The 72,089-nt window shown below is 46.9% G+C and overlaps 2 long non-coding RNA genes across 4 annotated transcripts; both read right to left on the reverse strand.

Moving 5' to 3' along the window:
* Positions 1-281: 281 nt before the first annotated feature.
* Positions 282-52,997, reverse strand: LOC106043869 (uncharacterized). Of its 3 annotated transcripts, XR_010832312.1 has the most exons (6): positions 52,856-52,997; positions 50,010-50,171; positions 31,457-31,596; positions 28,180-29,139; positions 27,578-27,709; positions 282-1,193 (listed from the first exon to the last, which is right to left on the reverse strand). It is a non-coding gene; the product is annotated as an uncharacterized lncRNA (long non-coding RNA). The 3 variants fall into 3 exon arrangements; XR_010832310.1 differs by lacking the exons at positions 282-1,193; positions 50,010-50,171; positions 52,856-52,997 and adding an exon at positions 36,788-36,823 and having other exon boundaries at positions 27,577-27,709; XR_010832311.1 differs by lacking the exons at positions 282-1,193; positions 50,010-50,171; positions 52,856-52,997 and adding an exon at positions 33,419-33,489 and having other exon boundaries at positions 27,577-27,709.
* Positions 47,434-48,224, reverse strand: LOC136791073 (uncharacterized). The gene is made up of 2 exons (XR_010832313.1): positions 48,063-48,224; positions 47,434-47,575 (listed from the first exon to the last, which is right to left on the reverse strand). It is a non-coding gene; the product is annotated as an uncharacterized lncRNA (long non-coding RNA).
* Positions 52,998-72,089: the final 19,092 nt, after the last annotated feature.

Below are 72,089 nucleotides of genomic sequence, written 5' to 3' on the forward strand. Positions count from 1 at the left end.
TCGATAAGAGAATTACCGTTTTCATGGATTTGAAGTAATCTACATTTACATTTCTCACTTCACGAAAAGGAAAAAAAAAAAAAAAAAGACTGAGAAAGAGATAAAGAATGGGGAAAGAGAGGGATGGAGAGGGAACCCATCATTTATGTCAGCCTAATTTTTGTGTGGTTACAAGTACTATTTAGCATGAGTGCAATACTGGTTTCGTTAATCTGTTTACAACACTCCCAAGCAGCCTCTGATTGCTGCAAAAAGCACTTGAATTATTATTCCCACAATAAACATCTGTGCCTCACGGTGGAAGGCCCGGCTGCGGCAGTGGGCTGCGAGCAGCACGAGGAGGCGAGCGGTGCCCCCCGAGCATCGCCTGCAGCCCCGCAGTGCCCACGGGGGCCGAGGGGCTGTGCTGGCACCTCGCAGGGACGTTCAGGTGCCACTGAAGAGGAGCAGGACACGGAGGATACCGTCGCTTCCCTCGCACTGGGCAGAGGATGCTAACGAGAAGAGAGCACCCCATGGCACCCAGTTCTGGGATTTGTCTCTGCACGTTTTCCACCTCGGCACCTGTTGTGTCCAGCGCGGCCTCATGCAGCAGCTGGGTTTTGGTGCCCGGCTCCTCTTGCCCCAGGGACGGGCACGTGAAGGTTTGAGGAGCAGTGTGAGCGTGACGTGAGGCCGCAATGTGCTGGGGGCTGCAAATACCGTGCGCTCAGCAGAGCTTCTTGTGCATGTGCTCAGGGACAGGACGTACAGCAATACACATGTAAGGAAATATGCACTGCGCACGTAATATATACATATGAATTCTAATGAAAATACAGGATTGGTGATGGCTATGTATTTATAATACATGGGTAACAGCAGTCAAGGTAGGTGTTTGCTACGTCAGATATATTTTCTACTCTCCAACCATTTAAATTTATTTCTGTCTAAAGCGTTTGTTGGTTTAGATGAGCTTTTTGGGCACTGCCTTGAGAATCAGGTCTTTGGACTCACTCCACACCGACTGCGTGAGATGGGAAACTCGTGACAGATGGACGAAAGTGCAGCAGAGAGAAAGAGGGAGCGTGCGAGCAGGAGCAGCGTCTCTCTCTCTCTGTTTGAATAACCTGGGGAGAATTTTCTCTTGGCATCCTCCAGCAGCTCCCTGGGAAGGTTCCAGACAACGCTTCCTTAAGCAGTCTTGGAGCCCTCTGTCAGTAACAGAGAAAACAAAAAACAAATTAGTGCATATCCCACAGTAGGGACAAAATTATGTCCTATGCTGGGATGTAATTAGTGTCCCTACAGAGGAATTTTTGTTTGTTATGTTGCTCTTACAGCTTGATTTCTCCCCGTGTGAGCAATAACACAACCTCTGCCGGGGGGAGCGCAGGTCCCCCAGCATCGGGCAGCGTCCCCACGGTGCTGTGCCCTCCCAGCCCCACACCTCTGGGGCAGGAAACCATCCTGGTACAAAATGCAAAGCAAAGCAAATCCCTCCCACTTTTCTGCTTGGGAGTTACTGTTTGGAACCAAAGCTGCTCCCTCTCCTTTATGCCACCGTGAGGGATGCCCTTGAGGATACTGACCATAAACAATGCACGATATTGGTCATCTAGCCTAAAGCACACACCCTGGTTTTACAGGCAGCATTTTTCCCCTCAGCCTTCAGCACCACCAGCCAGATGAGGGATTGTCACTGTGCAGGGCAGCTCCCAGCTGGGGCCGTGCCCACGCACCAGCCTCGCGCCCACCTGCTTCCCCCCGGCCTCCGTCCCTGCATCGAGGCCAGTCTGCGGTTGCTCACACCGCTTCCAGTTCACTTCTCAGCATTGGATACTGGGCCAGAGACGGAGCCGCTGCTGCCAGTAATTGGGCTGGAGAGGAAGCAGGGACGACGAAGGGAAGAGGTTGTACGCGCATCTATGGAGCCTGGACTGCAGCAGAAGGGCTACGGAGCCTATAAAATAAACCCAGGACAACAAAACCCGGTGCAAAGCAGGAGTCGCCTCAGTTCATAGCAGCTGTAACCCTAAGGGTGAACACAAACGTCCTTATACTCCACTCAAAGGATGAAGGCTACAAAAATATGTGATGCTGATTGATACTGATATACCTACATTCATAGCAAGATTTATTTTTTAAATGAATTAGTAGAGTTCCCATTTAAGACTATAAAACTAAACTATATAAACTTATAAACTATAAGACTATAAAACTAAAAAGTGTTTTGTTTTTCTTTTAAATAATACATTATAGTTTTATCTATTTAATTATGTGTAAACTGGGGATAAACCTTAGCATATTTTTCCAGAGATATTACTTGGTAATTCTTCAGTCCTCTAGTCCTAAATTCTCCTCGCTAATAAGAAAAGCTGCCAACATGTGTACACTAAGATAATCCAAAAGTAAACGTGGCACACTAGAAAGTCGATTTAGGAATGGTTTTTCTGCCTGTTGTGATGGTTTAACCAGGCTTTGGGGTGCCCAGAAGCACGGTGCTCTAGCAGAGGGGCAGCAGCTGTGGTCTATGGGCTGGGCACTGCACGCAGCGGCTCCTCGCACATCGCCAGGTCCCTGATCGAGTGGCTTCAGCGGAAGGAAGAGGACCGCGGCGCTTCTGCCAGCCCCATGAGATGATGAGGGTGGGAATGGGAGCAACGTGACACAGAGCATAGCGGCAGAAGTGCCAGGTGCCAAGAGAAGCACAAGAGACTGATTCAGAAAGAAAAATCTCATAAACACGTCTGTCTCTTCCATCTTTCTACCAAATTTGTTAAATCTTACAGTCTCGGTAATGAGATTATCAAGTTCTGAAATATAAATAAACGTGCATGCAAAGAGCATAAATACACTTTTCCGTTGCTGTTTATAGGAATATAGTCATTTATTCTGCTTCAGCCATCCCCTGTGGCATAAGTGAATGAAAAGCTGAGTGAAGATAATTAATTTCTCTTCCACTGACTTTTTACGATACGCAACGGGGCAGAACCAGGCAGGCTGCACGCATGGCACAGTGACTGCACACTTGCAAGGTCAGGTAGTGATTAAGTCATTTTTCAGTCCTGGGCTGCAGGCGGACAACATGTGCGCTGCCTTATGGAGGGGCTAAAAATGCCACGGCACTTCCAGCTTGGAAGAGCTCAAAATGCAGGTGAGAAAGGATGCACGATAGCTGCAGGGTGGCGCCAGGCTGAGCTTTTTCTTCCTCCTCCTGGTCCTCCTGCTCTCCCTGCCCTCCTGCCGGCATGTGTCACCCTGCAGGGCTGGCACCATGTGGCTTTGGTCAGCAGGGTCAGTGAAGGAACAGCACTTCATGGAGGACACGAAATACCACGTCAGACGTCTTAAACATCATTGACAGACATTGAGAGAACTCAGTGGCCCCTTCCTAATGCATAATTTGTAATTTAAATTGAAAAGAAAAAAAAAGAAAAAGAGAAACAACAGTTTCTCTGATGAAATCTATTTATTTATTTTTAAATAATATTCCTAATATTTATGTCTTAAAATTTGGGTGTCATGTATTAGCTACACTGCAGGTCCTGCACGGCACAAATATTTTATAAGCAGTCCTTTACAATTCTGCATGCACACCATTTTCTACTAGACCACAAGGCCTCTATATTGATAGCTTAATGCCATTGCATAATTTATGTATTTTATATTATATTTCTTCTTGTACATACATTCCGAGTTTGCTTAGCCCTCAGGAAATCTGTGCTAAGGAAATGGCACACTCTATAAGAAATGTCAGCTACTGCTCTGGTGCTTCAGTACCAAAGGTAATGGAGCAGAAAGGCAAGAGTGGAAGAATGTTTTAAAGTGCTTGTAGGTCCGGGTGTTGTGGAGACCATTTATTGTCTTGTTAACTCTAGACATCAAAATCTTATCTTATAAGCAACTGGATGTGTAAAAATAAATAAAAATAAAAGTGCTGATTTCGCTGTCAGCCCCTGTCTTTTTTACTTCTCCTGTCTTTTTCTTTCCAGAAGTGACTTGAAAATCCTTGGGCCCTTTCTTGTGCTCTCCAAGCAACGCACACCGTTCTGCCTTGGGCCCAGACACTCGGGCATGGTAACGCGATTACGAGCCATTCAGCTCATCCTGCAGAGGAGCTCCAGCAGCAGCGGTGTCCCTGAGCTCTGCGGCGCTTGGATCGCGAGCCCCGGGAGCGAGGAGCTGCCAGGCGAGGCGGGGGCTCCAGGCTGTCCTCTCCCAACAGCAGTTTGTGGCCCCGCTTGGTTTTCTGCCCCCTTTGTCACTGCCTTGCAGGTGAGCACCCCCAGGCAGGGGCACAGAGCACAGGACAGATTCTGTTTGAACAAAGCCCTTTCACCGGACCAACGGGGAAAGGAGAACCCTTTGCATGCAGTCCCCGGAGTGCAGGACAGGGCAGCATCGCTCGGTGCCCCTCAGCACCCGAACGCCTCCCAGCTGGTTTAAACACAGGGAGCAAACAGCTGCTGGCAGGGAAAGCATGCTGGGCAGCAGCAGAAACAGAACGGGAGGAAGAAGAGGAGGTGGCACCTGAACCACTGCCCAAGGGGTGCCTGGAGACACCGCCGGTGTGGGTTCATCCTTCCCCTGCAGGGGCCAAAAGCTGGGCCCTGCTCTCCCGCGGGAGGACAGGACTTGCCCACACGAGTGTCTTCAGGACGCTCCTTCCACTTACAGAAATAATCAAACATTAACGTTGTTATTGCTGCGCTAAAACATTTAGTTAGGTCAATTGCCGGAGGAGTCAGCTTGTTGCTTGCATAAATATCTGGTCTTCATATTAAGATGGAAAGGATTTCAGAGATGAAAACTCAATTTATACTTTTCGCTCTCTGCATCAGTAAGCTTTATGCCCTTTGGAGCAAGCAGACCCCTTCTAAAGAGCCAAAACCAGAAGCAGCCCCAGCTGCCGGGATCCCAGAGCCACCCCTGCTTTTCTTTCTCTTTCTTCTTTCTCTTCTTGTTTTTCTTTTTGTTTTTCTCTCTTTTTTTTTTTGGGGGGGGGGGTCAGCCTTCAGCAGAAGACGAGATGGGAAGGTAGGTTGCTCAGTGTCCATGTGTTTGTTACGCAGCTCGCTAAAGCTTTCTGCTGATACTCTCTCCGTGTGTTCCTTGGCCCTCATACACCGCAGTTTACATACAGGATCATCACGAGGATTTTATTTGTCCCTGCTGTCACGGGTGGCTGATTACTGCAGGTAGAGCCCACGCGGCCCGTCGCACAGGGCTACTCCTTGTGCACCCTGCATCAGCCACCCAGAGGTGGCAGGGGAAGCAATACACGTACACCCCTTTTTCCAAATTGTTTTTTCCTCAGACACATTTGATATGGAGTGCAAAGTGCTGTTCGGTGGGGGAGCCTGACTGCCGCTCCATCTTGTAACCTGTTTTTGTAGAAACGGACCATTTGTGGATTATCTGTTTCTATGGTGATAGATCAGAATAAATGTGTTATGGTCCTGGCTGTCTTCAGCGTCCTGTTTTCTGCAAGGTCTCCACTATCAAAGGTAAAAATACAGCATCTAATTTCCTGCAGATCATCAGCTGAGACTCATGGAGAAGATCACGGGCTTCAGCCTGTGAAAAATCACTGTGGCAAAGCTGCATATGGAAGTTATAGGCTGTACCAGCCCAGTTAATAATAACTGTGACACAGGAGTAACCAGGTCAGAGACAAAAGAAAAAAGAAAAAAAAAGAAAAAAAAAGAAAAAAGAAAAAAAAGAAAAAAAGAAAAAAAGAAAAAGAAAAGAAAAAAAGAAAAAAGAAAAAGAAAAGAAAAAAAGAAAAAAGAAAAAAGAAAAAGGAAGGAAGGAAGGAAGGAAGGAAGGAAGGAAGGAAGGAAGGAAGGAAGGAAGGAAGGAAGGAAGGAAGGAAGGAAGGAAGGAAGGAAGGAAGGAAGGAAGGAAGGAAGGAAGGAAGGAAGGAAGGAAGGAAGGAAGGAAGGAAGGATGTTTTTCAATTTTGGACTTGTAGAGCCAGAAACATCATACTAAAAAGTCCATAGCTGCCACATCAAACATAGTAACACAAAAGGAGGCAGATGCAGACAGGAGTTTTAAACAGTCTATAATTCTTCAGGGGTGGGGGGTTATAATAAAAATATATTTTCTGAAATATTCCCCTTCGATGCTCAGACCTGAAAGAATTCAGCAAGTTTCAATGCGCGGTGGTACCTGCAAGGGGAAACTCCCACTCCTCATCTAAAGCCAGACCGGGGGAGCTGTGAAGGAGAATATTTTACATTGTATGTGATGTTTAGAGATTTTAAAATGGAAATATTATCCAATCCTTACACACTTGTAAACCACTGGGAACTGAAATTGTTCTTAATGTTATTTTAAATCTCAGTATCTTGTGAGAAATGCAAGTTTTTCTGGAATAAAAACCTAACAAATAAACTCCTGTCTTCTTATAATTCACATCACGACTCACAGCCAGAGTGAGTACCGTTGTGCCTGTCCTAAATCTTTAATATTTCAAATGAATATTTAGATAATGCCTTTCCCGATATGAGAAACCTCAGCGAAGCACTCAGGAGGATTGCCCTTTGGATTGAGGCAGAATTGAAATATTTAAATGTGCTACAATTTCAAATGGTAGCTTACCACTCGCCTTACTTGTAAAAATAAGAAATAAAATATTGAAAAGGAAAGCACATGATTACCCAGTCCCCCCCCCAGGACTAAAGGCACGGGCTGACTGGAAAGCTGTGGTTTTACCGGGCAGCAGAGCGCACCCTTCGGGCACTACCACCGTGCCAAGCCATGGTCCAGCGTTGTCTTAGCAGCGATGCAGGAGGCGTGGGGCAGCCGCCACGCCGTGCCAGGGCACCGGGGCCATCCGCAGCTTCCTTTCTGAGGAGCTTCACCAGAGCGAGCCAGAAACGTGGGATGCTTGGGGCCTCTGCATCTCCGTGCTGGCTCCTCTGTGAGGGCAGCTGTTAAAGCTCACAGCCAGCCATTGGCATAATTTAACTAGTAACGCACAGTGTTTTATCTGTTTAAAAATACATGGTATTTTATTTATTTATTTAAAATACAAAGTAGTTTATTATTCCATTATTATTAGCGGCACTAATCGCATTGCTTGTTATTCAAAAAATGAATAATGCGTCTTAATAACCACATAGATTTAGAGGTGAAAAAACACAATTTCATATGAAAGCGTTCCTGTCGTCAGAAGAGACATCCCCAATTTCTTGCCCCTTCTGGAGCCGTCCCAGGGGCTTTGCTGGCCAGCGTCAGGGCTCTGCAGGGGACCTCTCTGCTTGCATTGCCTTCTGCTGGGGCTGTCGGTGAGCCCGCTTGCCCTGCCTTCCAACTATATCCGAAGCAGAATTAGAGATGCTGATATTAACAGGATCCAAACAAACTGCTTCAGTGAAGCGCTTTGCCTTTGGGAAGTTTTGGTGTCAGTAACAGTTGTAAACAAGCAACAAGCTGCTGAAATGGGAGATGTGTCACATTATTCAAACAGACATCATAACTTCATCATCTGTGGAAACAGACTATAGACACATGCGTATGTGTGCACATTGCTAAATGTTCTCGATTAGGGGACAGAAATCTTGTCCCTCTGACCAAGTAACAACCTTATCTGTTTTACGGACGTAGTTTTTTGCCTCGTTGCTGTTCTGGTGGAGCAGTGACGTGACACCTGCCTGCAGGGTAGGCCAGTCAGCGAGCACCCAAGGCATCTCAAAGGGTGCTGCTGAGGACGGACTACGGGGGGCGATGAATGAAAGGTTTTCACGCTGCTGCTCCCCTGTTAATGCGCACTGGTCCCGTGCTCCCTCTTTGCAGTCTGCCCCGCACTAGGCACGCTGTGACGGCACGGCAGGAAGGCACCCGAGCGCCCAGAGGCAGGGCCCTGGGAAGTGCTGCTGGGGGGCGCCGGGGGCAGAGCTCCCAGGGCAGGAGGTGTCAGGGGCCTGCAGCCCCCTCGTGCTGTGGGCACGGCATCAGCTCACTAGGACAGCGCCAGCCATTCTCCGTGTGTTCGAGTGGAGGCGGTTGGCCATGAGAACAACCCTCCCGAGAGCTTGGCCTAGGAAGGCTGCATTAAGGCTCTTCTGGTCTTAAAAGCAGTGGCTCTAGGTTTAGAGAAAAGGTGCTGGCAATGCTTTTGGCATGGGCTCTGTAGGAGACAATTGGTCACCAGGATCCCTTCCAGGCTTGAATTCTCTAGGTACACATTTTTCAGCCCTATTGCAGGTGTCTTTCACAAATATTTCACGAGGACCTTTTAAGTCAACATCATCATGCATAATCCAGGGCAGGAACATGGATACGTCCCATAAAAGTGACTGATTTGTAAAATCTCTAATGAATCCTCTTTAGACTCCCTAAAACCCTTTCCAGCCTTCTCATTTTCATCCTAGACTGTGTGCGGGGTAAGGCACTCGCAAGCAGTTCACATCTGATAAAACATTACGTGCACTTCCCAGTTTTTTCTGCTCAATAACAACTTCTGACAGCTGCTTTGTTATGCACAGCCAGTCCAATTTGAAATGTTGCTGCTTTTTGTAAGAGAGCTTTTCCCAGTATTTTGTGTAGAGCTGTATTTTTATGTAGGTGGCTGTGATTAGAGTTGACATTAATTAGAAGAAATGCTAATATACCAGATGGATTTTTTAAAAGGCACATTGGAGGAGCAATAAGCACAGTACATGTGCTTATGGGAAAGTAGGAGCACGATTTGTTAGCTATACATGCGCCGCCCACGCGCTCCAGCGTTTAAGAGACCGGTATAATGCACTGTATTAATAGCAGGGAATTTTAGCATCCGCCCCTTATTTATGGCTGCGGATTTATCCTCGCACCGCGCTGGCACCCTGCCCCTGGCACGGCCCACGCCGCCTCGCAGCGCAGCACGAGGCCCCGCGGTGAGCAGCCGGCCTCGGCCTCGTGTGGGGCCGCGGGGAGAGGAGAGAACATCCGACTCCGGACCCCACAGGGCCTGGGGATGTCCCCGAGGATCGGGGGCCAGCACCTTGTGCCCACCTGGAGCTGTGCCCCGCGCTGTGGCAGCGGCTCCTCCTGCCGCGGTGCTCCAGCAGCACGAGAGGCCCGGCACTGCGACGGGCAGGAGAAGCGCTGGAGCAGGAGCTGGTCCGGTGCCATAGCAACAGCTGCCCTTTTTTTCCTCCAGTCTTTTTGATTTTGCACTTTGAAATTAATTATTAAGCACGGAGCAGGAACAAAAAGGAGATTACCCCCAGGTCCCACGGGTACCCAGGAAGAAAGAGCTTCCCGGGGTGTCTGAGGGCACCGGGATGAAGGGAAGCACTTTTCTGTAACCGTCCCTTCCAAAGCACAGCTGGAGTGCGCTCTGAGCGTGCCAGTCATTTGCTATGCCCCCGAGCTGAATTGAGAGATATTTTCATGAATTGAGAGATATTTTCATAACAGCACACTTTACTAAGGGTTTGCTGCGGCTCTAAAAAACCATCAAGCCATATTTGTTTTCTCTACCAACCTAAACGTCTCTGAATAGCTGCCACGTGTGTTTGGGGACCGCATTTCCAGGTCCCAGGATGCCCAGGATGATGCAGCGCTGCTGCTGCTATGGCAGCGAGAGCAGGGCTGCTGCAGAGCACAGGGGGCAGCTGCTGGGGGTCGCCCCTTGCTGCCCCCCCGCCATCCCTGTGCCACCCTGCTGCGTTCCTGGGCAGCATTGTCACTAGAGGGTCCTGCTGGCAGAGCTGCATCCCGAATTTATTGGTGTTTATTGGCATTTATTGGCAAGCAGCATCAAGCGTTAGTTTGGTGGGAGGCTTGGGGCAAGGAGGCTTGCTGCCTTGGTTTATCACTTCTCCATTAATTAACCTGTCCTTGGAAATGACACTTCAGACTTTTTACAAATGTTTCAGGAGGTAGCGACATGAAAGCCACATCAAATTTATTTTCCAGCATAATTTGGGCCATACAAGATACTCCGTCAATAGTTAATCCTAGAAAGATAAACTTGTAGAAAACCTTGCATTAAAAGAAACTCGAACCACACATTCATTTGCCCACTTTGTGCCGTTATTAAGCACCCAGAGCGGAGACTTCTGCCTCACAAGCTCCTCAGAACGCCCAGCCTGCCCGAGGCGAACACACGGTGCTGCTCGGGGACAGCGGGCATGCCAGGCTGGTCTCTATAAACGAGCACTGAAGCACACATGGCTGTTATCAGACCCGTTAAGGAACCTCAGCGACACAGAAATCAGAGTGGACCCCCGTGGGTCACCCACCACAGCAGTGGCTGATGCTAGGGCTGGGGGCTCCGTGCCACCATGCCCCAAGTGCTGGTGGGGACGTCCTGGGGATGAGAGGTCCCCGTGGAGGGAGAATGCGGCTCCCAGCCCAGAGGTCAGCGACTGACCGGGTTTCCTACTGATTTCCCTTACTTCTATTTTTTCTGAACGACTGGGAAGCTTCAGCCCCGCTGCTATTTCGGAAGTTTGGAACTCGACTGGTTTTTCATCTCGTGTTTCTGCTGGCACGCCTGTCAAAACTCATACTGAAACCACGAGCCGTCTTTTAACCAGTGTTCTCCTACTGAAATCTGATGGCTTGACAGTCTACCAACGTGTCCAGAAACAATTAGCGTCTGATGAATTTGAAAATGCTGAGAAATGTTTTACTCGAAAGCATTATTTTTGGCTAACTGTACCGTCTGGAAGTAACGGCTGCTTTAGCAGGCGTGTGGGGCACCGGGCTGTTCTGACAGCCCCATCTGACCTGCCTGGGGCACGGGCAGCCCCCGGGGAGATGAGGTTCTCTCCCCGCCTGCCTTGCAGTGAAGGCTTTGGGGCATTCAGAGCATTTCATGAAAGGAAGGCTACACCACAGTTGTTTTACCGGTAGACAACTCAGTTACCAGTGGGATTACCTCATTTTAGACCTCAGCCGTTCTCCCAGCTCTTGGAAGGAAGCAGGCAATGCATGCGCTGCTGGACTGCACAGGGACGCACCGCGGGGAGGGGGCACGAGGGGCCAGCACCCTGAGTGCTTCAGCAAGCACCCGGGCTGAGCACACTTCGGCTTTCCACGGGGAAATAATGTGCTAATTATTTGGTAGTTCAGTTTTGTAATTAGTCACATAAACCAGAACGGGCTAAATTGAAATCTCTGCTCTTAGCTAATATATGGGAACTTTTATGGGAGCTTATTTGAGGCTATCTTTGTAGCCTGGAACGTTTTGCCTACCCTTGCCAGCAGCAGGTAAGTGCTGCTGTGCTGCCCCGAGACCTTTGCTTTCCCCGTGCCGCAGCAGCAGTGCAGGATTGTGCCCTCCCCTCCAGAGCAGAAAGGATCCTTTAGAAAATGCCAGACTGCAGCTTTGCAGACGAAGCAGAGCTCGATAAAGCATCGTCGCCGACCTTGGCGCAGCCGCTGCAGCCGCCGTTCTTTGAACCTAGCTCCAGCAGCTGAGGCTGTGGCATGGGCATTCATTTCCTTTGGTGATATTCGGTTCACCTCAGTCACCGAAGACTTCAGACACTGAGCAATGAAAAGAAAAAAAAATATATTTCTGAAGATGATCTGAGGTCAGTCACCGATCAAGACCGTAAGTTTTATGTGGTTAAATTGCCTCAAGAGCTAGGTACATGCTGCAGGTCAGGTACGTTGCTATTAATTCAGGCTTAGAAAGGCAAACAATCTGAAATTTGTTTTGTAGTTACTGTGTTATGTGCCACATTATCTCCCCTCCTCACTCGTCCTTGTTTGGCCTGCCACATGTACGCTGTTTGGTTTTGTGTGAGCCTCGCTGCAGGGTCGTACCTGTAGCAAAAACTCCCCCGTGCTGCAATTTCCACGCTGTTGGCACAGCTCTACCTGGGATGCTGCAGGAATTTCTGATTTCAGAGTCTTTGGTGAGTACAGGACGGGCAACAGCGATGGCCGGGGCTGAGCACTAGGACATGAGGGAAGGTGTGAACAGAAGCACCCAGTTTCCCCCCAGCATAACCGAAATAACTTTAGGAAAGGACAAATAGGAGGTAAAGCAGGGACACCCTCCTGTAGGGTGAGGAGACAGACAAACAGAGCCCTGGCCTGAGGGATTAAATCCCTGACCTGCTTCTGGAGCAGAGGAAGCCACAAACAAGACACTGCAAGGAAATGCAGGTTGTCAAAGGGAAGATGCTGATGGCTCTAAGCGTTCTGCGTGAGATATGAAAATGAAACGTCTCTGATCATTGTTTTTTATGGGAAAATCATTGCCTTTCTGAAAGGTCATACGACAGTTGCTCAACTACAACCACACAAAGCTGTTAGGAGTTATAAAGGTCTGTTTGCCACACTTGTCCGTATGGCACTACTGAAATGAAAACATTTTTTTTTTTTAATTACCTCGGGGAGCAAACTTTCGCACACCCCAGGCAGACATGTCAGACCTCTCAGCGGCTCTCTGGCGGTGTTCTGCTCCCAGCCCCCAGTAATTAACACCATCGCCGGGAGAAACATGAAACAGCAGGAGCTAACGGGGGGGGGGGCGGGAAATGAGGGGGTGAAGGGTCAGACAAAAATACCCACTACTGGGAATTAATTTTGGTCACAAAAGCTTCAGGAGGCCCAAAGCAGCTCCCAGCACAGCCGCACTCTGACTTCCCGGCCACTTGTGCAAGTGTTGGTCAGTAAAGATTCAGCTCCTGCTTCTTCCTCTAGCTGATGTCTGCCTTTTTCAATTTTTATTTATCGGTATTTAAAACAAGAATATTCTGAACATTAAAGTCAAATCAAACTAAATGCAAGATAAAACCAGTATCCCCAAACCCTTACAGTTCCTGTAATCCTTTGCTGTCCCTGCACATGACCAGTTCCCTTTCTCCACCAGAGGAGGCTGTTAATGCCATTGGCAGCTGCCAGAAGTCCCCCAGTAAATTACCTCCCCAAAGCGTGGGGCTAACACATATTCCCTGTGCCTTTTATGAGCGGGAAAACGAATAAATGAGAAAATGTTTGGAAGCTAAACCAGCTGGTAAGTTTGGTACCCACACCAACCAGCGGAGGTCCATCTCACGATGCCAGAGGAGCGCAGTGAGGGATGCGAGGGACGTTTGTTTAATGTGTGTGCATGTGTATGTGTGTGTACCTGATGGTACACATACCCACATATACCCTATCTACATGGTTCTTTAGGCACAAAGTGGTGCTACAAGTAGACATTGTATGATCGCTTTGCGATGCTCAGGGTCTGAGCAGGGCTCCCAGAGGCTAACCATTTTTCCCAGTGGAGCACCACCACGAGGCCTCCGAACTTTTCTTTATGCAAAGACATCTAAAAGGTTTCTCTGCAAACTCCGGGGCTGCAGCCGTCTGGGGAGGGTGTTGCTGGTGCTATGAAGAAGTAGGTAGCACACAACATCACTCGAGGTCATTTCCCCAGTACCTGGTGCTGCTGTATCTGTATCCTGTACTCCAGCACCGTGCTGCAAACGAATGACTACAAATAAACATACAAAAATTCTTTCAAGTATGAAAAGTCATTTTTTAAACACAACTGTAACTTTTCACTACAATTAAATATATTCATGTTTCCATTCTCTTTGCTTTTTCTTGACATCTCAGTAGCTTCATTTCTATTGTCTGTAGATACTAAGTCCAAATTGCCAAATAATTTCTAAAAACATTTAATTACATGTGTTCTCCACCAGCAATTCACACGTATGGATATAATACTTCAGGGATCCTTTTTGGCGTTTAAGTAACGACTTCAGACATGACACCGAAGCGGCAGGTTTTGTTGCTGTTTCACCGTTATGAAAGCAAACGAGCTGCGGGGCGGGGAAGCAGCCCGGGCTCCTGGATGGGGCGAGCTGCCGGGCACGGCCGGAGATGCTGAGCGCTGCCAAGGCAACGGCGAGTGGTACCCGGCTCCGCACGGCGGCGAAGATGCGATGGGGATGGGTGTTCGTGAAACTGCCCCCTCGCTCCCACAGACTTTTAAAAAACATCGTTTGGTACCTTATTTTTTTCCACTATTTTAGAAAGGTCTTGTCCATTAACAGAGCCATCACATCGCTCCGGACATCCGCCCTGCACAGCCTACCCGCCTTTGACCTCTCCTCCATGTACACACTAGACACATAAGAAAAAAAAAAAAAAAAAAAGACAATTTAAAATATCTGACTGCGTTATTAATTTCCTCTCTGACTGTGCAACTAATTAGCAAGGTCCTGAATATTGACAGCTGCTTGGGAAAGGAGTAAAGCTACCAAACTGCAATTTTGATATATGTATATATTTGTATATAGATGAAACAGATGTATGAAATATAAATATAATAAAATAGGTATTCTTTTTGCTAGCATATTAATGTCAGGTATATTTTACATGTATTTATATTTTATATGTGTGTGTGTGCATAGGCATGCAGCAGGAGGCGGGCTGAAGGCCAGCTGTGTGCCCGCAGGTGCTGCCCACAGGCGTTGCTGCAGTGCTGAGCATTACCTGGGGCCACGGAGCCCTCCCCGACAAAGCACGCTCAGTTTTGTGTTCCCACAGTATGGCTTCTTGTGTTTATTAGAGCAGAAATAATGAAAACCTAAAACCCGATTAAGTTTAATAAGTTTTTTTTCTTTCATGAGAGCTTGCGGACACATTAACTGCCAAATTATAGATTAATTCTGCTCAGTGAGCCGCAAACATTTTGGTAGAAATAAAATCCATCCTTCGCAAAGAAGGTAAAAGTCCCCTTCTAACAGGTACCTCCATCATGGTAACACAAAATGAATTTAGGGGCTGAACTGCCACCTTTTGGGGACTGCGCTGGACATGCAGTGCCCAGCGCTACTGGTGCAGGACAGGCGCAGCCCCGGTGTGGTTTGAAGGGAAGAATTCGTGATTCCCATTCCGGCAGCTTTTCCCCCAGCTCCCAGCTGGGCTCTCAGCAGGTCCAGGGCAGAGCAACAACTCCAGCTGCCGGAGCAGAGGACCCGAGGCCGGACACACTGCAGCCTCCGGCACGCGGAAAGCAGGAAAACGCCTCGTCTGTGGATGCAGCCGGGTCCTGCTTGAAAAGCCACCCATCCCACCAGAGGCTCTGCCCACTGGCCGCCGTGCACCCCTCAGCATGCTGAGTGGCTGGGGAGGCCCCGGGGCGCCGGGGGCAGACGTGGGCTCCTGCACACCGCAGCCCCCCCGGCGCTGGAGCATCGGCACGATGCAGGCACTTGCCCCCGGCACAGCTCTCTGTCGCTTTAGCTGGTAATTTGCTTTGCTTCGCTAAACTGTCCCTGAGTTATGTATTTATAGCAAGGAAACCATAAATACTCCAAACCTCTGGCATTTAAGAAAGCCCCGTTTTATATCTTTTATTCAGCTAAATGATCATTTTATGCAATTTTCCTACAAGCCCCATACATATTTAGGCTGCTCCCTGTATCCCCTGTACATTCGGACTGGTAACTGCTCCTGGGCAGCCCTTTAATGCAGCCGTTATCTACCAGGTTGTTACCAGGTCCGACCACCTTCGCTCCCATCCACGGCACAGCGGGGCCGCTCGCTGGTGCGGGCAGGGTGGGAGCCACGCAGCGCCCTTACACACTGCCCACACCTATGTTAAGATACACCTGTTAAAATACAGCACAGCACTGGGAGGAAAACGCTGCACCAGGGCCGGCTGCTGCTGCTGCTGCTGCTATATTTAGGTTCTCCTGCTGCTGTTTCCATTATGCCTGGCTGAATTTATTTCTACTAAATAACCATTAAATTGATCTGTTTGGACAGAAGTGGCATTGCAGTATTTTAAATGAACCTTTACTGCATTTTTTTTTCAACCTATAAACATCTAAAACATTGATATAAATGCCTGCATTTCCAGATAAAAAAGGTATAATCTGCTTCCTCGGCGTGTCACCAGCAGCGCAGGCTCCCCTGGTGCTGCTGCAACCTGCAGCGCACGCATGGGTGGTGGAAGTGGATAAAAAGCAAAGTGAGGAATAGTTTTAGAACTACACAGCGTCATGTTTTTGCACTGCATTCTGCCACAAAACACAGATGTCTCCTGTTCTTGCTAAGGCATGTCATTATCAGGAAAATGACCACTGTTGGAGCCTGGTGTTTTGCAAGCAAAATCTAAAGTCCTCACTTGGAGGACTTGGAGGACACAAAAATTCACAACAGCTTAAAGAAGCTTGTGAGAGTGCAGCCTGCTGATGGTGTCTTACATTTCATGGCAAGAATCATGATTGTATAAACTCTGAAATACATAATTTACTGAAACAAAAAGGGCATAAGTATACTGAGGCACATTAAATTATATCACCGTATCTAATCAAGATGAAAGGGTTTAAGATTAAAGCGAGAGGCTGGCTCCATGCGATGTTATACTAAATTCCAGGAAACCGGACTACTGCTACTGCAGCGCTCTCGCTCAGGGTGGTAAGTTGTATGAGCACGATGGAGACAAAATAAATGGGGAGAGGACTCAGCTGACAAAGAAGTGAAGGAGAGAAGGGAACAAGGGGTTGTCAGTGGTGTGGTCTCATTGGGGATGGGTTGTGCCAAACGCCCTGCGCTGACAGTAAAGGTAGGATGTAAATAAAACTGAAGACAGAATTGGTCCTTTCCCCAACCCGTCCCCCCAGGCACAAGCACCCGCTGCAGCTCCTGGCCAGCCGCTTGGGCACAGCCACAGAAGCCTGTTGTGGACACCTGCGTGCCTTCCAAAGAGCAGACGAGCGATCAGATACTGGATAAAGCCTCCTTAACACCCTCAGGTTTTAACTGGGCTCTGTGCAGGTTCACGGCGTGGAGCTGAGCAGGGCAATGGATGCTCTGTATTTCCTGGGGATTACCCCGTCGGGGGGCAGGAGCAGCCCAGCCCCATGCACCCGCTCCCCCCGACGAGGCACCCAGACATCATTAGGAAATAGGTTAATTAATGCCTGTTGCCAGGGAGCACAGCAGCCACTGAGTGCAATGGGATCCTGACTTTGTTTTGTCCCTCGTATAAGCAGCATAAACTTTGCTTTGCTGTTGATTTACTCTGCAGGGTTCAGAATGAAATAAAAATCATTCTTGGGCAGTGAGGCTGAGTTGCAGCCTGAAGAAAATACAAGAAAATAATAATAATAATAAAAAAAACCCACCACAGCAAGAAATACCTATATAGCTGTATGTAAGAACATATCAGGACAAAGTATTTCCACATAAAGATTCAGCAGTAAGCCTCATGAAATGGAGTACGCGGCCCAGCTGTAATAGCAGCAATTTAACCCGAACCTCTGAGTATACCAAGGCAGATCAGGCATCGATGGGAGCAGATGCTGACTGCACCCAGCAATGATCATAGGAAGGAAGAAGCTGTATTTCTGCTAAAAAGATTTTTTTTTCCCATTATCATTAGCTTTAATGCAATTGAGACATCTGCTTGTGCAAACTCCCCCTATGTGAGCAGTGACCTCGCAGCCTTTGCCACCCGTACCCCTGAAGACTGGCCAAGAGCTCACAGCGCAGTCCCACCCCTCTGACTTTTCCCTTAGGGATGCTCAGAGGGGCCGAGGACAGCCAGGGCACTGAGCCACATGTCCCCAGCCCACGCAACTTCCCACCCAGGGATGGGGAACCCAAATACAGAGCTGGGTTTTAGCTTCGCACAGGGCCTTCTTTATGGTCTAAAAGCACCCCGAAAGCCACGCAGGGCTTCCTCTGACCCTGTGAAGTGGCAGGTTTGGATGAGCCACCCAGGCAGGAGGGGGGGCCATGCCAGGGCATTCAGCTTTTTCCCCTTTTACCTGTTTTAAAATGCTTTCAATGTAATGTATTCATCTGTGAGAAATGAAACTACTGCACAATTTGTGTCTCAGAAATTCTTCTACTTCGCTTAGAGCACCAGTCACTATTTAGTGGAAATAAGGTGCCTGTTAAAATTTATAACTGAAGGAAAAAACAGATATTAGTTATCCACAGTAGTGCACGTAAAGGTATTACATTTCTCTGCACTATATCGACACACAAGTGTGCCACACCAAAAGCCCTTCTGACCCAAAAATGAAAAATTAAGGTATTCCAACTTGCATTTTCCTTTGTTCTCATAGCTTAAAATCAGCTGTTCATCGTGCTGTTATTATAACAGAGGAAAAAATCTACGTTAAGTTCCCATTTGCAAACCAGCACAGGTGCAGCATGATATTCCTTGCAATGTTTCCTATCCAAAATTGCAGCATAAGCCTCGTGTGAGTATGGAAATGCTGCACTTGTGAACAGGGGACTGCAAACACCTCCGTAAATCCCAGGTACACTTTCAAGGTGGGCAGCCCGGGCTGCACAGGCAGCACTGCACAGGGGATCCCCGCCCCCAGAACGACATTTGGTGCCCGAGGAGGCCCCTCCAGGAGCGTGCCCCCTGCCAGCCCCCAGAGCTACCCCCTTCCTCCCCGATCCAGCTGGAAGGTTACAGCCACCGTTGGGTCTTCCCAGACCCCCAGCACCAGTCCCTGTGACCCCGTCTGGACAGTTTGGGCAGACTGAAACACAGCAAACACTCCTGAACCATACTTAGGATGCTATTTTACATTTTGTCCTCGGTTTTGCAGAAGGGCGATACATCCAGCTGACAAAACACCGGCTCCCTGCTGACGCGCTCGTTAGTTTTCAATAACGCTGTGAGCGCAGCAGCAGAATTTCTCAGGGCAAACAAAATATTTACCGTAACGCCCGCAATCCATCACAGCAAGCTGTGTCACAGCCACCTGCTCGGCGGTGGGACCAGACGTGCCCGATGGCCACCCAGGGCCGGGCCACTGATGCAGGGCACCCATGGGAGACGCAGGCACCCTCGTGGCAGGGCGACGCTGGGGGTCCCGGCCCACGGCAGAGGGCAGCGAGCACCACAGAGGGACGGGGGATGGAGAGGCGAGCAGTTTATTCCCCAGGGCTTTCTGTTGCCAAAGCTCCTCCAAGGCTGGCCTCCCACTCCTCGGAAACGCAGGCTGCAGCTCGCGGGGGCTGCCACAGGCTGGCAGACGCTCGCTCACCTTTCCTGCCTTTCTCTGTGTCCCCATTGCATGTTTCTCTCAGGCATTTCCCTCCCTGTTTAACAGCTTGTCACCTTGGGGCAGGAACAAAAGGTTTGAATGGGATAAGGAGCTAATCACGGCTTTTCTGAGTCGTATTTGGAGTGAGCAGGTTTAACTGGCAACTGATTCCGTGGGCTGGTAAAGGATATATTTGCTAAAAAACATACTTTTTCTAGTTAAAAGATTTCCCACTCCCATTTCCCCAGGACACCTTAACTACCTCAGTTCTCAGGGCAGGAAAGGGCGCCAGGCTCCTCAGCGAGCCCAGCGCGGCCGGGTCGCTCCGGGGAGCTGCAGCCACGGCGTGGCGTTTGTTCTGTGCCTCAAGTCAGCCTGCTACACAAACGGTCCAAGGCTTGAGATTTTGCCACAGGCGCTTCAGGAGCTGCAGTTTCCTTCACACGGCCTGTCGCAGCCTTCCTCGGGAACCCAAGGGAACTTTGTGGAAAACCTGCTGGTGCCGTGGCTCACGTCTGCAGTTCCCACCTAATCCACCAGATACGTTCTGGGCTTCCTGCTGCCGGCTACAAAGCTGCGATTTTATTTCCTCTAGCTTTCAGGGCACGTTAATGTATATTATCCCCTATATTATTTAGGGGATACAACAGAACCCAAGTTTTCAGGGAAAGTCTATACATTTTGGTAGAAATAATAATCACTAAGAGAGTCTATTAGGAGATTTGTTAAACTTTATTTTTTCCTTTTCCTATTTCTTTTCCTCTAAGAATCTATGAGGAGTAAACTGATGTTAACCACCCCTCTTTGTCCTCCTACAAGTAACGGGGCTGTGGAAGAACTTGACTCCACCACATCCCTCACTTTGGAGGATGATCATCCTGCTTATTTCTGGCTTGTCGGTCATTTGCATCCAGTCTGCCTGCTCCAATTGTGCACATTATATCGAATTGAAAGAATTTTGCAAAGTTATTGTATGGTAACATCTGGAATATTAAAAGGTGCTGATGTATGAGAGCAAAACCTATTTACTTGTCACTTCAAGCTCCATTAGAAAAATTATGTTAAAAAAATCTTTGTTTCTTTCAGGGAAGGATATGTTAGTTTGCAAATTCTAACGGAGCCTCCAAGTGTCAAGTAAAAATTGAGAGCTTCCTTCTAAAATTCATCTTTGAAAATTTAATTAAGGAAGGAAAGCTGTGACTTCTATGAGATGTAGAGAAACTTTCATCCGTGTAATAAATTCCAGTGAATTCTAGGCATGAGACATGGGCACAATTACTTTGGTAGGAGAGAGCCTCTCCCCACTGAGGATGCAAATAAAACCCTGCAAACGTCCTGGTTTTCCTGTACAAACCGAACAGTTAGAAAAAGCTTTGTTTAAAAAAATAAAATTTTTGCTTTTACTCCAATGGGTATCGTTCGGATATCATCACAGAAGGGGACAGGCTGGCGTAGCTCTGGCTATGGCAGCCTCAGAAGCTTCCCGTGAAGCTCTGCTGAAAGCCACGGCTGCAGAGAAATCTGCAGGGCGCTCGGGAGAGGAGTCAGCAGCGCTGGTCAGCGTGAGGGGGAAAGGCAGCAGGGAGGGCAGCCATCAGAGCACAGAACTAGCGCCTGAAGCTCTCGGTGTTTCCCTCAATTACCTTTTTGGTCAGACAGCTGGCGTATTACCTCTGAGCAACCAGAATTACAGGTTTGCAATTAAGAGCCCTGCTCAGAGTGAAGGCTAATTAGAAATCTGCTCCGAGGCAGAGCTCGTGCAATTTTGCATATGCTAACCTGTGCTGATGCACTTTACGAATTCAAGGTGGAGACCTCCCGTTTGTATAGGCTTCGTGGGAGTAAGCGTCTGTAAAAAAAACTAAGCAGATGAGGGAGGTGGCAATAGAAGAGCAGTGTCTTCCCCAAAACAGACTGGGATACCAGAGGATGTGAATCTGTATTTCCCTGAAGCTGATGATCCACTGAAGCATGTAAGAGAAAGCAAAATATCTAAATTATGCTGTCTCAGCTTACAAAGCCAGAAGCACCTGCCCTGAGTCATTTCATGGTGGAATCATCAAAATTTATAGGGACTGTGGGACATAATCCCAGCACGTGCAATGATGTGTGCAAAGCCTGTCAGAAAATGTGGAGAACTGGGAGCTCTCCAGAGACCAAAAGCCTCAACAGGTGTTAGTGTCTTCTGTGGCAGCCCAGAAAACAACTGGCCAATAAGAAACAAGTTTATTATTATTATTACTATTTTTATGATCAAACAAAAACACAGCACATAAAATAAACAAATAAATAAAATAAATAAATAAAAAAGAAAGGTTCAAAGCCAGCCAGAAGCAATTAGAGGCTATGCCTCAGCAGGTTTACACCATAGTCTAAAGCAATTCTCAAAGAAGTTACAAAGAAAAGCCAGGATTAAGCCACTTATTACAAAGAGCGAGATTAGATTTCTAACGTGAAACAGTTTTCAGCTCCTTGGCTTATAACAGAAGATAGCTAAAAGGGTGCCCTGAGGAAGCTACCAGAATGATTTCTAAGTTTAGCAAAACCTGCTTTGTTGTGAAAGGCTCCCAGCTCTCATCCGAGGGAAGGCAAGGAATTCATCAAGAAGGACTCTTCAGCTCTGCAGACAAAAGCAAAGCGATGCAATGGCTCAAACCAGATAATTTCAGGACTTGAGTACAGTTCAAGTGTGATGGCAGAGCTAATTTTCTCATGGTAAGTTATCCTGGTGGTTAGAGGCACACATTTTGAAGAAAAGTTTCATGTAAAAACTTAAAATATTCTGATACCACATAATCAGAAAAAAAAAAGGCTGTGAGCGGGCACACGGGCTGGCATGGTCACAGCGATGAAAGGCAGCACCGACTCCCCATGGAGCCTGGTGGAGCCCGAAGTGGAGAGACCCGGCTGCTTTTGTTGCCTGCCCCAGGAAAGCTGAAGTGCTCGAGCAGGGGGGGCGGACCGGACAAGCTCCAGAGGTCCCTGCCAACCTCCACCAACCGTTCTGCTTCTACTCCTAGGAGGTAATTTGGACAGAACCCACTTTTTTCTCCTTCTGAAGAACGAGGTACTTACAGAGGTCACTCTAGAAATTAATTTCACCGTAAGGTTATGCTCTGTGGTCTGTTTTATCTGGAGCAATGCATAACTGCTGTAAATATATACCACCTGGTTTCTTTCTCTTTATTAATAATGTTAATAAAGTCTTCTGATGAGAAGACCTTGTTTACTGCAGATGACAATGTAGCGCATAAAGACTTTTAAATTAGTCATTTGCAGCAGCAGAAACGTTGTATTTTTTTATTTCACTTTTCATCATGCTATTAGAGATGGTGCGACTGTTTCTGTAAAACAACTGCCCACACAGCATCTGCTAATGTCATAGCTAGAATAGCGCATTAATTTATTTTCTCAGGGTGTTTGAGAAGTGCAGACTCTGCCAGCGTTTATTAGAATTCCTATCACTTACTGAAGGCATGCCCTGAAAAGTTCGATGTAAACCAAAATGCCGTCAACTCAACCTTTAAAATAATACCCTTAAAACACAGAAGTGTACGTTTACATGTCATCTGCTCCTAAAGCAAGAATAAATGAGGTACTACCCAAATATTTTCCGAGGACACAGGATTGCTACGTGGCATCAGTGCTGCTGTGCCAGAGGTGAGATCTGCGGGAGGCGCCTGGCGCAGGGTGCGGGTCCCGGCTCCCGCTGCATCGCACTGACGTGTGCCCTGATGCTCTCCAAGGGAGGTTGCTTTTGGTGCACGGTGACGTGTAAGCCGAGCCCAGCGGCAGCCTGGGTCAGCCGGAGCAGCTTTGTCCAGCTAACAGGGATGGGACACGTGCATGGCAGCCGCCCCAGCCCCGCACAGAGGGTGCAGCAGCAGAGCTGCGTCCCCAGCCAAGGCTCCGTCGCTCCCAGGGGACAGCTCAGTTACTGACCAGCTGCTGCACTTCCACCATCTGGAATTTAAACCCTCTCCCATCCCCCTTTTTTTTCCTTTTACTTTTAAATGCAAGTACTGTGAGGAGAAACACTGAGCTTTTTCTGAAAAGCCTGGTGGGGCTTCCCCTCAGCCTCCCTTTGCGCTGCCTGGGACACACGCCAGGCTGACCCAGCAGCCACGGGGTTTTATACGCAGTTTCCCAAGGAAAGCAAGCATTTGCTAAATGCTCAGTGGTGGGAAACGAAGTCCACATGGAAATGAACTAGAGCAGTTACCAGCAACTGAGTATGAAATCTAACTGCTATCATTTATTATAACTCATCTCAGAGAATCACAGAATCATTTAGGTTGGAAAAGACCTCTAAGATCATCCAGTCCTGCTGTAATCTTGTTTCTGGGCAAAGCAGAGGATTCAGCTACAGAAACATCGAACTATTGTCTTCAGAGAGGGGGAAAACCTGACATCAGGGAGATGAATCAGTCAGGGCATGAGGCTGTTTAGGACAATTTGTCCCTTTTAAATTTGTATTTATTTTCCAGTAAATTTCAGACATTTGACATGGTCACTGTTGGTTGAAAAGCCATTCAAGTACTTCTGCTCTTTCATATATATTAAAGTGTTGATGAAAAATATGTATAACCCATGCTGATTTTTCTACCCTCTTTTCCCCTCTATTAGGATAAAACATTTCCTTAACTCAGAGATGAGATACTCACAGCTGATCATTCCCTATTCCTGATGGTATCTTCTCCCTGCCTTTAAGTTTGAGAGCATTTATTAAATGAAACACTTAAGAAATGACTTCAGAAAACCACAGAATCTGTTTCTATAGAGACAGGTCTATCTTGATTCAATAAGAGGTTTATAAAAAGGGGAAAAGAGGACAGGACAGCGGGACAGCAGGCAGCATTAAATATGCTAGATAATTGTATTCCACGGAGATTTTGAGCTTACAGATGAGTCTAATTAGCCAATAACTGTTTGTGAAGAGATTGTATAACCCAACAGCCCTGCCACCCGTGAGAGCTCCCCTCGGCGACCCAGCGCCGGCTGCCCAGTTGCTGCAGCCCGGCAATGGGACGCGCCTCACCTGAACGGGAGAGCAGCACCGGCTGTGATCGCCAGTGGAAATGCATTTACCAAAAAATAAATGAGAGAGCCTTTACATCTGGCATCGAAGAGGAAACACAACCCAAAGACAAGCTCCACCTTTGGCACCCACCTCCACGCTTCAATTAGCAGAAATAATTTGAGCTAAAAGTCAGCACAGAAATGAAGGCATACATGCACACACTTTGGACTTTGCCAGCTGTATGAAGGCTTCCTGCTGGAAAGGGCACTTAAATAATAGTCTTTGGGAAAGATTTATTTTCCCTGGTAATTCAGGTCATGGACTGAGGCTCATTAGATATTTTCAGGTAATTCACGTGCTGTTTCAAGACCATAAAGTATCCACTATAAGGACAAACATCTACAGCTATACACCACGCATATTCCTCAGCCCTTTGGTAAAGGAGAGCAATGATTTATCAAAGCATCTCTCCACATCTATAATTCCTTGTTACAGATGTGCCGTATTTTATGCACAGTACTTCAGTAATCTGATTAAAGCATATTTCAAAAGCTACAGAAAGTAGGGAAGGATTTTTTTTCCCCCTATTGCCAAGCTTTTAAAAGGAAGAGTTGTTGTATACATATTTCATAACTTTATTGTGAAAAAAAAGTGATCAAGAGATGTAATGCCCTTGCAACAGCAGTTGTTGCCATTGTGGCAGCATTACAATTATTACAACATTACAAAACCTTATTAAATACTTGCTGTAACAGACAATAAAACGCTAGCTTTGCGCTCACCGCCCGTCATGGATACCGCACTCATTAAGTAGCTCAGTCCAGACATCAGGACCTTGCCCTTTAATAACCATTTCTGCTTTTCCCTTTCGACTGAGGACAACCAGCTCCAAGTCCAGTGCTGGCACCTGCAATTTACAGAAGTTTTCAAGCTATTTGGAACCACTCGGTGCTGGAAACAAAAGCAAAGCCACACGAGGAACCGAGGGGAAGAAGCAGCGATGCTCCGAGCACTTTGGCTTTCTTGGTGTCAGCGAGCTAGGGGCATCGCGCAGTCAGCCCCCAGCAGTCGGTGTGCTCCCCCCGCACGGGGCAGAAAAGTGCTTCAACGCAGCTAATCCCGGGGAAGTGCCCCAAAGAGGCTGCCCCCAGCTAGACCCCATGCTGCAGGACCTCCCCTAGCACAGCAGCCAAAAATTAGCCCCCCCACCCACAGCCTGCTCGGATTCCTGCACCCACAGTGATGTGAAGAGCTTGGGATCTCCAGCTGGAGGGCTGGGCTCTGGCACTGAGTTACCGTGGGGTGCAGCAGAGCCCCCAAATGCCCGCCCGGTCACCGTGCAGCCCCTCTGGGCTTCAGTGGGATGGCAAGGCTCCGGGTCTCACTCCCCTCCAAAAATCGTGCAATGCTCTCAAAAGCAAACGGGCAGAACACGGGCACCTCTGTAAGGTTGCATGCAAGGGAAGAGGTTTCATGCTGCGAGATCATCACCATCCCCTGTGCTCATGGGAACACACTGCCTATTTTAATAGGAAAATGAAAATAACAGAATTGCTACAATCGGTACACGGAGCAGAGATGTTTCTGATCCAAGGAATCATTCCCAGTTGCCATGGAAACAACCTTGCATAAAAGGGACAGTGTTTAACGTCCTGTTGATGTGAAGTACTGCAGCGAATTATGCTCATTTATAAGGGGGCATATTTTGCATGTGATGTAATTCCTCTATTTGTGCACTTCACTGGATTGCAGATTATCGTTTGGAAAGTGATGTTTCACAGCACATAGCCCAAAGGCCAGGTAGCTGCCTGCGGGGACGTGCATGGCAGGACTTCCCCGGCCCCACGCTGTGCCAGCCCTGAGCCAGGCAGGACTGCTATAAATGATGTACATGATATAAAGAGAGACGGTCAAGTTGGCATAGCCCAGCTATTTAGCAGGAGCAGAGTGCTCCCCACAGCTCAGGCTGTCTGCAGCCCCATGGACTCCTTTAACGTTCACATTTTACATGTGCTGCTGGGCCACGTATTCAATAATGCAAAATCAGTTGTTGTTTGTTTTTTAAACAGCTACAATTCCTTTAATGAATAATCATAAGCCCAGGAAACAAAGATGAAAAATTAATATTATGAGTTTATTAACTTGTATTTCCTCTGTTGCTAATGTAGCACTCAATGTTACTCTGGATTACAGCCACAGCTGAGCCATGGCTTTCTGGGGGGCGCGTAGCATCAGCAGGATCTTCCCAAGAGGAAGCGCCCAAGCACAAAAGGAATACCTGGGAAATTTAAACCACAAAAGGAGCTCCTTGTGTCTGTCCTGCTCGGTCGGATTTTTGCCCATCTCCACTTCCCCATGCCCACAGCACCCAAGGGCTCCCCAGGTCTCCTGGAGAGGTCCCCGTGGTGCTAAGCACACCGCGCCGCCCCGGCGAGCTTATCCACGCTCTGCTTACAGAGCGCTTATTTGCTTCTGCTGAGAACTCTCCCAGCACTGCGGAGCACACTTCCAACCGAGCTGGGCCTCGGAGAAAGTAAATGAAAAAGTAGAATCAAGTCAAATGCCACAGCTTTTGTCCCCATCTGTACACAAAGCCAGCTGAAGTCCCTCCCCAAACACTCACCCTCTCGCCTTCCTGCCTCTGGCCCAAGAGCTTCACCAGGAGCTCGAACACTGAGCTCCAGCCCTCAGAGGACCTGGGCGCTGCACTTAGCAGCTCTTTCCACATCCTTCCTGAGTTTGTCTCCTCTGTATTTAAATCATTTACAAAATCCTTCTTTTTAACAAATTTGCAGGGGATGGAGTTCCAAAACTGCATTGTGTATTACGAAAGGACCTATTTTTCCCCCATGCTGTCCTTTGTGCTTCCTGTGAATTTTATTTCTCCTCTTTCTCATATTATTGCCTTCTCTGTGACACTGACCATTTTATATATCCTGCTCAGACATTTTGCGTGCCTTTTCTGTCATTTTCTCAACTGGAAAATCATAGTCTACTTAATTTTCCCAGTCGAAATCACTCCATACTCCAACAAATTAGAGAAAAATGGCAGCAATTATCACTACTGCAGTCTTTTAGACCCTAGATAAGAGGAATGAGCATTGTCAGAATAACATTTAAAATACAGAAACACCACCAATTTAGTTCTTTGTAAAAGAAATACTTTATTTCTCCTGACATTAATCCAGTGGGCACACAGGATCAAGCTATCCACAATGGCCTGAAGATTTTTTCCTACAAATAATGGTCAATGTTGACATCATTTTTGCTTTGTACAGTTTGGATGGCTTCTCCACACACACCACTCACACTTAGAAAGCCTAGTTTTCCCCCACCATCTCTGCCAGTTATGAGAAAGGTATTTTTGCATAAGCTTCAGGATCAGCAGCAGGTGATCAAAGTCACTTCTGCAAGCACAAAAACGCCGAAAGAAGTGAGTGCCCCAAAGATGAAAACCACTAATGCAGTGGTAACTGAACAATGGTGCATGTTATTTGAGAAAAGGCATATTCTTGCACTCAGAAGCAAATAACTCAAGGCTTTGGAGGAATTCTTAAACACTTGAGCACAACCACATGGTGAAGAAAGGAACAGAAACCCAAACCTGGGCCAAGGTTCTCCCAGCCCCAGCTGTCCCATCCCGTCAGTACGTCTGGCTGCACCACAGGGACACGGAGCACTTTTGGGGGCCACTTGGCCCTGTGGGACTTCCTGCAGCTGGAGTCGGTTGTAAATCCTGCAGAGCAGGGACAGAATAAAGGCAATGAACCAAAGCCGGTTTGGGAACACCGAACAAACCAAGTTCAAGAATCTCAAAACGTGACTGCCCTTCAGCATTATTGGTGCAACTTCCAGCAGCAGCTGCCTAAACCCACGAGACAAGAACACTGCATGCTCACTGTACGTTATGTGTTACTCCGTCCCCTGCAAGCACCCTGAAGCACGCGGGCAGCCCTGCTCCCATTCTGCACCCCGTGCAGCCTGGCCAGCCACAAGCAGCTTTGCCAGAACCTGCCGGGGGGCGCGTCGTGGTCCCGCATTGCCACTTGGCAGATGGGACACACAGCGACATGTAGAGATTGGCTGGTTTGTTAGAGAGCAAAGTTACCCACCGTGAAGCAAATTGAAAAAAAAATTAGTAATTTAAATAGTAAATTTAAAAAAAATAATAGTAATTTTAAAAAGAAAAAGGAATAGCAAGATCACCTGTGCAGGCTTGGCTGTGCTGCAGAGGAGAGGTGCCAGGTGTCAGCCTGCATGTGCTGATCCATCCTGGGTCACGGGCAGCAGCTTTCGCACTCCGTAGTTGCCAAGCAGCACGTACATCACAAGGGTAAGTGCCCACTGCGAGCTAAGGCACAGCACTATAATATATCATGCTATACTGCCTTGTCCACCACTCCCATACATCCATTGTTTGCAGTATTTTTTTCCCCAATATGAAAATAGCAGTATACAGCAAATAATTGTCAGCTGTCAAGAGTCAGAAATTAAGTCTAAGATTGGAACAAGTGCAAGCACAAGTACACTCTCCAGCCAGCTCAAAGAATAAGGAAAAAAATCTAGTAGATTTTCCCTATGGGAAGCAATGGCATTCAGGTATTTGTTTTTTCTGGGAAAAATCCTTATATTTGGCCATTCTTAGCAATAAATTTCTATAAAAATTACATCAGTGTTGGCAACTGAAAATAGAAAACATCAAAAAGCCATTTTTGCAGTGCAGAGATGAATCACTTCATTTCCAAGAGCAGCTGCCTAGCAGTATTCTTAGGGTATTCTTAGGAAAAGGATATTTTGGTCACTACAATTGTTTCCCTCTGCAATTAGACCATCCAAGCGCTGCTAGCCCTCCCAACAAGCCCCCTAATCACCAGGCTTTGTCAGGAGAAGCGTCAGGCCTGGCAGTAAGACGCCGTGCAGGGCTGGAAGAGCAGTTCCCCGTGGTGGTGGGAGAAGCCCCTCCGGAGAGCCCCCCGGGCACGGCTGCAGGGCACCCGCATCTGCCCCTCGTCCTCTGGACGCGAGGGCACTCACGAGCAGGCAAGGAAAAAATTAGCACTGAAGAAAAACCTCGGAAAGTCCATGTTGGGGATGTGCAGAGACCGAGGGGAGCACAATTCACAAGCTGTCCACGAGCTGAAGCCTTCGGAGCGGATTTCAGCGTTTCTGTAGGTGGAATCTCAGTTTAGCTACATTTTTGCACTTGAAAAGCAAGACACTAAACATGTTTATTTATCCCTCAAACCATCTGAAGCCTCAAACTCTTATTGAAAACAATAGAACAGTCTTTTTCTGTGAGGAAAAAATATTTGTTCAGTCTACAATGCTAGGTATAACCCCACATTATACACTATATTACTTTAATATGATTATTACCTTATTCAAAAGCAGCATAACAGCAGCTCTGCTGCATCTCTGCCGCTTCAAATGGCAGGAATTATTCTTTTAAGGGGGAACCTGCTGAGGAATTTGCAAGCTGGTGACCTCCTGTGGCTATTTCTCAGTTTAAGACAAAACTAAAACCAATGAAACAAGTACAGTTCTGGAGTTTTTGTCTCAGAAACAGGACTTTTTCTTTAGTCCTGTATACAAAGTTAACCTCTGCTACCCCTTAACAGCAAGTTCCAGAGGTTGTCCCTTCACATACGTAGCTGCTCATAGCTTGATGGAACACTGCAGATAGCAAAAAGTTATAAAAAAACACATTCAGATCTTCAAGAATTTGACAAATGAGAACAACACCTGTGCAGAGGAAGTACAAAGTGCAATACACTTCATAAAACACTCCAAAAGCAGAGGGAGCAGCTCAGCAGGCAGGTACACCTCCCTCAGACCAGTAATAACACCTTTAACAACTCCTGCTTTAAAACTGAGCATTAACAGATCTGGGAGGCAGTTTTCTTGGGTTTTATTTGCTGTTAAAAAGTTTCCTAAGAGGGAGGAGCGCAAGGAAAAGCAGAGGCAGACAAGTCTTGGTGTCTGTTTGTGTTCTGAAATGCCATGGCTTACTTTTCAAAAGCCTGTGTGTGTCCTTACACCTGTCTGTTTGCACACGTATATGTGTATTTGTGCACAGATACAGCCCACAGAAAGGCTCTCACGGAAGATTAAACTTTCATAAAAGTACACTGAAAACTACATGGAAATAGACTTAACATTTATTCAAAAAATGTCAGCCTGCCGAAGTTTATTGCAACTTCAGGCTTTTGTCTGGCGTTCATATATTTCGCAAGTTAGCTGTTATTTCCTAACAAAGAGGAGAAAATGAGGCAGCATGCCCATAAGCTCACCGGGGAAGCCAAGCATTCCCCCCACGAGCCTGCCCAGGCTGCCCATGCCGAACCCCAGCATCCCCCGACGCTGCAGGAGGCGCACGGAGGCAGCACGGTCCAGCAGGCAGGCTGGCGGTGCCGATGCCTTGCTTCACGAGCACTACATCAGCTCCAAAACGAGTGGCTCTGGACAGCAGCAACTGCCCCAACAGCCCAGGGCTGCGACCTGGCTGCACAGCAGAGCGACACTCACTGTATGGCGTTATTAGTCCGAGGAGAAAAGCAGGCAAATAACCTTCCTTATGTGTGCAGTGGGAAAACTCTCATAAAATGTGTAACAGCAAATGCGTCAGATTATTTGAGGTTTCCTTAAAAAGCACAAGATTTTTGGAAATACAAAGACTAGACCATGTAATTGCCTTGCCAATGTTTCTCCAGTGCAAACATCAGATTGTTTGTGGGAAATAATAGTTAAATCAACAAAGATAATAAAAGGTGCTGCAAGGAGGTTGAACCTGCTTTTGAATAACTCAAAGTATTTTGGAGATTGCATTTTTTTTTAAAGTGCTAGAACTCAGAATTACTTTCACAAGTAAGAATATTCAAAAAGTAGTTTTTCTTTCATTTATTCACAAAAGCAGTAGCTCTGTCCTCTACTAGGCTGTTCACTGAGGAAAGCAGAGCTGCCCTAGGAAATCTTATTTACTGTAATCATCTGCCTTTATTTTCCTGCATGCCTTTTTCACTGTGCCCTGAATAACTCACTAGATGCATCCACAGCTCCAGTACAAAGAGCCCTCAGCACCACCTCCTGCATTGCCTCAAAGCACGGTCTCTGGAGGCTCCCTTTAAATTGGTGCTAGGAAGTTTTCCTCCTCCTGAGTTTAGTCCCTCAAACTCTATAATCATTAAGACAAGGTGTTAAAAAACAAACCAGGAAGCACAGAAACACTCAGCAGCTATTAAATGAAAACACCTTAATTAGAAACTTATTAGAAACCCATTTCTTATTTATAAGCAGTGTTAAATGTTAATAAGGATAAAACCAGCAGTTGCCTAACAAAAACTGAACCAATTATGTCGAACCACACAGCGCAAGGAGATGTACATCCTCAGCACCTCCTGAACACCAAGGGCTTTCAAAGTCAGCCTCAAACCAGAAAACAGTGACTTCTCTGGGCTCGACAGAGTGCCCCAAACCAGCCACTTGCCTTTTATCCTTTATGTGGAATTGTCCCAGAACTTGGAAATCTTGGCTTTCCGTGGTGCACAGGGGTCGCACTTGCAAAGGGCAGTCTGTCTTCGGTCTCTCTCATTTCCACTGTTTAGGCTCAGCCCTGGGGCCATTTTACTGAAAAAAAAAAAAAGCCTCTCATCAGTCTGATGAAGCAATTGCGTTGAGTCTACGCATCCACAAAGTTACTCTGAAGTGACAGTATTTCACCCAGATTTCCCCATCTCACATAACACCACCTCACTGTGCGTCTCACCACAGACCTCCCCCCGTTGGGAACTTGTTTGGTTGAGAGCTTTGTGTGTCAACATTTATTGCTGCTATTTCAGTTTGTTTGCTCAGTCCCTTCCCTGCCCCACCTCTCCCTCCTCAATCCAAAAGATATCAAAGCTTGCTCAACACTTGGAGGCATCACACACAATTCAGTGGTATCCAAGGGTCAGGGTCGGAGCTCCTGTGACGAGCAACTTTTGCAGACGAAGTTAGCAAGGGAAGAGCTATTACCAGTTTATATTAAAGCCTAATTTTTAAGGACTAGCATCTAGGAGAAATAGCTGTTTAGAAAAGAACAAACAGAGGAAGAAGAGGGGTTAGGACCATCAGGAGTAGCACTGATAAAGGCCAGGACTGAAGTTGATGAGACAAGACTAAATGCGAGTGCCAGGCTCTGTGGAAAGACCCAATTCAGCAAGCCACCAAGCTTCGGCTCAGGGTTAAGTGAGGACAGAGACAAATGAGTTGTGGGCCAGACAAAGTCAGTGAGCACACAGACTGATTTACCCCAAAGAAGATTTTCACTGTTTTATGCAAGAAAGATAATTATCTGCTTGACCACAAAATTATACGCTATTAGAAATAATTTTACTCATTTCGTAATTAGAAGATTAACCGAAGCTCTCTTTATAACAGTTGTAAGAGTTCATCTTGCACATTATGTGGGATATAGTTCATTAGTTGCAACTAGCTGGTCTTAATCTAAAGGATAATAGCCCTTTACATTCAGCAAAAAAATTACAAATTTCTTTTACAAGGTCTATTAACTTCAGCTGGTAACTACCAGCCTATTACCTTCATTTTGTAGACGGCAAACTGACTATAAACAGAGTAAATAGACTACATCCCATTTCTTGGTATTTTTACAAAGTCCTTCTGAAGACACACGTCAAGCTGCCTTCAGCTTCCCATGTTCACTGCTTTCAGACCCGAGTCCTTTGGCTTACGTTCGGTACAAAATAAAACCACAGAGGTCAGATGCTGCCTTTGACCATGCATGGAAAGTACATCATCGAGATGGGGCAGAAGGGGAGGAAATGTTTCTGAGCACTGTATGATACTCAGGGCTCCAAGCTTCCCCGCTGCTATGACACCTCCAGCTGGAAGAAGCCAAGGTGCTGCATATTGAAACCTAGGGCCACACATACAAGACAGCATTGTTCATCATCCCACTTAACCTTTCAGATAAGAATTTGTCTGCAGAAGCAGGCAAAGCAACCTACCACCAGTGCAAAGAAACACTGTTCATGTCTTTTAGGAAAACATTCTCAAAAGTACAAAACTATCTTGTTGGAAATAAAACCAAAGTCAAATTAAAGAACATTAGCCAAAAGAAAAATAGCTCACTGATTACAAGAGACCACAAAATTTTTTCCACCAAGACAATAAAATACATTAGCATAACTTTTCCTAGACTCAAACTATACCATCTTCTAAACAATTTTTATATTCACTGATTTTTTTGTTTTAAATTAAAAGGTGGATCACGCAAGAAGTTTCCAAAATAAGAATGAGCTGAATTTAAACATTGAAACTTCAGTAACAAACGTTTTCTTATTAAAAACCAACCCCTTCTTCCCCACCACCCCAAGAAAACCACCTCTCCCCCATCTCCTGCTGCTCACTTCTCAATGGAGAATAGCGGTGTTATCATTTTTCCACTTACATAAGACGTTTTCAGCTCGCTGTTTGGGTCCCAGTTAATTTCCCTGTGTCGCACTGCCCCCTAAAGTTCCGTCGCGTTGTGATTTTTCCAGCCACTTACCTTTGGTGGCACCTGCCCAAGGATGGTGCCTGCCCAGGTTCCCCCATCAGTGGAAAGCAGACCAAGGCGGGCTGGCACCCGTCAGTGGGCGAAGGCACTTACACAGATCTCGGTTTGTAACAGATGTCCCTGCAAGGGCATTTTCATAGCTGTTTACAACCAAGCGGAAGCCCAAGGAACCTGCCAGTCCTACAAAGCATTTGGAGGAAATCTTTTGAACACCACGGGATGGTTGTCAAGTGCCAGGACAGAGGCTGCAGCATCTCCAGCCTTGGGGAGGGAAAAGGTGCAGAGCAGCCTGGTGTCCCACTGGCCGCACTTCAGGAGAGGTCAGATAAACATCCCAGGGGTCCTGCCCAGGCTGTCTGGTTCTAGGGATGGGTGGGTTTTGAATTAAAAAACAAGCAAACAAACAAAAACACTTAATGCAGTGATTTTTACTAGCAATAGCAGTTGCCTGATAAGGACTAAAATAAGCTCCCAAGACCTGTAGCTCCTGCTCAGATATGTACATGTCAAAACATCATAAAACAACATTTTTCACATGAATACCTACATAATAAACCATAAAATCCGCACATCATCCTGAATATTGAAAAAGGAGACTTATCGGCAATACTAATTTCAGCTTAGTTTACAGAAACAGTTCCCTCAAAACCAATCCCAAACCTCTTTGGGAATTTTTAGTCCCAGAGTACTCCTGCTAGTGGTGGAGCTCAACACAAAAGGATTTCACTGCAACTAACCCCAACACTTGTTTTAATCTCTTCTGGTATTAATGAGCTATCCTGTATGCTCCAGTGTTGCTCCCATTTGTGTACGAGATGTTCACCAGGAATCATCATCCTCTGAATCAAAGCGCAATTCTACCAAACAGACTCTTTAATTACTCAGCTAGAGAACTACATGCAAATGAGCATGGCCCCTTCCTGCATTTTCCAGGCTGATCTGATTACTGATGCTCTGCAGCAACAGTTGTGTACATGTGCCGCGTGCCGCTGTTAACAATTGGAAATACGCTGTAGTTCAGTACCAAATTAATGAGCAAGGCTGTGTCACGGGTACCTGCAAGCAACGTTGTTCAGAGCTAGTCACTGGGGAGGACAAGGGAAAAATGCCCACTAGAGAAAAAGCTTAGAGGAGGTTCCAGCCTGAAGCTGGGGAAGCTAGCTATGCACCCGTTTTGTTACTCTGAGTAGCCTAGACCACAGAAATAAACTAAATTTAGAAGTGATCCACTTCCTGTAATAACCACCCCTCTTGTCTACACACATAGCTGTTAGTTTGTTTTTAAATGATAGTATACATGTACACAGCACACCAAATAACAGGAAAAGTGGAATAAATTGGCTGCAATACACCTCCACTCACTCATTTTAGAAGTGGAGGTTTATCCAAGACCAAAGGCTCTGTAGTTCTTGTGAGTCTTAAGACCGAGGAACCAAAGCCCAAATACTGCTACTGAAAGAAAATCATTCCATAGTTTCCATTTGGTATTCAGAAAGGTCCTTATATACACATTTATTGACATTTTGGAAGTAATCTGCCTTAACAGTAAAGGCCTAAGGTCCTTCTGGACTGAAGTAATTACAGTCCAAGTGGATTCTGATTTTTTTTTTTTTTAAGAAATAATAAATAATGAAACATAGGTTGGAAAGCTCATGATTTCTGTAGAGATGAAGGAGAGCTCTTCCGTTTGATTTTAAAACCTGTAAACTCTCCAAAGCAATTTTATTCACAATCCCAGAGTATTTTCATTGCCTAGAAAGTAAGCCTACAATCAGTCCCTGTCTTCTCCTTTTCTCAGCCCCTCAATTAAGTTTCACTGACTGTGTTCACTCCAGATTAAATCAAAGTGACCAAGACAGTAAGCTCCATCAAAGCAGGAAAAACACTTGTACAAAGTAATCAGAGGTCTTCAAGAGGTCTTGAATATTGCCTCCAGAGAGATACTTACATGCTAAGATATTCTAGGTGGCTAATGAGTCTGTACAAGGGACATCAAATCAAAACAATTGCAGAAAGAGATGACAACATCCAGGTCTGCATGCAAATATAGCTTTATCTGCAATGCAGATAGCTATTTAGCATCAGATGGAGATTGAAATGTACTTCAACAGATTGAATCTCCTCTAGCCTAAACAGTGTTTTCATTTTTTACATGAAGCTGGTAATTATATTTTCCACTTATACCTGGAAATTTCAGCAAATATTCCACACAAGATATTCTGATTGGAATCATTTGTTTTAATGGAAATATGCTACAAATTAGAGAATTTTTAATTTATTTATTTATTTATTTTAAGAAAGAATTCTATGTGCAAGGTTAGGCAGCTCTTCAGTACCTCTGAGTGCAGCTCTGCGAGCAGCCTGTGCCCCAGGGCACAACAGGGGGCCTGGCACTCCACGGGCTGTCCCTCAAGCTGCAGGAAACAGAGCTATACCCACAGCCACACTGTTCCTGCTTTTAAACTTGCCTGTCTGAAAATTGGGAGTTTCTGGAGAAACACTGCGCTGAGCAGTGTTTGGAAGACAAGGAGGCGGAGAACACTGAAACTCTTGCAAGATACTCACTGAATGCAGTAAGAAAAAGCTTTTGAGTTTGTCTGGTTTTAAAACAGAAGAAGACTAGCATAAAAAGGAAAGACCTACAGCCTCCCAAAACTGAAGAACCAGCCTCATGCCCTGACCGAGGCAGATGAATTCGGCTGGCAGCGCCTGCCTGCTCTCCTCCTGCCACGAGCCCCGCTGGGCAGGCTGCAGGGTCACTGCTGGCTGTGCCTCCTGCCCCGAGGGCTGAAGCCAAGGGATCTCCCCTTAACTCAGAAGTTATTTGCTCACACCTCGAGCCTCCATCCTAAGAACAGAGCCACTCGTGCTGCACAGGCCTGGTCTCCTGGCTTCTCTTCCCAGCCCACTTGCCAACTCCTCTGGAGGGGCAGAGCTTCATTAGCTGGGTTAGCTCAGCCTGTCATAGAGCTCCAGTTATGCTCCAAACAATAGAAATCACTACCAAAAAATACACTTAATGAGGTTGTGAAGTAGGCGTGCAGAGTCAGAGCAAAAGCCTGCATCCAAAGCTGCTCTGTAAGTCTCTCTTAGCCATAACCAAGTTTCATTTCCCTCAGCACCTCTGAAATAGAAAACCCACAAAAACTGAGCTGTCTGCTGGTCCCCCAGGAACAGCCTAGCTACGAGGCCACCACTAACCCTACAGCAGTGCCAAAGAGAAGCAAGCCCACCTCTGGGCACCCCCCAGACACCACGCACCTCCCTGACCCCACAGCAACAGCATCACAGGCCCCAGGCCTCCCCTACCCCCTGGGCCTGGTCTTAAAGCCTAGGGGGAACCAGCTGAGCTAATTAGCTAATCAGCAAGAACCCTTTTAACGACTGTGCAGGTTTTACACCATTCTGCTATGCTTTCTCTTTGCTCTGCCTGCCTTCTGTATCCAAAATAGCTGCCTAGCACTATTTTAACCTGGAAGGTATAAGGGGAGCTTGGCATGTGCAGGTTTTCTGAAGTTGCCCAAACAGAAGGAAAAACTGAGCAAGCAGACGTGAGACAGGCAGTGGCAGGAGGGGTGCTGAAGGTGGTCACCGGCCTGGGGCGGTGGCTGGGTCAGAGCATCCCTCAGGAGCAGCTCTGCACAGCACCCTCAGCTCCACGCGGTGTGTTCTAGGACAAATTACCCTGCACGAAATGAGTACCACAAGTCAGTCTTTGTGAATCCATGGCCTGATTTATTATGTCATCCCTACATTTTTACAGCAAAGAGAAATCCTGAAATACATCTTCTATCACGGGGAGCTGATTTATGAATTACAGACAACTGTGAATTTAGATAGCCAAGTGTTTTGTAATCTTTCCTGACATCTTTCTCCTGACAGGCCATAGCTTAATTCTATTACATAAAATGTCTTTGAATGAATTAACTGTTAAGTCATCTTCTCTCTGTTTTCAATTCTTTAGTTTTGATACACAAATTAAATGACCTTCCCTAGCAATCCCGAGTGGTATTTTTTAGCTGACATCTTATTAATTAAGGAAATTCATACTCTCAAAATACAATCCCTGTATTCCACGGAAGGCAGACTGAGATAGTACTGTGAGGAGAGAATGCAGGACCTAAGAAGTGCTAAGCCAGGAATGTGTGAGATACCTAAATATTATTAGATATTTATAACTTTACTCATTACCTATGCATGAGAATAAGAGGTTTCTACCTTTCCGGAGTTTTATTGCATATGGATGACTCATACAAAAATGAATAGCGGTCCTGCTTCCCAAAGGAAACCCATCACCCAAGTGGAGAAAAGTACCTGCCCCTAGAGAGTGTGTGTTGGGTCTTGTGGGACACATTTTTCCTTCACCCTGCAGAACCACCTGCCCTCTAACTACAGCCCCCTTGCATTCCTTGCACTGGGGGCAAGGAAACGTGGATAAATATTAAACATCAGGAATGCAGCAGCCTTGCCTTTACTGACGACATATCCAACACAAAACAAGGACAACGGTATCCTGAAAGTCCTTACGGCAGAGCTTTGGGGTCCCATGGGGAGTTCTGGCTTTCTGTCGCATCTGCCAGAGCAGGGGCCACGTGCGGGGAGCGCTGCTGTGCTCAGCACCCACACTGTGCCCAGGGCTCCTGTGCTTCCAGGTGTTGGCATGCTTCATGGTATTTATAGTCAAAGATCCCAAGGCTGTTACATCCTAATATGGAAACAAAACAGATTTGGCTGAAAAACTGCTCAACATTTTCCTCCACATTTTTTCTCTGCAAAGCAACATAAAAATAAGATGTGCTTTTGTGACAGCTGAACACCTGACTGTTGTCATGTCACTGTGCAGTAAAGCAAGCAGTAGAGAATATAGTGCAATACAGTATATAATGTACGTAAAATGTTACTATTCTGCAAAATAGTAGGCCAGGACTACAGATTTCAGGACTTCTGTGTTTTTTATATTGCCACTTTTTTTCACTGAAGGGGAATAAATTTTCAGATACAATAGTTTGGGAAAATACCCACATGTAAAAATCTTCATTGTGGTCTATGCAAAGGATTTATAAACCTTAGCTTAAATTTACATTAAATATCCCTCAAATTAAAGTAATGAGATGCTCTGCCCGATAGATGTTTCTATTTTAAAGACAAAAATAATTTTTTTTAAAATCACTTCTCTGTACTTTGTAGCACATTTTAAGATACTTTTTGTATCACATAGGAAAATAACTGAATGAGGTCAACAGAGCTTGCACTTCACCTACACTTCCAGCAGATTACCAGATAAATCTCATTCATTGACAGGAGAGCCATGTGGATTCTTCCAGTTGCCACTGAAAATTAATTTGTTTAATATTTTCTTGGGTACATTTCAATTTTCATCATCGCCATGAGACCCAAAATTCTTGTGCAGCCTGATAGGGGTTATGCAGCTGCCATAGGAAACAAGTACAAAACCTTTAAAAAAACACTAGCCACCAGGTCGCAGTGCCAGGCAGAAGGGACTTGAACTCGCTGGATTCGAAGGGCAGGTTAATTAATAATGCTCTTACCTGCAGTCCCCCGTTTTTCAGCACCTGAAGGACACACCGTGAGTCCCCAGTGCCTGTGCAAGCTGTGTTTGAAAAGGATGTGTTGCACTTTGCAGCCTCTCCCCGTTAGATGCAGCACGTCTGCTCCCTCGGACCCAAGCGGTGCAAGCGAGGCTGGCTGGGCCGTGCCCTGCCGGTGTTGTTCAGCAGATGCCAATCTTTCCTTTCTGAGCTGTAGCTTTACCATTCAGATGCTTTTATGATGGTGTGAGGTAATTAACATTTTACTGTATTGCTGCTTGGAAACACGCAACAAGATTGATTTTTGAAAGAGTCATTTTTACGATTAAAGAGTTGAGAAGATAGTAATCATATTTCACCCTGATAATGGCTTGTACATATTTATTACAATCCTTGGTATTAACCAGGTGATAGATGAGTATACTCATTTTTTTCCTTCAGAATATGTAAAGGAAATGTTTTGGTAATTACCCGTTATAAGAGAAGGCCCCCTTGAGTTGCTAATAAAATGATCTGAGGGACTCTGCATCGTTCCCTGTTTAATTAAACTCTTGACACAAGCCGTATTTCACTGCTCTGTTACCCTTGACCCTTTCTAAGGCTCAGCCGTGCTGATTCCCAAGCTCTGGCATTTTCTCTGAACCTCAAACGTTCTTTTCAAGAGGAAGGAAGAAAGTTCCCGTGGACCTTTTACATTTTGTCTGCTCTGCCTCTAAAGTTCCTTTCCTTTCTGCAGAAGATGATGAAATCTGAACACAACCACTAACCACTCAGAAGAAGGATGTTTCCTGAGAAGTGAAACGTCTTTTTGGAAGAAGTTTTGAGGGGCTCCTCCTGGGCACGTACAAGTGCTATGAGTGCTGACTCCTGCGTCGCGCTCAGCCAGAGCCCCCTTTGCCCTTCTCTCATCTCACCTCGCCACCCAGGGAAGAGTGTAATTGCAAAGGGAAACTTTCAGGTATTGTTCTTACTCCCAGGCAGGGTTTAGTAACTGGTCCTACCAAAATCTCTCATGCCAGAGCTGGCCATACCAGCTGCAAGTAGCAGCCAGACACCAGAAGCTAGTAATGCCTATGGCACACAGCGCCGTGCTTCCATGGCACTGCCCCATCATCTTCTGCCCCTGAGATATCCCTCTATACAGGTAGGATATTTATTTATAACGTATATATTAATTTATATGTATATGTAAGGACTATTTGGTTTTCATTTTCTATACATTGTGTTAGTGGAGTTAGTGGTTAGTGCAAAATACAATGGCCACCTGAATATGTTGTTGCTGAGAGAAAAAAAAATCTCAAAACCCAATTATTTTAAAACTCAGAACGTGCTTTAGTAAAGCAACAAAATGTGTCAGGAGCAATAAAACCAGATATTTAGCGAAAATCTCTCTATAAATTTATTTTTTATAATACGATTCATAGGACAAAACATAATCCAAATCCAGAAAATTCCTAATCAAACAAAACATTTTAGTGAATTATATTTAATTTCACTGGAAAAAAAAATAGATATTTAATTTTCAGGTGAGCCCTGACCACTTCATTAGATCTGGTGATATAAATTCTTCTGGAGCAACTGCACTGTTGATGGCTCTGCTGGGAGGTTTGCCGGCTATGCACTACGCACTACGCTAATTCCTCCCTAGCACAGAACAGTAGGAGCGAAATATCTGAACCATGGGAAATCCTTGCAGTTCCCTTCACCTTGCTGCATGACTCAATGAAAATCGATGACTTCATGCCCAGCACCACCAGGTTCCTGCAGCAGGGCAGCGTGTCCACCCTCTCTGCTGGAGGCAGGAGGTCTCTGCCCGGTGCCTGCAGTGCAAAGCAGCGTTGGCATCGCCCAGGTCGGCAGGGCGGTGGTGAGGTTAACTCAGACAAAGCTGGCGTGGGCTGAGCTGCTTCATGGCTCGCTCGTGCTGAGAAGCTGCAAGTCTAGAGGACAGAAAGAAACTGTAATTTGCTCCACGAGCAAGTATGCCGAATTCTGTAATTACATTTGGTGTGACACTATGCGTAACATCGTAGGGTATGCACAAAATGGTAGGTGCTGTCTTCCGGTACGTGCTTTCTTCTAGATTTGATGGCAACGCTTGGCTGTTTGAATGTGTCACGTTTCCCTTTAAACTAATGCTCATATGACACAGTCCTGCTCTCAGACCCAACCACGACCCTTTAAAGACGATCTAGGAATTCACACAACTGAATTTACCTCCAAGGCTAATTTGAAAGTAAAATCTGGTAACTAAGATCTACTTGTAATTAAGATCTACTGGTAATTAAGATTTACTTGGTAGCTTTGTTCTGATTCTCACCACTTTCTGCAAGCCTATGATTATCGTAAGATGCCTTCTAACTTTGTAGTTTCCTGGACTTAGTATTTGCACTTCTGAAGTGCTGAATTTTGGCAAATTACCTGATAAATCTTGCTGAGAATCAGCTGCTGCTGTTCCTGCTAAAGCTGGAATTTGTATCCGCGAGACTTTTGAAGTGTGGGAATTTGCTTTGTTGGTTTTTGGTTTTCTTTTTGCTTATCTTTTTTTTCCTTACACAATATCGTGGTGCGTTTTCTGGGTCTGGTCCTTCAAAAACGCTCCGTGCCTGGTTGCACATCCCTGGCAGCAGACACTGTCAGTGACATCCCGGTCTGCCCAGAGCCCACCTCGAGGCAGCAGGCACAGGGTGCCGGTGCCCAGGGGCTGCAGGGATGGGCTGTGGCACCGCTGCTCCTGGCAGGGATGGAGGCACCAGCACCAGCACCGGCACCAGCACTGGCACCGGTACATGTGGAGCGATGCGTGGGTCAGCCGCAATCCCAGCTCTCATCCAGCAGATTGTAGGGGCTGCATCTGCCAGATTCCTTGCTAAAGTAAGCCATGGAAAATCCGGCCATATTCATCTGGGAGTAACACTCCTAAAACTTACATACATTGAATATGTATATTTTAAAAACTACAGTGTCTTCTTTAGCCTAATTTTAGGTCCAACAGCAAAAGATCTAATCAAAGATCTGGCCTTGATTAATTTAGATTAGCAGAAGTGTCATATAAAGCATGTAAGATATACTTATCTTTGATTGAGGGAATACATGTTTTCAACAACATATTCTGCAAATCCGTGTAATATATTTAATAAGCAGGATCATCTTTTCTGAACACATTAGCATTTTCATGAGATGTCATTAATGTCAAAGCCAGAGATCCAGCTCCGTAGCTAAAATGTCAACTGGCCACACTGACAAACCCAGCATGGTAATTAGTTCTGAGAGCAATTACAAGTCTGCTTTTTCTAGGAAAAGTGGGGCAGACTGTTTTTCTTTAACCAAAACACCCTGGCCCTGAAATGCTGCCGAGCCAGAAAGATCAGTTTATAGGCTGTGACAGTGAGACACACAGGTTTGGGCTGTGCTTTCCAAATATGAAAACTTCACCAATTACCATTCAAAATTATTTTAACAAGGCAATTAACAGAGTTTCTCTAAGGGAGCAGAATAAATCAATCAAATCCCAGTCAGAGAGAGAGTGCTCTGCTGTGTAACAGATTTTTTTATATATATATATTTAGGTCTAACATCTTTTTTGTAATAAAGTGCATTTTTTTCAGAAAGAGATCAAGAAGGGGAGAGCCAGAAGACAATGACAGGAACAATTTGGCACACGCAGCCATAGCAAGATGTGCCTTCAAACGACTAGAAAGCCATCTTCCAGCAGTTGTACGTGAGCATAAACCAGCTGTGGTTTATCTTGCATACCACACTGCAGCCATCCTCTCTCTCCCCTGCTGTCCCCAAACCCGCTGACCAACAAGTCTGTCCGTCAGCGTGGCGCATGATGGCACGGAGGTGGTGCTGGGCTGGTTGCACGCATCCCACCCCCTTCCCCTGATTGCCTTTATTTTAATCGTGGTACCCTTCGGGTTCAGGCACCGGCACCTCCCCAGAGCTCACGCTGGGGCGGGAGGAGGGCCTGGGGAGGCCGTTCCAGCCCTACCAGCCGCAGCGGTCTCAGTCACCACGATGTGCTTCGACGTCTCCGCTGACCTCTGGGGTCTGCGCCAATTCACCCCGAGGATGTACAATTCACGGCTCGAGCACTCATTTATTTTCACAGTGGCCAGCAATTTCTTGTCTCACCTGAATTGAGTTCAGCTCTGTTGAGTAATGCTGAGCTGTTACTTTGCTGGAGAGCGATGCAGAATAGGATGCTGCCCCCCTTCACGTTACAGCAGAGACTGCACTTTATGTTATGAATTAACAAACAATAAACACTCTCTTTTAAAAATCATTTTTAACCACTGATTTATCCTATTAATGCTATCTTTTCCATTTCGTTTCTACCATTTCTAAAAGCAACCTCTCTACTATATTGAACTGGAGTTCTCCCGACCTCTCTGCATTTCGGAGCCGTCCATCCATACTGTTCTCCTCTCCACTTCCCAAAGCATTGCACTCGATCAAAGTCCTGTCAAAAAGAGTGCGTGGTACAGCAGTCTGTAAGGGCAATATAACTGCTAGGGAATGACACTCTAATAGCTCAGCACAGAGAAGTTACATGCAAAACATATTCTAAAATCACCAGTCTTCTTACATATCTTTAGTCTTTAGTAATTCATTTATACCTTACTCTTAAAACTTTAATCTTCTTTGAAAGCTTGCAGTTTCCCTTGTTAAGAATTGCTTTACTCTGTGTATAGCAGTTGGCACTGTATTTTGGCATGGCCGTTTGGGGCTCCGGACTGTGTGCACAGCTTCTGGGAAAACTGGCCTCTACAGGGCAGCCACCCAACCAACAAACACCTCAGCCCTCAAGCAAGATCACCAGAAGCAGATTCTTTAGTTATGTCACATGTATCTTTGTTTCATGGCGTGTTGCATGTTTGTCATATATTATATATCCATACTTATTTCACATCTGTTTCAAGTTCCTTTGTTGTGAACAGTGAATTATATTCCAGTTCATGCCGCCTTGAACATCCCCGGGAATGCTTTCTCTCTTTGAATTACAGCTTGGAGGCCAACGCAATTAATGGCCTCCTGTAATTACTAGGAGACTACTCAAAGATTTCGAAGTCACTTTAATCAGCACAGAGCGCTCCTCTAAGTGCTGGCTTTGTTGCTGCCTTGCTGCAGTTTGTGCCCTACGCAGCCACGCCGGTGCCCTTGCTTGCTGAGGTCTGCGCTGACACAAGCCGAGGGCTGCCGAGCTACCCGAGTGAGCAGACCGGGCTCAGATGAAACAGTAACGGCCTTGCATTTCTTTCCTGGCTTTGTAAAACTGCACTGGGGAGGCTGATGAACTTCTGGCTAGTTTTTATGGGTGCCAGTCTTCTGCGGAGAACTCGTTATTGCATTAAACTACAAACCAAATATCGATGTTCGCTCCCCCGTCTTTCAGGCATTTTCAGCTATTTCTATTTCTTCTTAGAGAGAATATTATGCATGAGCTGTGGTTCTCCTCTGAAGCCCATCCTCAGGCATGACCTTTCTGGCAAGTCACGCTGCTCTGCTGTAAACGAAATGGAAGAAATCTGGTCTGAGACGTGTGTTAGAGGCGGTCAGAAACCCGCCCTCCTGCACTGCTGCTGTGTCATCAGAGGCCGGGTACCAACGGGGAGCACAAGGCAGAACACCGACATCTAAACGGGTTTTGTCTTAGCAGAGTGGTGGCCACTTTTTCCTGCATTCTCAGGAAAACAAAGACATGGTAGCAAGCTGCTAGGCCCTGTCTAAATAAGCAGGAGCAAGCAGTGCGTGTGGAAATGATGGCGAGCCCTTGCAAGGCGATGGCTGTGTCCGTGACGGAGACGTGGTGCTCCAAGTGGGGAGTCAGCAGTTTTGCACAGCGGGTTGCTACCCAAGCCAGATATTCACTAAACACAATAATACTCAAATATTTATCTGTTCCTCCCTGTGGCACGAATCATACGATTTCTTACAAGATTCTAATAAAAACTTCATCACTGAAATTTTTAATATGCTTCACAGAAGAGAGCAGCGTCCCCAGCGAAGAAAGGCCAGGCTGCTGTGGCGAGGTTGTCAGGGCTGCCGCGGGGCTGCGAGACTGAAGGGCTACAAAAGGACGAGGAATGCGCACAAGACAGGCTCCTTGGCCAGGGGACACGGCCAGTGCAGGATTTCAAGGCTGAGGTCAGTTGTAGCATCCCTGTGGGATCATTACTGCGCTTCCCATTGCCACAAACACGTACAGGTGTACTTAACTGTATTACCGTCAATCGCCCCCCTTTATTTAAATGGCTGGCAGCTCACAGTAAGAGACCTGCAGACCTCTTTCCAGGCACATTTACTATTCTCCTATTTATTTATTTATTTCATTTTTGAAGGGAAGGTGCCCTTGTCTGTCCCCAGGACTATCAGGAGCCACCAGTGGCTGCAAGGTGCTCAGCCCCACCAGTCCTGGGCGCTCTGCACCAGACCAAGGGTGAAGTGGTTTCTCTTCTGGGGCAGGAGTGACATCGTTACTTAAGCACAGAAAACTAAGGTCACAGTCACCTAATCACCGGCTGCTAGGTGATTACTGACACTAAAACAACATCCAAAAAATCTGGGAAAAAAAAAAAAAAGGAAATCCAAAATAATATAAATTACTTGATCTTGTAAAAACAGTCAGATCTTTAATACCGGTGACTGCAGGAAGGAGAGCAGACGTGTAGGGCACAAGGAGATCTTCCTTCCCTTGTCAGTGGGGCTCCCCGTGGGCAGAGCCAGCTACCGATGACTTATGATCACAGCCTCCTGCTTCTGATGAAGATTTAGCATAATTATCCTTCAGTCAATATCTACAAGTATTGGCTAGGCCTGACCAGCAAATTAAGCCAATGTCTTGTGCTTTGCTAAGCAATTAGCAGCGTCAATTATCTCACGCCTTCTCCCCTGAAGAGCCCAGGGGTTTGCAATACCGTCCCTCTGAAGGTGTGGTTAGGGACCTCACATCTTATCCACCCCACACGGTGCCCCCATGGCCTCGCGGCACGTTGCAGGTACATCGTCCTGCCTGGGGGCTGTGCCTTACCGACGGCGTGCCGTCCTGAGCTGGTGGGAGAAGTGTTTCTTCTCCTGTGGTCTTCCCTGCTGCTCACCACTGAGTACCCGAGTGCTCCCAAGCATTAAGGAACCCATCTCCCCCGTGAGCTGATGGTGTAACCACCAGTTTTACAGACAGTGAAACAGAGCAGCCTGCAAGAGGCCACACCATGGCGTCTGCCCACCGGCAAGCAGAGCTTCAGCTTTTCCTTCCTATAAGAACTCGAGAGCTATCCGTAAATGCTGAGCTCCCCAATCAACTTTCTTCTGCATTTATTGAGCACTACTGACTTGTTATGTCGAGACAGAAACAGTGCTGTGCCAAACAACGGCTCTGTACCAATAGTACACGCTATGACAGATACCTTGCCCGACCAGATGAGGCACACACGACCTGCGCAGCGCAGGCAGACCTGGAGCTCCGCACCACACCGTGGCTTTGCTCCTGGGGGCAGCGCAGTGCCCCAGCCCTCCCCGCCACCCCGCAGGCTGCCCAGTGCCTGGACAAGGAAGGCAGCAGCCCGCCCAGCTGAGGGAGACACAGCAAAGATGGATGTGCTTCTGTAATTTATGCCCTGCACATGCTCCTGGCGCATTTGGAAACATTTCATGGTGACCTGCAGTGAAATGCAGAAAATAAAATGAAGCTTTCTTGGAAACTGTAATTCAATTATTTTTATTTCAGGTTTTGATACTTTAATAAATACTGGTAAACTCATAATCTCAAAAATCGTGTGTTGCCTTTCATGGTTCAGAGCACATTTTCATTAAACTGCAAATCTCCCTCTCTGTGGTTATCTGTTCCTGCTCACACAAACTGTTACCCCGTGCTGAAACCCGCAGGGCTGAGCCCTCGGGCAGAGAGCAAGGGCAGTGAGATGCTGGTGTGTCCCTTGGGACGACCTGCCCGACTGCTGGCTCTAGCCAGACACTTGCTGAACCAATGCCTTTTGCACGTGGTGAGAGCCGCAGCCTTGTAAGCAGAACAGCTGATTTTACAAGTGCTCTTCCCAGAGTCAAAAATTTACACATAAATGAGAAATAAGTGGCTTGAAAAGCTTAAATGCTGGTTTTCAATTTGCTTTGCAGCTCGCTTCCCATTTAGCTTGAATCTCAAGTTCTTTCTCCCCAGTTTTTCAAAACCAAGCAGTACATTGCCTTTACTCTGACACCCCGTTCCCCCCTGCAGCCCCCACAGCACGCCCTGCTCGTTTCACCCAGGCGCTCCCCACAGAGCACCAGTGTGGGCTCTGGCAGAGCTCAGGCGCCTCTCGAGAAGACGTGGCTCTGACATGTTTCCCCTCGTTACAACCATTTGATCTTCACGCGGCAGAGTGTTTAATGAAGAAGGAGTAAAAGCGGAGCACGAGGCGTTCTGGGGACGATTGCCCTCTGTGTGCTCTTCAGCCTGGAAATCTGCTTCCACCGTCACGCTCTTCCCCGTCCCAAGGTTTCTCTATGAGAAAAACCTTATTTTCCACATGACAGTCAGCATGTGTCAAGCTGTGAATTATTATTTTACTTACTTTTCCTTCAAAATAGTGAGGAGGCTGCAATTTCAATTTTTAAAAAGCCAGTATTCATTTCATTTGAGTGAGACTTACCATGCTTAGGCAATAATATATATGTGTATATATACATGGATACCTATATATACATAGTATAGACATATGAACATACTTGTACATGCATGTACATGTCTGTACGCACATACACACATGCCACGATATAGGGATGCCCCCAAGTCAGGGCCACGCAGCCACGGGCCACTGGCCCAGCAAACCCAGCCCTTTTTTGGGTGATAAATACTGGGGTTAGCATACAAACCTCCATCTGCAGTTAAATCCCAAGGGAATGAATTACAATTATCTCTGATAAAATAAACATTACGGTATTTCCAACTAAAGGCGGGGAGCTATATAAATGGGAAAGCCAGCTGGCACCTGCGGGAAACTGCCAAGCAGGATTTGGAGCACTGCCCCTCCAGGGAGGGCGACCTCTGCTCCCCCCACGGGCAGCACTCGCAGGGCAGAGGCTCGGCCTCGCGCCCAGATGCGTCCCGCAGCGGTGGGCACGGCGTGCTCCTCGTGCTCCTTGTGCTCCTCGTGCTCCTTGCCACACTCACCAGCACCAGCTCTTGCCTTGGCACCGCGCTCGCACATCATCTCCACATAGTTCACTGGGAAAACACTGAGCACAGCGGAAACCTGGCAGAAACCCTGACCTCTGAAAATCCTCTGCCATGATTACAGGGGGCTTGCCTGAAGGGAGGGGAAAAATGCACCAGCTCTCTCGACGTGCTTGTTATTACTTATTTTCCCACCACGATGAAAGAGCATCTGACCGCAAGTCATAAAACTGGCTATTTATAGAAATGTAATTAAACATCACTGAAAGTGTGAAGACACAAAAGCACTGCCATCTGCCACGCATTTGTGGCAGCATAAATATAGATGAAGTGCTGCTACCCCTTTTGTCCTTCTCAGAAAACTTATTATTTAAATGGCCTTTTTGTAGTGACTGCCGCACAGCTCACGTACGCTGCTGCATTAATCACATCACAAAGGCTGTCTTCTGCTGGGTTTTACAAATACGGGCCAAAGCAAGTGCAGAGCTTTTCCCAGTGGCTTGGTCGTCCCATAGGCACTTGGTGTCACAGCGCCAAAGTGCTCAGCCAGGGCATACATTCAGTGATTTATGGACACAGGCACCAGCGTGGAGCTTATGGTGAAGGCTGAACAGCCCCAGCTTCCTTCCACCAGGCCTTTGTGCAATCACTGCTCTAGTTAGTAACTGAAAAAAAAAAAGGCCTATATATAGCACATTTGAAGTGTTACTTCAATCGCAGTCAGATGAAATTTCATCAATATTCCTCACTAGAGAAAAACTATATTTGGCAAACTACTACACTGCAAAATATTCTCTAATTCCAGCACTTTGATTTTTGGTAAAAAAGCACTGGTCAGCAGGTCGGGATTGAGCTGCAGGCTCTACCTTCACCCCAGAATGAAGGTAACCCTTCCGTGCTGGGTCAGGGTCTGGGCTGAAGAGGAGAGGACCCGGTGCCCGTGACGTGAAGCATCCTTCACCCCGTCCCAGCCCGCATGCCCCGGAGGGCTGCTGCTGTCTTTCGGAAGCCAAGCCCTGACAGCTTCCCACTGTGAGCAACAGCGGGATGGGGACTCACCGCTGGGTAAGCAAGTTTGGGAGGACTTATACAATTAGTGGGGCGACTGTTCTTTGTCGTCCTGGGCTTTGTCCGAACCCAGCACCCACTGTCCCGTGGCACTGCTGCCGTGCTGCTGTCCCCAGCTGAGCTCCGCGGTGGCGTGGGGCTGCCTGCAAGGCATCTGCTGCCACCCCAGCTGCAGGCCACGCACAGAGCTGGAAACTGCTTGCACACAGATAACAATGACAAATATAGCCCATAAAGAAGCATGTGATATCCCACAAATAATTTCAAGAACTGCTCTCGAGCACTTTAGATAAGATTTAATTACGAGTGTGTTACCATAAAACGGAGAAGATGCAAAGGGCAGCTCTGGCTCCTGCAGAGCCTGATGCAACTCCCATCAAAGGTAATGAAACAAAAACCTGTCTTTAGCACGGGATGATTCAAGTACTTTAGGACCAAATCCTATCCCTAGGTACTTGGCACTACAACTGGAAATGTCATGTTTCAGGATGATGGGTTTTGCCTGCACAATGTTCCCTTTGAGCTAGCAGAGTGGTACTTGGGGCTGGGGGACAGACCCAGCTGTTCTGGCTTTGCTGAACTTCATTTTTTGCTGATGGAAGGTGAAATGCTCAAGGCTGAAGAGAACAACCACCTTGAAATTTTAAATGGAAAATTTTAAAATTAATAGAGAGCCCTAAAAGAAAGGCATTACCTGGGGTAAGGTAAGGGGAATGTAGCTTCTGCCACCTCAGTTGGTCCTGGCTGAGAACAGAGATCCTTGTTTTGGCCAAACCCGACTGGAACCACGGTCAAATGAAAGTAAAGTTTGCTCTTCAGAGAACAAAACGTTTCTTGCTTCTTACAAAATACGACCCTGGAAAACAAACGATAAATTCTCAGTGTGTGAAAAGCCCCTGAACCAGAGTAAAGACCCCAATATCCAGAAGTTGTGTCACCGGAACAAATGTAATTCCCAGCCCTGGCCGCTGCAATGTTCATGGGGCCCAGGGGCTGAGAACACCTCGTGTCTGCAGGCACCACCACGGGGGCTTCCAGCCCTGTCCCCCCACCAGGTGACAGCAGAGGCTCACCTGCGTTTGCCAGCCCTTTGTTGTGAGACAGCGACCCTCTGTGAGGGGGCACGAGCCAGGGGGTCCACAAAAGCGGGACATGTTCTCACACCCCGTCCCCTCTGTCCCTAACCTGAAGGCCAAGAGAGATCACCCGACACCGGCCAAGCGCTGACGGCAAGACATCCCCCGTGTGGAGGATCCAACCTGTTATCTCCAGGCCACTTTGTGCCGGGCAACAAATAACAACTGATATTGCACGTAGGAAAGATAATGTGAGAGCTGGTAAATATAGATGGTGTCGTGCTCAGTGTGGACAAGGGGATGCACGGATGACTTTAATGTGGCATTTCTTAATCTATTCTGGTTTATTCTGCCCCCCTAATATCCGTTCCTTTATATATATCAATGTGTGTATACAGAAAAATATGTGTTTATGTATATATATACACATATACATGCAAATGACATGTATGTAACAAGATACGGACCTGGCTGTGAGCTAAAACGTTATGTAACAGGTTAGAAATGGGGTTTGTTTGGCAGCTGGAGAGTAAGGTATGAAAACAAGCTCAGGACTAAGAGAAGTTGGGAAACTTGGCTGCTCACTGCTGTTACTTCAGTTTTACTCACACTTTCCTTTCCTTAAATCCTTCTCATTCTTCAGCCATACACTCTGGATGTTCACCTGGTTATCTTTTCCAAGCATTTTCTAAAATCTTTGCTAAACACGTTAAATTCTGTAATTTTCAGACGGCTCGAATTGCTAACATTCAGAGCAAATCCGTAAATTATCATCTTGTGAGCCCGGCTGTGTTATTACAGGTTAATCCTGTGCTTGGTTACTAACAAAAGTGCTGGCAAGCAGCCCAGGGGCACTGAGTTAGCAGTGATATTGTGCACTTAATCTCTCTCTCAACTAACAAAGCACATTTTTTCCTGCTAATTATTTAAATACTAGGTGGAGATAACCAGGCTTGCAATTTAGTCTCTAGTATCAGGTAAGCTAAGGGAGTGAGCCTGTAGCATCACCAGCAGCAGTGTGAATCTCGCTGCGCCACTCACTGCGTGAGGTGGATCCATGTCTTGTTTTTTGCTTTCGTAGCTTTTGCAATTAGCAGTGATGAGATTGTGCCTTTGCCTTGGAACAAACAGATGTTGTACCAAAGGAATTTTGAGGTTTTGCAATGTACCGGTGTGTTTTACAAAGCGGTACACGTACCAACACCAAAGACTTGCACAAATGATGCTGAAAGTCAAGGCAGAAAGCATGCGCTGCTGCTCAGCGACCACATGCCCCACATAGGGTCTGCAAAATGCACACTGGCACATTGGTACCAAGCACAGGCACAGGCTGCTCCTGCTGGAGCTCACACGCAGGTTGCTGGGACGCAGTTTGGCATTAAAACATATCGGCAAGCCATGTTTGAGGGAAGGCGGGCCAGGCTTCTGCACTGCTGGGGATCAGCTGCCCCACTCTCAGACAGCAGGCTACCTGGTTCCCTCTGCTGAACACCTGGAGCAGGTGGGCAAAGGTGACCCCAGTGCTGTGCCGGGGGCTGCTTTCTGCCCCGGGGGCTGCTTTGTGCCCTGGGGGCAGGCACCGGGGGCCATGCTGCCACCCAGCCCCATGGGGCACGCATGGAGGAGAGCTGCAGAGGAGCATCCCCCCAAAACCTGGCTTCATAATTGCTCCCTGCGAGTAGGTGTGTGCTGAGAAGAAACAAACGCCCTGAAGCATGGTGTTTCCAGCTGGGAAAGGTTCAGGTGCTAGCGGGGATATGCTTGGCCAGTTTCAAAGCCTGAGCCTTAAAAATGCTGGCACAGGTACCACCAGCCGGCTGCTCACTGGGAGGGGAGCAGTGCGCTGTGAACACCCCGTGTCCTCACCGCCAGGCAGCCTGTGAACAGGCAGACTTTCTTCTGCTTCTTTCTACACGTACTCGAATATGTTGGAGAAGTTTTCAGTTTTATCTTAAAACTCTGCAGGAATTCATTTACTTTTCTCATAGCGAGCAAAGAGCTGCATCTTACTGCAGATATTGCACGTCATAAATGCAAACAAACACATTGTCCATACCTCAAAAACAGATGAAGGGCCTTCTTGACATGCCCTAGCAGAAGCACACTCTGTTTCCGAGCAAAAGAAAGAACTTTATGAGCGGTGCTTCAAGGGACGGGCAGTGCCAGCCAGGAACGCCTCTGGCAGAGCAGCCTTGCTCCTTCCCCGATGCACAGAGGGGGCACAGCCAGCAAAACTGCACCTGTGCAGCACAGCCATGGGGATTTCTGTGCAGCCCCTGCTCGGGGGAACCCCAGCAGGGTGATCCACGGCATTTGCCGCTGCGTCGTCCAAAGTTCAGAATTCCCAACCAGCAGGGCCCTTTGACCCCACACCAAAGGAGAGGAAAACAAAACAAACAAACAAACAAAAAAAAACAAGCAAGCAAACAAGAACCCGCCCTATTTCCTGCAGAATTAGCCGTACCAACACGCAGGCGGCTCCGACAGGCCTGCGGGCCGACCACGGGCAGGACGCCGCCATGTCCCCGCCCCGCGCCGCGCCATCGCTGTGACAAGAGCGCCCCTCAGCGTGCCCTCATGGCGGCACCGCCGGGGGACGGGGGGACGGGGGGACGGGGGGACAGACGGACAGACGCTGGGTGTTACAGCTGTAAGTGCCCCCACGAACAATGCTGCGTTTGCCAGCGAGCCCTCAGGGAGGGTAAGGGAACAGCCAGGACTCTGTGCATCTTCTGTAATTAGTACCGCACACGTGAACAAATTAATGAGTTTCCTTGCTGCGATAACCCCACAAACATTTATTTTCTGCAAAGCGGGTGCAGAAAAGGAGGAACACGGGCAGCAGAGGGTGGGTGCTGAGCTGGGTGCTGGGCGCACGCCCTGCCAGGGGCAGCTCACTGACTCGGCACCGACTGCCTGTGCACGAGAACCGCTCGCGTATTCTGCCTTGTGCCTAGGGTATCACGCAGCACTGTACTACAGATACTAGAAATGAGTACCGAAGAAGACAACAGTTTATTGGTAGCCCTTCTCTTCAGAACCACCAGACCCCCCCGGGGTTGCACGGCACAGCGCGGGCGATGCGGCTGGTCTGTGTGTTTAGCAGGGCAAGCTGCTCAGGAGCCCCCTGCACCCAAGACCTTCGGGACGGGCGCTGGTGGCCACACGGTGCTCAGCAGGCACGGCAGTGTCCAGCACGCCTGCTGCCCAGGGTTTCCCTCCATGGTGCAGCGTACCCGAGTTTAACGTAAGAGCCCATTGACTTGAAAACCTGGGTACGCCCCGATGGACAGCCTCGTGCAGGCCGGCAGGCCGACTTGCTTTATGTCACTGCTCCTGGGAATGGGCCGCACAGACACTGTGCTCTGAAGGCAGCTCCTGCCCCCGGGGAGCCGATCCACAGGCAGCGCGGGGCTTCCTCGATGCACAGCCGGAGCGCTCCCGACGCTGCCACGTGCGGGACTCTGCGGGGCTGGCACCGGAGCTCCGTCGGAAACTCAGCATCCCTGCCCGCCCGATGGAAGCTGTCCGGGGGCAATTTCCAAGGCACCTATTCTAGTCCTGTCTGTTTCCTTGTTTTAAATTAGCAGCAGATGCTGTTAGAAGGAGCATGACAGAATTAAAAGGATAAGGGAGAGAAATGAATTTAGGTCTGCAGGCAGTAATGAGAAATATCTGTGTTAATAATAAATGTAAAGCCCAATAAATGTAATGATGTAACTACACCCATTGTGCTGAAGTGGGTTTATTTTAATCTCCCTAATAGGTCATTTCATGCCTGCTTTACCACAGCCAGCCTCCCCTCCTGCCTCCCCTCTCGTTCAGGGCACACTGTCCTTTAAAAATGGCTCTCCCCGTGCCTCAGTCCTTTGTATTTAATAGCATTAGTAAAAATTAATAATATTTTTCTTGCCGTCCTGGCAGAAGCATGCAGCCAGCATTGCCCTTAGCATCACCTGCCTGGCAAGGCCGATCCCAGCCTGGTGCCAGGGTTTGACCCCGCTGCAGGTGCCGGCTGCCTGCCCTCCTGGGCTGGGGGCTGGGGCAGCTGGGCAAGGGGCAGGGAGAGGAGACTCGTGGTGCATGGGGGCGAAAAGCAGTGATGAAACGATGAGAAAGTCTGGTGATGGGAGAAAGTGAGCCAGGACCAGAGACTGCCTACACAGAAGGGAGAATGGGGCCTGGCCAAACCCACCACCAGCACGGAGCACTTCACGCCCACAGTGGGGCAGGCAGTGCCAGGACAGGTCATGTCTGCATTTATTAATTGCATCTAATTGTCACACCGAAATTGCATCACCGTTCTGTCACTGCTGCCCATCCTGCTCCATGCAGTGGGCTCTGTAGAGGAGTTTGATCTATACTGGTGATTAAGGAGGACTCATTACAGTGTTCTCAGTTCTTGACTGAAATTCAGTAAATGTTTTTTCCCAAAAGCTGGTGGGACCTCGGTCCTGCTGCATCACAGGGAGATGCTCGGTGTGGTCCTGGGAGGGACCTTCCCTGCCCCAGCCAGCGCGGGACGGGAGGCGATGAAGAGGGGACCTGTCCTCCACAGGGCTTCAGCTGAAATCTTCAGTGACAGAGGCTTCAGGGAGCCACCCCGGCTTTTCTGCGTGACCCCGGCCACATCTTCTGTACCAGGCAGACAGCTGGGAGAGGATGAAAGAAAACAGCAGCTCAGAAAAAAGGCCATTGTCTGCTCGTGAGCATCAAAATAGTTGGAAAATAAATAACCAGGATTTTTCCTGTTTTTCTGCCTTTCCTTCATAATTTTTAATTTTAATGACTATTGTGTTTATTTATTTATTTATTTATTTATTTTTCTGTAAGAAATAAACTGTTTAGAAAGAAGCTAGGGACAGCTGGTTTTAACTGAAAACAGTCACTTTTTTTTTTTTTTTCTAAATTCTCTATCACTTGTGTCATATTTAAAAGCATTTATTATTTTATCCCCAAGGGTCTTTCCCTCAGGTCTCTTGAGAATTCTCCATAAAGTTGTTAAATGATACTAAAAAGTTTTAAAGACAATGAACGTGAAGATTATCAAATTACAGTAGTATAAAATATTTCCTTCTGCTAACAAATATTTAAATTTGTTTTAAATATACTATTTCCATGAACATGCCATTTGAGTTAATTACTTTACAGTAAATGCACCTCTTAAATAATTGCTAAACCTCAAGAAATGCTTTCAATAATTGACTGAGTTTTCATAAGGAAAAATGCTGTTATTAAATCCAAATTAAATGCACATTTGAGACACTTAACTTAGAGTGCTAACATACCAAGCATTTTCATACTGTATAAGAAATAACTTTGGAAATTACTGGCAGGAAGCAGTCACGCTACAGTCATCTCCAATCACCCCCTCCTCTTTTTTCTGACTCCCACATCTATTAAAACATTTTTTTTATGAATGCACCAAAAGTTTTTAAGAAATCTCCAGTTTAAGGTGCACGTGCATCCCCGAGCGAACAGACAGCAGTTTCAATAACGCGGTTTTGTACACCGTAACTATCTGGGGTCTGGGCTAACGCATTGCCTGAGCTTTTTGTCCAGCCAAGAGTTAGGCAGGAGCATGAAGAGGCCCAGAGGGTGCACGGCGCACGTACGTGAGGAATCACTGCCTGCTGCTGGTGGCAGGCTCCGAGCAGTCCCACGGGTGGTGGTGCTGCCTCTCCTGGAGGAGAAGGACACTAGCTTGGGGCCTGCCACCCCCTGGGTGGCATGGGGACGATCCCGTGCTTCCTCCCTGCCGTGGCGAGAAGCTGCCGGTCCGCCAGGTCGCCTGGCAAGGCGCTGGTTTAGGAACGCTTCAGACTGCGACTCAGCTCACCCGAAGCAGAACACCAATTTTCTCTGTCCAGATCTACCTTGGCATCCTACATTTCTCATGCTTTGACAAGCGGCGTTAATCTTAGATAAGTCTCCCTTTCCGCATCGCTATTCCCTTCGTTGCCCTTGGCCTTTTAAGTACGTGGTATTTTACTTCAAAGCGGTGCTAGCCCTTTCAGGAAGAGCTGTAAGATCCGAGTCTGAATAGATAGTATCCAAAACAGTCTCAGCATTTTCCAGATCAGACTTCATAGAAAGTCCATGCCTTACCAAAGACAGTGTATGACTCCACAAAGAAATACAGAGGTTAGCACTAGAGGGAGGTATTTCCCCATGTACCAGGGATTCAAGGCAGCTGAAAAACAGCAAAATGTAGCAGCAGAGAAAGGGTATCTGTAATATTAAACTATGTTAATCAACTGCAATTAATAAGAGAGAGCTGCAACTCATCGTAATCAGCTCCCATCAGTTGCCAGTGATAAAGATATTACCGAGCAACAGATAATGAACTGATATTTAAACTGAATTACATTATTTAATGTATAGAAAGTTTCACAGACTCTTACAGTGCAGATTGTTTACATGTTTATTCTAATGAGCAAAGGAGCTTCAGAGCAAGATCCAAGGAGCAGGAGCTGGGAGAGGAAAATCCTGTCTCCTAAGGTGGAGGGGAGTGTTAAAGAGTCCTGCCACAGCAGCAGCACCTGATACTTTGGGTTAAGACGTGTCTGAATGTACAAGTTGCAGCGACTTACTGAATGCCCTAATTACATAGCTACCAAAGAGCGATCAGTGGCAATGATCTGTGCAGCGGCTGCCAATACTTCAGCGCCCGTGCGTTTCTGACGTAGATGAGAAGGGCTTTTAATTTCTCTTCCAAGCCTGGAAGAAACTCCTTCTAAAATCTGTAACATAAGAGGAAAATAAAAAAATTCCAGCAGCTTGTTCCCGTGCCCACCCGAAGCTGCAATACTGCGTGGATGTCTCACAGCCTGGCATTTCCTAGGACGTCCATCAGCTCCTGGAATAAAGGAATGCGCTAACTAACGATGGTAATTCCAGGTTAGCAGGGGGGCAGTGGTGGAGCAGGGCACAGGGCAGCACCTTCCGCTGCTCCCATCGTAGCCACCCTGCGCTGGGATGAGGGAGGAGGTGGGAGCAATGGAGAGCTGGCACCTCAGAGCGAGAGCACTGCCGTGGGAAGTTCCATAAGGGTTTTTGTCCCACGGCCACGCTTGATGAAGGGCGGTCCTGCCCTGTGCAACACGTGCTCAGATCCCAATGGCCTCAAAACGGGGGCCTGCAAGGGGGTCCTGCAGCGGGAAGCTGGGCACAGAGCTGAGGAGCTCTGGGGAGTGGGGGGGGGGGGGGGGGGTTGTGGCTGGCCATGAGCCCACAAACGCTGCTGGTGACGTACACTGAGAGCAGGCTAAAACCAGCGCCTGGTCCCGCAGCGATGCTGACCACGCTCGGCAGCCCTGGGGGATGTTGTGGATGTGAGCCCAGTGCCGGTGATCGCTCAGCTCGCAAACAAAGTAATTAAAGATCGGAGTCCCCGAGCGTTGTGCACGCGCAGTCCCCAGGAGCCGCAGGGCCGCAGGCTGTGACAATAGCGCGGGGCCACCTGGCTAACCTGTGACACGAGGCAGGCGGATCGATCGCTTGATCTCCAGTACAAACAGTGTGTGAGGGCGAGAAAAACTGAGGCTCTAAAAATATGCAGATATCGGTGAATTAAGAAGGACACGTGGCTCCGGCTGGGTGAGAACTGACAAAGAAGAAATGGAAGTGCTGGCTATTGATTACAAACACTAATTTATTAGCAAAATTATTTAAAGTAAAACATATTACATGTTACTCTCTCTACCCACTTCTGGTTTTCAGACAAGTCGGTCACTAGCAGGTGTTCAGCCCGTCTCAGCACGACCCTGAGCAGGACGGGAAGGAGCACCCTCTAGCCTCGGCATGGACATACCTGCATCACAGTGCTTGTTTGTACTGGCCTGGTACCTGCGATGCTAGCTCTGTACTTAACACGTCTCTGCTATGGTCATCTATTCAAGTTCACCTACTCAAACTTCAAAATGGCTCAAAATTGTTTTTCTTGCAAATGATTAAATATTTCCCAGGAAAATGCGGTCTGCTGACAGTCATCTTGAAGGACGACAACTGTTTTATGGTAAAAGAATGGATGGAGAAAGCTTGATCGTTGGAGTTTTATTACTCTGTAGACTTGCACCTGCCTGGCTGTACAGTCTTGGTCTAAAGGCTGCAAATTGTGTTTGCTGAGACTGAAGACTCGCTAGCCTTTGTCAACCTTCTCTGAGTTAGTTAAGGGTAGGAATAAAATATTGTAGGGAAGGAAAGGTTCTGGTTTGAGAAACAGCTGCAAAATTGAACCAAGTCCAAATCTGTAGCAAAGATTGATGTTCACATAAACAATTACAGCTGTAGCTTAAGTGTTCCGTGATAAGCAATGGTACATATCAGCCTTTCACTTGCTGTTTCTGTAATAAAGTTGTTATAGCTACATTAATTAATCTAAGGGCACTTCTAAGCATCATTTTATCCATCCACCTCTCTGAGGAAGCAGTACCTCTGGAGTTCTTAATAAAATAATAAATAATAGCAGTATAAACTCCTGGCTGCTCCCAGCTCCTCCAAGACTGCCAAGAGAAGTCACCGTAGCCCCCACAAACACCACTCTGGCTGCCCTGACCTCAGCATGGATTAATAGAGCCGATGATTTATTCCTTCAAAGAATATTCTTTTAAATAACACTGCCACGCACTCAGCTGGGGCTGCTTTTCAGGAGAGTGCTCCAGAGGATGTTTTGATGCATTCGCATCACCTCTGTAGGGATGATTTGCACAACGTTCACTTGGAGAGTTCATCGGCAGTGCGTGGACACACGCAAGCGGCAGGAATTTGGACAGAGTTCACGAACTGTTATTATTTACTGCACTAATCAGGGGGGTTATTTTTTTTTTTTAATGGAGCTTTTTTTTTTTTTTTTTTTCCAACAGAAAAATGCCATCTGGATGGAACCAAGACGTCTTGCAGGGACCTGCTGGTTTCGCTACCCCTTTCTGACAGAAGCCAGGCGCGTTTCCCAGGGCAGCCTGCCCCTCTCTGCCACCACCCAGCCCAGCCCGCCCGCAGTGGCAGCCCCATCCCAGGTCCCACTCGGTGCCCCCACGTAGCGCCCGGCCTGCAGCGGGGCTGGGATGGGGCCTGGCACCAGCGCCCGGCACCGAAACGAGGCGAACAACTGCCTTTGTTTGCTGGGCATTGAAAAGTGCTTGGCATTACAGGCCTTCCTGAGATGAACAACATATTTCAGCTGTGCCAGAGTGATCGCTTCAGATGATACAGATTTAGGCTAAAAAAAAAAAAAAAAAAAAAAAACAACACAACAACAACAAAACAACTATGCTATTTGTTCACATTTTCAAAAGCACTATCATAACTTCTTGAAATAAATAAATAAATAGAATGCACAAGTGAAAACTTGGGTTTTCACCCAAGCCCCAGCTCAGCCCAGCCCGGTCGGTTTCCTAACCAGACCCAGAGCAGTGCGGAGGCCCGTGCTGCGTGGCCTCGCTGTTGGTGACGGGCATGCCCCTGTCAGATGAGAGGGTGCACCAAGTCACCCTGCTTCAGCAGCATTAGCTATGCATTGTTAATGTGTAAACAATCATTAAAACAATTAAAATGGCAAAAGTGACACAGGTCCGGATGTGTACTGCAGGCTGCTGCTTCTCTCTTCACTCCTGTTCATGCTTGCGCCTGTGGAGGATTTTCTCTTCCATTTCCATGGAGGGTTTTGCACAGCTCACCTTGGATAAAGTGCAGACACCCAGGTCTGCACCGTGCATGACTGTTGGAGCTGGTGGCTCAGTGGCAGAGCTGCTCCAAGCAGCCCGTGGGACAGCAGGGTCTCCTAGGGGGCAAAAGCCTCCTCAGGAGCTGCTCCCAAGGCTGGGTAGCCTGCAGATTCTGTCCTACGATCAACAGAACTGAGTGGGACCCAAAAAAAAAAAAAAAAAAAAAAGAGGATATTAAGGATTTTTATTATTATTATTATTATTATTATTTTAATCATTAAAATGTTAACCAAAGGAAAGCTGCACACTGCTATGCAGCTCCTATTCTCAGCTATTAGCACTATCAGCCACCTTTTCCTTACTTCTGATGGTAATTCTTCCCTTCGGGTCCCAGATCTCTCTCCTGGCAAACACCAGTGGTGCTTGAATGCAAGTGCTGCACACGCAGGGAGAAGTAAGAGCATCCATGCAAATTGAGCTTAAACCACTGTTTCGCCTTCTTTTGAAACTCCTGATTTTAGAGAATTACTTTACATCGTACTGATCTACAAGGACAAAAATGTTGGGCTGGACTGTTGGACTGTATTTCTCCCAAGTGGGAATCTTGCCCCAAAACCAGGTCTGTGGAAGCTGTGGTTTGTTTCTCTGCGGGGTGAGTGGAGCGCAGCCTGGTCGGGCGCAGCTGGGGCTCCACGCGGACGGAGCGCACTGGGCCGGCACAGGGACACTCATGGGGGCAGGAATGGGCATTTTGGGGCATTTGGGATCCTTTTGGGGTGTTGTGGGGGCGGCTGGCCGGGCGAGGAGCCCCGCGGGGCCGCACAGCGCTAGATGGCATTGTTACACCAGCGCTGCGCCACGCCGGCCGCTGTGAGACCCAAATTAGTAGACAATTATCCCTCTTCCACTCCTCCTTTTATGTGATGAAACTGGTTACTTATAGCCTGCAGGATAAATTCTATAGGGTGCCTGACTCAGTCAGGGCTGTTTCTTCACAGGCTCTCTCTTCCCAGCTTTCACCTCAATCTGTCATACAGATTTGACACTGCATCGTTCCAACAGTGCTCAGAAATGACATGTATATAATGTGGAATATTGTGCACATTTACAGCCAGGATTTTTTCCCCTTAAAACATTGCTTGCTATATTCTGGCAGTCGTTGTTCTGGAAATAAAATAAAATTTGAAAAAAAAAAAAAAAAGCAGAGGGTTCTTTTCTTTCTGTGTATCAGTGACCATATTAAAGAAAAAACTTTTATTCAGATGCTAATGCTATGCAGGACAGTGTGCACTTGATTTTTAGTGGAGGCTGTCAGGACTTGCAATTGTCCGGTAGTTCCACGCTAATTAAAAAGACGACGACGCTGTGCAACAGCACACACTGCGTGCACCCGACGCAGGATGTTTTTATGATTCTGTTCCATTAATGCCTGATATTATAAATCAAATTAACTGGCATTTCTATTAAAAAAAAATCCTTTAAAAAAAACAACAAGACCAGTTCAGTAAGTCTGAGAACCCTTTTCCTCGAGTGAATTAAATACATAACAGCAGCTTTGTTTTCCTGTGCTGCCTCTATAATCATCCTTTTCCTGCCCTATAATAATAACCAGAGACTGAGTTCAATTATTTCATTCAAGAAAACAAAACAAAAAATCACAATTGCATTTGAATGACTTCACAATTCAGTTCCATTTGTGAGTGAACATTGCTCTAATTCTACATCTGGTTAAAAGCAAAATTTCAGCAACACTCCTTTCACGGTGCGTGCATATGGCAAAAACACAAATATGTGCATACACACTCCTGTGATGTACAGAAACACACGCAGGTGGCAGAGATACTGACAATAATTGCAAATCCCTCCGAACAACATTTCCTGTAAGATTTTGAAAAGCAAGTTATTTTGGCACCCACTGAGTAACTCAAGATGCAGCTTTACTCCGGCTGTTGATTTATTGGGGTTGCTGGTTTTTTTTTTTTTCCTCCCCCCTTCAATATCTTTTGTTCCCCAGGCTGTGATTTGTCGCCTGAACTCCGGCGGTCCTGCAGCCCGGCTGCGCCAGCCTTTCGCCCGGGCTCCCAAGCAGACGCTGCGCATCGGCACCTCCGCTGTCACAGCAGGAACAAACCCGGGGGCCGGGGGGCTCCAGGGAGGGCGAGCAAGGAGTTAAACCTTTGGAGCAAACTTTTAAATGATGCAGTGTGTGCTGGAGAGAGGGATTTCTCGTTAATGCTACTCACGTGAAGGCAAACAAGGGCTGCGCACGGGCTCAGCTTCGTGCGCCGGTGGCCGAGGGCCGGCACGTGGAGCAGCTCGGGAGGGATGGAGCCAGGCCAGCCTCGGGAGCGGGAAGCCCTTGTGGGTGAGGTTTATTTGTCACCATCAGAAGGCAAGAGAAAAGAAGGAAAAAAAAAAGGCTGCTGATCAGGGTCCTTATTCTGGTGGATTTTTAGCACACGTTTTTTGCCAGCCCAAATAGGACTGGGAAGATCCCTGCAGAGCTCAGCCAGGTTTGAAAGCTTTTGAAATAAAGTGCATTATTAAATTCCATCTTTTAATCCCTATTTTTAGCACTCAGTGCAGAGCCACAGGCCCGGTACAGCACACGGCTTTGCACTGTCAGGATCCTCCGCGGCGTTTGCAAACACCACGAGAAGCGAGGTGGGTGCCCGATGCTGCTGCGAGGCGAACGCTGCCCCAGCGGGGCTGGTGGGCCAGGAGCAAAACCGTGCGCTGCTCGCCATAACTCGCTGCTATCTGTACCTGATTTTATTGTTGTTTACATACAACTTGTGGTCCTACCCTGAACTTGCACAGCTGTGATTTTTGCTTTCTGTTTTTAAAGGGTCATCCAGGATTTAAAATCCTGGTTATACTATATCCCCATGCATATATATGGGGAGAACTTTTTCCTTTTCTTTAAGGATACTGCCTTTCTCCCTACAGAAAAAATAAATCTACTGCTTGCCTTTAGCATCATCCTGATCTCCTGCTCCCACACCCTACACTTTAATTTCAGTCTTAAAAGCATGAGGAAAACAAATCTTCCCGAGCAAGACTGATCAGCGTGGTGGCTTCATGCAGACTGTTGTACAATAAAAATCCCAAAGTATGTCAATAGAAGGCTCACAAAATCATAACAAAAACCAAACGCTATGCAAATAGCTGCACGCTCCGAAGGCACGCGGTGCAAAGCCCTCCGACACAGCCACCACAGCCGAGGCTGCTGCTTCAATAAAACCCTTTCAGCGCCTCCGCCAAACTTTGTCCATTATTTTTAAAGAAATCACCACCGCTGCAGCTGCGGCTATTATTAGCCCGGGCACGTGCCCCGTGCTCACACGACTCGCCGGCACTGCTGCAGAAGTCAGGCTGAGAAATGGGAGCGCGGGGAGCCCGCTGCGGGCTGCTCACCGGGGAGGGGGCGAGCTGCCTGCCGCAGCCCGGCCGGCAAGCCGGGAAGGCTCGGAGGGGAAAGGGATCCGTGCATTATTTATCGATGGCTGCTCGCGGCCGTCACACAAGTTAATCAGCTCTGATAGCACGGATGAAGCCAGCTGCAGTTCTTGCAGGCTGATGGGGCTTGCTCTGCTAAACGCTGCGCGCTGCAAATCAAAGTTTTCATTGCTGTGTTCAAAGAGGGAACATCATTTAGTGTCACTTTATTAATCGCCGTTTATCTCTGGATAAACACAAGTTTTGTTCAGGCACTCCGAGTGTGTTTATTTTTACTTCCAGTCTTGTCATGGTCTGCAGAAATCTAAAAGCCAGATATAGACCTAAGTTCTGCTGAACCACGCAGGGAATACTTTTAACTGTAATTGTAGAAGAAATGCTCTGTCATTCTGTTTGCTTTTCCTTAGAAACTTCATTCTGCTTAAAAATAATGTTCTGCCTTAGAGGAATGAAGCGAGGGAATGAGAGATCACACAGAGAAATCTCCGCTTATGAGAACTAACACTTTAAGTTCTGCTGCTTGATGACTTCCATGTGCAGCCCCAAACACTTTTCTGACGCAGGAGGCTTCAAGCATTTGGAGACTGCCCCCACACCTGCAAGCACCCCCCTGTGCTCACTGCCAGCACCCCAGGGGAACAGGGGCAGCACACGGAGCCAAACAAAGTAAACTAGCCCATCTCCATCAGCTGGCCAGCCGGTTGTGCTGATGCTGGCGCATCAATTCAGCAACTCTGGGACAGCTGGAGGCGGGGAGCCCCGCACGCAGCCCTGACCGAGGGGCTGGCTGTGCAGCCACATCCGTGGCAGGCTTTGTACCTGCGGCAGCGAGCGGCAGCCGGGCCATTTGTGCTCTGACGGCAGCTGTCAACACGCGGTGTGTCTCTCAGCGCTCGGCACAAGGTGCGGGTAAATGCTGGGTTTCTGACGGGCTGCTGCACGCTCGCCGTGACGATACGCGTACGGGTAAACATCTCCCATCCATCAGAGGCATCTCTGGAGCGCCCACCAATCACCATAGTAACTGAGAACCAATTACAGTAATTAAGATTCACAGGGAGTTGTCCCTTATAATCAGGAGCTATTCTAATTTTTAATTTATTTATTTATAGGCCTCTCTGGCGCTCGCAGCATCCTCATGCCCGGTGAAGCTCCGGCGTGCTTCCCTCCGAGGCACCACGACCTTGCGCATTTACTGGGCACGGGGAAGGCTGCGGTGGGACGGGGAGGCACCCGGAGCACCCATAAAACACCCAGCCACCTGCAGCAGTCGCTGGGGGACGAGGAGGGGGCACCAGGATGGGTGGTGCCACACGCCTGGAGCTGGTGGCACCACACTGCCAAGGCAGCAGGCACAGGCAGCTGCCAGGCGGCAGGAGCGCGCCGGTGGCTTGGCAGGGACCGCATGCGGTGGCCCTGCCAAGCCAGAGGAGCCCTGGTTGCTGGGCTGAAGCAAGGCGCCTGTGCAAAACCCCATGCTGAAGCCAACATGCTGAAGCCAATATGCCTTTTTTCCTTTTTTTTCTAAATACACACTATAACTGCGGCAGCAGCGCTATTCGGGCTGAGGCAGCGCAACACATGGGAGGCCGTGGCAGCATCTTCCCTTGGATTCGAAGCGTGCATATGGTGGGGAAAATGCAAGGTTAGCGTGTGCTTTCCTTCCTGACTGCCTAAATCTGCTGGTGTCATCAGGCGGTGTGATGGCATCAGACACAAAATGACAAAAAAAATAGATTTACGAAAAAGACTGTCTTAGTCTCGTTTTTTTTTTTTTTTTTCTATAATATTTGTTAATGGTATCAGAACACTGTTAGGTAATTTGACCCCACTTCCCTGAGCCAGACACAAATTAGATAGGGAGATAAAACAAAAATATAGTTTATTCTGCACACTGAATATATCAATAAAAAGCCTTTAAGAATCCTATGCATAAGTAACAATGCATACCGTAAGTCAAATAGCTTTTATTTCCCATTAAAAAAGGTGGGCACTCCAAAATCCCCATCTAAGATCCCGTTCAAAGCCCCAAACCTCTCCTTCCCCAGCTCAGCTCTCTTCAGTGACTGGCACCAGAGACGTTCCCGTTGCGTAGAGTCAAGTGGGGTTGTGCTGGGTTACATTGCATCACTAGGCACAAGACATAACCACATGTAAAATGACATAATGCAAATTTCAACAAGATGTGGGTTTCTTCCTACACACTGAAATGCTTTCCAGAACTTGTACACCGCTGACTTTCTGGATGACGACTGAGGACGGGAGGTGCTTTGGGGGAGCACCACGTGCAGCAGAGCCTCCACCTCTCTCGGGGGCATCACTGCGAAGGCGCCTTTATCACAGACTTTCCCTTTCCCTCAGTTACATCACTTAACTCGTCTGCTCTTCACCTGGCTCCAAACAGCTCCAAACCTGGATAAGACCACAAGCCATGTGAGTACAGACCAGCAGATCTATACGTCTGGAAATGTGCATTGCAGGTGGGATACCCATTTTCAAAACCTACTGCTACGTAGGTGCAAAGGAGGATGCTCCTAGACACTCAAAGAGCTGCCATTAGAAAGCCATCTCTCTTACCCTTTTGGGGTAAGAGAGTTTCTTTAAGAGAGTTTCTTCTAAAGGGTTTCTTTATTTTCCTTAAATAAATCAAATAATTCTGAGAAGGATCAGCTTAGCTCTGGGGAATATCAAAGCTTTTTATAATTATTAATATACTTACTAATTATAATTATCTTTTATAGTTTCTTCAAGATTCTTTCATATCTAACTGAAGCCATTATTTGACTGGTAGCTCAAAATCTAATCACAGTTTTTGTATCACCGAACGTTAGTAAAAATGTGGAATTTTTCACTGCTTTGGCTACCTTGACTCTGTTGATATAATTTAAGCAAAAACAAATAAGTAGAAAAAAGCTTGTCACCTTTAGACAGTATATAATATCTGTCTGAGAAGGCAATCAAAAGAAAACAGCATGTTATTTACAAGAAGTGAAATATCAGGCTTTGATCTGGCCTAGCATGTCAGGTATTCCTCTAGAAAGTTGTTACATACATTTCTCTTGTTCTTTTGCCAGGGTTGGGAGGTTGTTAAATACCTTTTATACATCACTTGTCTGTACTTGAGGGAAGAGTAATAGGGTGCCTGAGATTACTCCTACATAGCCCTTTCGTTGTTCATCGTCCAGGATCTAGTTTGTGGGAAGAAAAAACACAAACTGCACCGAAATCCTGGAGACACATGGGTGAAAGAGAAGCAGACTTCTGACAGGTGCAGCAGGAATGCCTTTTAGGCCGTTTTAACACACACCTGAGTGGAAGGTCTCAAGACCGCACTGCAACCAAACCCCAATGTGTTCACAAAATAAGACCAAGGTTCGGAAATAACAATTCTCGAGGTGTTCCAGTTCTGTTTTCTGCTTTAAAACTAGCACAGAAACATGCTGTTAAACAGCAAGGGCACATCTCACATAAAATCTTCTCATGTGAGATATTAAAAAGCTCACGTGGTAAAGGTCAGGTCGTTCCTGGCCACCCACAGCCACCGTGGGAATGAACCCAAGGCAGTACCTTTCATCCGGCACTGGGACAAGCGCCAGGATCTGCAATCTTACTTCGATTATCCAGGATATTGTGTCTGCAACATTTATAGCGCACCTGGCACCGCACTGGGCTATGCGCAGTCAGCAGTGGGAGGTGCATCTCCCTGCCTATCTGCCCAGCTTAGTGGTTAACCCTGGAGGAAAAAAACAGCATCTAAAGAACTGGTGGCTTTTATTTCATTTCTCTTTATTTGGGATTCTTCACAGAAATAGAAAATTTTGGCTTATAGTTCCAGTCACAAAGTTCATCTAATCTACACTCATTTTATAACGTTTTGGGGTTTGTTTGTTTGTTTTTTGAAAATAAAAATAAGGCTTAGAAATTCATACTTAACACCATTCTTATTTTTTTTTCATGCTTTAGGGTCCCAAAATAATGACTTCGTCTATTTTTAATGGGTCATTCAACTAAGATGACAACACTTTCTCTACCAAGCCTTGTTGGGAGAAAGGACTCCACCGGGTAGAACATGAACACCGTGAACATTCACATGAAATATAAAAGTGGTGAGATGCAAACCAAACCTGCAGCCGGTGCTTCAGCTGATATATGTGGAATTGCTGGAGGCTGTGGAGCTGCTGTACCCCGCGTCAGCAGTGCAGCTGGCCTTTGTGCCTCGCTGCTGGTATCGCTGCGGAGGAAGGGCTGCGAGGGCGAGTCCTGCACTTTTCGTGCCTGATGCACAGTCCGCAGCTGCCTGGGCCCTTCTCAGCAAGGAGCTAATTGCAGAGTCCTCCAGCAAGTTCTCATGTTAGTAAAACTTCATTATTTCATCAAAACATACAAAAGAACATTTCCTGGTCTATGCTGAACTGCTATAAATAATTATACCAGAGTATTCCTGGCAAATCAGTGAACAAAGCAGATCTTTACTCATTCGCTGGGCTTGTGGTCTTGAATTTCTGCATGCTACACATTCCTCCCCTTGGTGCACAGGCTGTCCTGGATACCTGTATGCTGAGCAAATAAGCAAGACAGACTATTTGTCCACCTACTCATTATTTTCAACATGTAATTTACAAAGCGTGAAACAATGAGACTACGTTACTGATTAAAAACTGTTCCTGGAGATTCACCTGAATGCAGACATGAGTCAAGACCTCATTTCCTCCCATTCCTTGTTGTGTGTGCACGTCTATGAGAAGGGAACCAGGGGATAAAGGTGACTGGACTCAGGATATTAATTTTTTGGCTGAAATCTTGATATCGAAGTGTACTCTGCAGTGTTGCTTTGGATGCAGAGACGTATGGCCCTGTACTTCAGTAGGTCTATGGCAGTAAACTTGATCAGAGAAAATAAATATTTCTGATGGATACATGGGCAAAGTGTTAGACTGATCAAACCCGTGAACTGGCCATAATTCATAGGGTCATAGAATCATCTTGGTCACAAAACACTTTCAAGAGCATCAAGTCCAAACCTCTATCCACTGATAAGGCCAAAAAACGTATCTTTTCTGTCTGCAGAACACATTTTTCACGTGTTTTGTTTGTTTGGGCTGCTGCTCACTGGCTTGGTAGGAGCCACATCTGCCTGGAGGAACAGTGCTGCGACAGAGCGTTGGGGGTGAGCGTTGTGGTGCGTGCAAGGTAGCAGCTCTTCCACGGTAATTTCAGTAGTTTAAGCAAGGAGCATTTAAGACCCTGGATAAAAACTGCAAACAGGACTTGTCTCAGCGTGTGAAATGCAATTGTTCTGTGCTCCTCCACACCAGAGGAGCCTGAAGTTAGCAAAATAAATGCCAGGGCTGCTCATCTAGTTCAATGTGTCTGCATGTCTGAAACCCTCAGATCTTAGTAGCTTGATTTGATTATCTTGATTATCAGCATCTGCTTTAGTGGCTTACACTATCAAACAGAAGACATCAGTTTAAATTATGGCTTCTGTCTTTTACCTCCTGACAGAGCTGCCGTGCTCATACTGCGGAGGAGGATTGTAAAAGCAAAAGAGAGAAGATAAAACTGCATGTGTGTTAGGCCATCCAAAACAGGAGGGAAAGGAGGGGAAGCCCTCAGAAACTGTGGCTTCAGGTCCCTGCCCCAGGAGAACCTACCTGGAAAGGTAATTTCCTGCACAATGTCAGCACGTGGGAGCTCCTCTGCTCCTCCAGAGGCTGGTGGAAACCTAACCATGGTGGTGAGATGTCCCAGCAAACGTTCGGCCACACCAGTAGCCATTCATTTCTCATCTGGATGCGTTTGGATGCCTTTGGAGCACTTCCCCAGGCTTAGAGAATGTCAGGATTCCCTACGGCAGGATCTCTCCTTTTAGCTTTAATGGCTTTGCTACATTATTGATCCTTCTTTCCAGTCTTTTCAAATCTGCCGGGATCTAGGAAAAGTTATTTATGGAGAAGCAGTTGTGACCCAGCTTGGAATCAGACTTCTGTTGGCAGAGGTGGCAATGTTCAGTCTGGCATGTGGAGAAGGGCTGAAGAGAGGGAAAATTTGTAGGTAGGACCTGATTTTTTCTCATATATTTTGTAACAAAGAATATTTGCCTCACTGGAGTTGGGGTGTTACTGTAAAGGAAATGTCAAATATTAATATTTGCAAAAGCTCTTTTTCTGGTCCACAGATCACTGCCTCCAACCCAGAACATTGTGAATAGGCAGATCTGGAGCTGGAGTTATTTCTGATGTTCCCTGGGGTTTTCTTTTTTTTTTTTTTTTTTTTTTTTCTGGGCCCCTCAGTCTTATCTCCTTTTCTTTTCCACTTTTTTAAGATATCCACAACTCTTCATTTTACTCAAGGTTTTTTCCTCTAACCCATTCTCCTTTTGATTTCCCTTTCTTCATTTTCCCAAGCTCCCTGCCCTTTCTTCTCATATCATACCATTCTATTTTTCACAAGCATGAAAATAGGTGTGTTTCCTTTCCTCAATGCTAAAGCAGTTGGCTGTCATTAAAATCACCAAGCAAATTTCATGTAGGAATGACACTGATACTTCAAGGATCTTTGTCTTTTATTACTCCAATAATCACTCCTTTAACAAATGCCATACCTTTACTACAATGTTTATCAGCGCTCATTTTGTGGCCTTAATTCCAGTTTGTACCATTCCCTGATCCTTCCTTCCTCCTTCCCCAGGGCATCCAAAGCTCACCAACCTCCTTGGGCCAGACTCTTATCTCCAGTATTAAAGACAAGCAGTTGGTGTGTAGTCACTTGGGTGATCATTCACACAAATCAAAAATATGTAGTATGAAACATCAAACATGCAATGTCATGTTTGTTTAAAATAAATAAATAAATAAATAAATAGACCAACTGTATAACCTCTACTCCTTCAGGTGTGGTCCTTTAAAAAACTCTAACAATTATGAAGAATGATCAATTTTATTGATAGTTTGTGAATGGACAAAAGAGCTAAATCTGACAAATCACTAGTGATGGATAGTTCAGTGTATAAATGAAAGAAAAAATGTAAGGGAATGATTTGTATTAGATTTTCAAACAGCCAAGAGGTTTTTAAATATTGTGTGTTTTTGTTGTCATTGTTTTGATTTTGTTTCTAAAGAACTTAGAAATAAGCTGCTTATCTCAGGCTCTGGGACTTGTTGCCACACCTAACAAACAAGCAAGCCAACAAACACAACCGGCAGCAGAAGAGGCAGGACACAACGTCTCTCAGCTGAAGTGCTCACGGTCCTGAGCTGCTCCCGTAGCAGCCAGGCAGAGGAGGGGTCAGGGCACACCTCTGCCTCTGCAGACCACTGCTGGCATGGTGGAGGTGGGTTCAGGTTGTGATTACTTGTTCGGTGGGGCTGCTTTGTGCCCTTCTCCACCTGGGTCAGCCCCCAAAGGTGCAGGAGCATGGGGTGACCAGAGCTAGCAGCAGGGCCAGGGGTCTGCGGTGAGAGGGAACGACTTCAACTCCAACCATTTCCACATGCTAGAAAGCAGTCCTAGACATAGCCAGCATTCCTTCATGACATAAGGACCTAAAACATGAAGCTTACGTACAAGAGAAAGAGATTCTGGATTGTTTCATGAACTTTAAATAATAAATTTTCATTCCGAGTACTTTGACTAAGATGGTATGGACTATGGCTTAAAGTGTACATTGAAAGTCAGAACTATTTCTTTGAAAGTCTTGAAACTGTCTATTTCAATACATATAGAAGATAAAATTTGTAGTATGCAACATAAGATGTTTGGTAAAACTGTACCATATTCAGAAAAATGAACCTGGATTTATTTTCCCTGAATTTTGCCAACATTAATGGAACTGTAAATGAAAGGTTAGGTCTTCCCGTCACATAACCGGACAAATCTGCGCCAGTCACACTCCCCGCTGTCCCCTCTAGCTGCACGTGCTGTTCCCAGTGTCAGATGTCGATGCACATTTCAAAGAGCTTATGATCCCTTTTGGTGCACAAGCCAAAGGAACTGGTGGAATAAAAGGGAATCCTGTGAGTACAAAATTGACTCGCGTACTGGGAGCCCCACTCGGCAGCAAAGCTGCAGTGCTGCTACTTCCATTCCCAGGGTTTAAAAGGAGAAAAAAGATACAACTGAGCTGGTACTTGAAGATACTTGATGATCCTAGACATTGTTAGTGTGAGATACACCGGAGAGGAAATTTGCAGCATCTCTGACACCTCATCAGAGACGTGAGAAGCTGCTGAAGACAGCAGTACAGGTGTTTAACAAAGGTTTCAGTTTCAAAACATCATTATAAACCCTCCTGTGTGTTTTGTTACAAGAGCAACTGGATGTGCTTCCACCTGGTGCTGGCAGGAGCCAAGGGTGGGGCAGCCCTGCAGACGCAGCCCCTTGCCTCAGAAAAAGGAGCAATATCATGGGTGCTGAACAGTCTCCAAAAAGCCATGGTGCCCTGACACAGACAAACCATGTCGCAGCATCCCACATAAGCATGGTGCATTTTCAGCCCATGGGTGTTTAAGGACATTTCTAACAAAGCCAGCCTGAGAACAGCAAGATGGACAGTGTATTTCAGACCATGTATGT

The sequence above is a fragment of the Anser cygnoides genome, chromosome 6 (genome assembly GCF_040182565.1).
Source record: "Anser cygnoides isolate HZ-2024a breed goose chromosome 6, Taihu_goose_T2T_genome, whole genome shotgun sequence".
NCBI lineage: Eukaryota > Metazoa > Chordata > Aves > Anseriformes > Anatidae > Anser > Anser cygnoides.